Below are 72,089 nucleotides of genomic sequence, written 5' to 3' on the forward strand. Positions count from 1 at the left end.
ATGCTGCAATCCATGAAGCCGCAGAGGAATGTGACCAAGCCGCGGGAACAATTAGCTTATGGAGTGCCATAGCACAGTTAACCAGGCAGCGGATGGAGGGAGTAAATGCCTGCATTAATAGGCTTGTGCGAGACCAGCTCGCCTGTCTTGCCTCATAACTCGTGGCGTATTTGGGCTAACACCTGCCCACGTGATACACCATCCACATACCCTTCGATCTGTCAAGCACCCGCATCCGGGAGATGGATTGGATGTTGTTAATCTTGAGACTGTAAATTATTAAAAAGAAATTCAAGATTAGATGGAGGGGAGAGAGAGGGAAGAAAATTTCTTGCACTAGATGCATTGATTACAATGTAGATGATGTTTCTTAGAATTCTATTCAATTGCTTGCACTAGATGCTTGATTTCAGTGTAGATGTTGATTTCTAATCCTATTTGATTGCTAGCTCTAGATGCATTGATTTCAATGTAGATGTTGATTTTAAATCATTTTTTATTGCTTGCACTAGATGTATTTATTCCAGTGTAGATTTGGATTTCTAATCCTATTTGATTTCTTTCATTGGATCCCTTGATTTTAGTGTAGATGTTGATTTCTAATCTCATTTGATTGCTTGCATTAGATGCATTGATTTCTGTGTAGATGTTGTTTTCTAATATTATTTGATTGCTTACATAAGATGCATTAGATGTTGTTAATCTTGACGTTGTAGATTATTAAGAAAAAAAAATCAGGTTATATAGTAATACCTAGAAGGACACTATTAAGAATTAATTAGCTTTGAAAAGTTGTGATACCTAGAATTAAAATGAAATAGATATGCATAATCAATCCTCCTGCAAAGTGAAAATTAATCCTTGATAGGATCGTCTCCCTTCTACATCACCAACTAATTACAAATAGACAATTACATATATTGCAAATTATATATATTAAAAAATACTAATAGATAGTTGCATATAATAATGTATTCATATATTTATAAGAGGAAAAGATATTTGTATAAACATTAAAAAAAATCAAAATATTCTTGAAGGAGATGTGATCATTATTTGGAGAAACAAATAATGTAAATATATTATAGTTCTAGCCACTCATTAAAAAAAATTCAAAAAAACATTATTTCTTGTCTTTAGATATATTTAGTAATATTTGTAGGGACACTATTGAGAATTAATTAGTTGTCAGAAGTTGTGATGCCTAAAATTAAATGAAATAGATGTGCGGTGAATTAATTACTGATCAAAAGTTGTGATACCTAAAATTAAATGAAATAGATGTGTAGTGTCAATCCTCCTGCGAACTATTGACAATATTGTCTCCCTTCTTCATCACCAGCTAATTACTAATAGACAATTACATACACATAAAAATATAACACAACAACTATAACATTCAAAAAAATTATCATCCAAATCCAAACACATAAACACACAAACCACTCAAAGCATCCAAACAAAGATGTACAAACCATTCAAGGCAAACAACACAGACTAAATTAAAGAAGAGAATGATATGGTCATGCCAAGAAAAGAAAACATAATGTGAATTTTGAAGTTAATCTCAAACATATACATAATAATGATAATCTAAAAATATGACATTGTTTCCCTCAACTGGAATGAGCTTAGATCCATCTAACACTGGATCTATCATGCATCGAGAGGGATCAAATCTCTCGAGATGCAAACCTTTCCTCAAATTCTACACTCCAAAAAGAAGGTTTGCACCTCGAGGGATTTGATCCCTCTTAGCGCATAATAGATCCAATGTTAGATGAGTCTAAGCTGGTGATTATACCATCCCTTGGTATATGGTAGATATTGCAATATATATTATTATATAAATTAAGCATTACAACTTTCTTTATTTTTTTAGTACTAACCAAATTTTCTACCTATGTCTCCATCATGATTATACATCCCTTGGTATATAGTAATGTTTTAGTGTGTATTATTTTATGTTTAAATATGTATTTACATTTGTATGGGTTTTATTGAGATTTAGAATAAGTGAGCTTACTCCTCATAAAAGCTTAATAACTTAGATTATAATAGACCTAGATTTTATCTCTATAACCATGAGAAAAAAATAAACATCATGTAACAAAATTTTACACATTTAAATCATCAACACTTGGATATTTGAGATGAGTGTCGACATGTAGGACAAGAAGCATTCGAAACTAGCCATATGTCTATGCAATCTGTGTGGAAATTGTGACACTATTCTGGTAATACTATGACCTTTTCTCCTTCCATGAATTCTGCCAGGCACATGGGGAAATCCAAGGCTCTGAGGGGGTGCCCTGTGTGGTAGACCATGGTTGGAAGTGCTTCTAAATCCTTTTCTCGATGCCAAATTGAGTTCTTTGGAAATCCATGTGTCGTCACCTATTAGACTAGTATACAATGGAGCAGGGCATTGAAAAGTCGGGAGATACCTCAATCTTGAGTGGAGTCTCACAATAGCAAATTCGGGAGATACCTCAGTCATAGGGGCGAATGAATGTGATTCCTCGCTTTCTTGCAACAATTTCCTACCCTCAACAGACAATGAAAATGAAGACATACTCTACATTTTGCTGGAAACGAGTTCCAATCATAGAGAATCTCAAAGGGGTTCAGGGATAATGGCTTCAGAAACTATAAAATTTTTAGTTATTCAACTGGGGTCTGCCAATCCAAGAATATGAAAAAATCTTGGAGAAAAGCAAAGCCTGAAGAAGTGAGGAAGATTTCAGGCCTATGACCCAAAGGAGCGAGGATTTCTTAAATGGTACATAACTCCATAACTCCAGGTGTAGCTCGTATTCCATGGACAGATAAAGATAGGACAGAGGCGCCCACAGAAACCCTCCCACTCCGGATATGACAAGACCCAGAATACCCTTCAAGTCACTACCTGCTTCAAAAAAATGGATATTGTTTTTTTAGTAGAGTTATTAAATGGAGTAGTCTAACCAGGTGGAGGAATTTCCCAGTTTCCGTTCCAACTCGGAAAAATGTCTGGAAATCGGAAATTCTACCACCCTTCGGCAACTTTTCCACCCTCCACCACCCTTCCACATTAATTGCGATGGGATATCATCTGACAGATCTGGATCTAGGAGTCCTGATGAACCTTGGTCACATCTCGCCGCGGCATGATGGGATGTCCCGAGTTGGTGGCCAGTATTCAAATTCCTACAAAACCGCGTGCGAGAACTCCCTCCCCATTTTCCATCGAGCTTGGACATAGCTTGCCTTCAGAACTCAGAACTCTCGTGGTCAGAACTCTCAAACCAGGCGGGAAGCAAGTTATTCCAGGTGAGTATATTTACCCTATATTAGTATAATAGAAATACTGTATACAATGAACATAGAAATAGGCTTAGCTGCACTATATGTACTCTGTGATACTTATCAAGAACATTGAAAAGTTTGAGAACATATGATAGTTATAATAGGTATGATATTCTATAAAAATCTTGTGAAGAATATAGAGGTTTGCACATATCTACTCTGTTAGATCACAGGCTGCATAATATTCATGCAAATCATGTGTCTTGAAAAGTGCCTAGCGAATCTCTCTCAGTTGGGCCTTTCCAAAAGTTGCCCAACAATAGCTCCCAGCTACGCTTTCCCATTAGCTTAGTCCTATTACAAGGTGTGACAGGATCTCGAGAGCTGATCAAGGAAACAAAAGCTAGTGTAAGCTTCATAATTAAAATAAAATTGACAAATAACACATAGAAAGGAAGCAGATAAGACCAAATGAAAGGGAACGGGAGCTAGCTGAAATTAAGTTGTAAAAGTAGCGAATAATATTGATGTATTTTACCATTGAACTTAGCCAATTTTTGGGGGATGGCATTCTATATCTCCAAGAAGCTTGATGACCTGCAACATATTAGGGCGTTTGACAGGATCATCATGAGTGCACATTGAGGACACTTGCAACATTTGAAGCATTTGAAGCTTCCAAGATCCATCAGAAGTGACAGGATCCAAGGCCTCAACCGCTTGCCCTATGTTGATCATCTGCTGAACCCATCCTACCAGATTTCCACCTTCTATATCTTTGAAATTTGGTCCATTTGGTTCCTTTCCTGTGAGGAGCTCAAGCAAAATGACCCCAAAGCTATAGACATAGCCTCTGGTTGTTGACCTCCAACTCTGAGCATATTTTGGAGGAATATATCCAAATTTTCCTGCTATATCTGTGCTCCCATGAGTCTCACAGGAACTTATACGACACACCAATCTAAAGTCTGCAACTCTAGGCTCAAAGTCAGCATCCAACAGTATGTTGCTACTTTTCATGTCTCTATGGATTATGTGAGGGATGAAGCCATGATGAAGAAATGCAAGGCCCCTAGCTGAACCCATAGCAATTTTAAATCGTTTGGTCCAATCAAGGACCTCCAATGCATCAACTCTATTCCTTAGCCAATAAGCAAGGCTTCCATTCACCATAAAATCATAAACCAACAATTTATCATCACCAAAAGAGCAGTATCCCAGTAATGGCACCAAATTTTTGTGCTTGACTTTTCCTAAGGTCTCCATCTCTACTAGAAATTCTCTATGACGTTGAGTGCGAGCCTGTCCAAGCTTTTTGATGGCAACAATTCTTCCATCGGGGAGTATAGCTTTATAAACTGTGCCAAACCCACCATCTCAAATAATATTGGTCTTGAAAAAATCATTTGTGATCCGCAGTATATTAGCCAGTGTCAGGCGAAGGAGAGGGCTTTCAAACATGGCTACATTTATGCTAAGGGGCTCTTTTGACTTGCTATTACTCATAAAAGAAAGGGTAGGTTCAATGGTTGGATTCAATTTTCTCTTCTCATCCACCTTAGGGAAAACCTATTGTCTCAACATTTTCCATTTTACCAAAGAAAACATAAGGCCCAACACGAAAAGGGTGCTTCCTATTGTGATCTCAACAATCACTCCAGTTCTCAATAGATGAGGTTGTTGTCTTGGACTGAGCTTGCATTTTTTTGGCCCATTATATTTCCACATACAACCTTGTTTCTAAGAAATGAAGAATTAGTAAAATTACTACATCTGCCACCCTCAAGAAGATCTCCTTCCAGCAAATTATCCGAGAGATTGAAGAAGTTGAGATCCATAAGATCGCACAATTCATTGGGGATTGATCCTAAGAGATAATTATCAGAAATGTCCAAGTATATGAGTTGTGAAAGACTACCAAGCTCTGGAACTATGGTACCTGTAAATTCATTGGTGTGAAGATCCAAGTAGGTTAGACAAGAGAGATTGGCAAGAGATCTTGGAATTTCTCCACTAAATGAATTTAAACTCAGATTCAGTGTATTGATCTGATGCTAGACTGTGCTCTTTGAAAGCAAGCTAGAAATTCCACAAGATAACCTGTTTTGCCATACATATAGACCAACATTGTTGACCAAATTTTCAAGAGTAGTTGGCAATGAGACATATAACTTAAGCTTATAGCTTAAAAATAAGTATTCCTAATGAGACATATAAAAGCTTCAACAAACAACATTAGAAGTAACAACTTATATACTGACCATACAAACATCTACATAAATCTGTAGGGATATTCGTAAGCTTTGCTAGCTCTTCATTTTCTAGTAGGACACTTCACCACAAGCATGAGAAGCTTTAATGAAGGCACAAAATGCACGACCTTTTAAAATTCAAAACATGATAGATCTCTTAGGTAATTACACAACATGCTTTAGTTTAATATGAATATACACTTGAGGAAATCTTCAATTCCAAGACAAATAGCTGAAAGTTGTGGTTAAGTTGCGGGGAAAAATCATTAACATTCTAAATTCTCAAAACAGAGTACATACTAGATTGAACATTAATTTCAATTTTAGTTAGAATGTTGCAAAGAAAGAATTCTAAATCAGAGAAACTACTCAAATAATCAAAAGGTGTCGTGAGGCTATCTTAAATTTCACTATATACCCCATAACGTCATCAGACAACATATATCGCACTAATTTATCTTTCTGAGCATGTAGGAAATTTTTAATACGGGTGCACTTAAGAAATCTTATTGTTTCGAAAATTATTCTTGCAAGCTCTAAAATGGAATTTCTAGCTCCACCTTATAACTACTAGTAGGAAATATGACATTGTAACAGTCATAGGGATACTTATATCTAACAAAATCGAAAACATTAAATTTGGTTATGATACTCCAACAAAATTTGTCAGTGAGTCTTACATTGGATTTGTGAAAAAATTATCTTCTTTTTTGAATTATATATGACTGAAAAACATGTTGAGTATTAAGAAATAGATAATTGTCTACTTGTTTAACATGAATTTATTGTTATCTTATTTTCCAGTGCAAAAGTGGCATTTATGCATTGAAGTGTCTTGCTTTCCAAATATAGGTCAAGCAATTATTAAATTTGTCCTTTACAATATGGCAAAAAATCATTTATTTCATGGAAAGAGAGAAGTGCTTGGAATGATGACAAACAATGAGGCATATTACATTGCCCTTTTTGAAGGGCTAAAAGAGGCAAAACAACATGATGTCAATGATACTGAAGTCTTCACCAACTCAGAGTTGATATGTAATCAGATGAAAGGCATCTATCGGGTTTGGAAGGACAATTTAAAACTCCTTCATAAGGAAGCAATAAATTGGAGTTGTCAATTTCAATATTTTACCATCAATCGATATACAGACATTGAAAATATGTCCAGTGATATAATGTCCAGAGCATTTTTAAGCACATATGTAGATGTCAAATATAACATAGGATCACCATCCACTGTAACAGAAATCATTAATCACCATCAATATAGATCCTCAGTGTGAAAATGGGTTGTTGCTATAATTTTTCTTAGGTCTATCATATCATGGTTCTTTCACTAAAGAAGAACCTATTAATCTTTTATTTTCCCCCAACATGCAACGATTACGGTTTTTTGTATGGGAGACAAATTTATGGACAAATGTAATATATTCCATGTATATGGACAAATGTATTTTGAGAAAAGTAACTGGTTCATGGTTTTGTGATTATCATTAATACATTATGGTGTTGTCTAATTAACTTTTTTTGTTGTTGAAAATGCCTCAGATAGGCGTATAGATCATGCACGATTATTAATTTACATCCATAAGCTGCATAAATTATAAATCTACTGCACTCCCAATTGGTACATGTAGCAGCTAAAAGCATTTGTGATCTTCTACATATAACTATACCTATAATCATGGTGTAGTGTAGCACTAAGCTACATATTTTTGTCTTTGCTTCACATCACACATCTATCTTTTGCACCCATAAGGAAATATAGTCTCCAATTTGACTCCCAAAAACCCATGGAAAACAATGGAGGCCTGGCTCAAGGGCAACCAATATTTATAGTGCTATTGATCATTAATGCGCGACAACTGTATATGCCCACCGCTGGAAAATGTACTTGCTTAAATCCAACAGTGGGCATATATAGCCTCAATAGCATAGTAAATATTGGTTGCTTGGCTCAAGAACTTTATCAAAACATCCAAATCTCTCTCACACATCCACTATTGATCATTCCACTTTTGCACAACAGAATGACTGTTCTATTTTCTTTATTGTTGTACCTACTTGACAGGACAAATAGGGTTGAAGGTTGTCTAAAGCCTAAAGGCATTTAAAAAAAACTTAATTCTATTAGAAAACAATAAATTTACAAATGAATCTGGAAAATGGAAATTTAATAAGCACTACATTCTAGCACCTCGACTGGTCAACTAAAATACCTACTTGAAACTGTACATCTGCTGTTAATAGAAGCCACATCCTGTTCAGTTTTTATGTTCTTATAATGCATTTGTTGAATGGATGTATTTCAATTTATTTTTATATAATCAAGTATATCACTAGAGATGATTAGCAAACCTTTTTCCCTTTTTGGGAAAACATCATGTGTTTTGCTTCAAAGGAATGGACAACATGAAGGTTTTTTAGAAGGCCAGGCCATCCATACGACCCAAACTTATCAAGAAATGAAACAATAAAAAATATTATTTCATAAATTCAACCAACTTCCACTTCATCTCCACAAGCCAAACACTTTGAGTCAACGATGCTCACCTCTGATAACAACGAGGAGAACAGTCAACTATTCATCCTCTCCTTACTATTTGGGCTCTGCAGTCTGAACTTTTGGTTGTAGATTGAAGTTATAGATCCCCTTTTTTTTGTTTTCTCAAGTCGAATTGCTTTGGGTATATTTTTTTATGTTTTTGTTGTGCGACATAATGCTTAACCTCGCCAACAATCTCACCATAGATCATGTGAATATCTAGGATTGGGATGATTATTAGGTGAGATTGTTGGAGAGGTTCAACATTTATCTGCACAAGAGTATTACAACATAAAGGAGAAGCAATATCTGCTGTGAAAAGGTCTTGAGTCAAAAGCGAAGTTCTCTGATATAGTATCTGCCATGAATGAATGAGATATTATAGAATTCTCATGCCCATTTCCCGGTCAATTATAAATTTGTATATTTTATATATAGATTTAAATGGACAGATAAATGTGTACTGATTACATTTATTGGTGTTGTCGCAGGTTATTTTGTTTTCATAGAAAATATTAAATACTATGGAGTGAGATAATGATTGGCTCATTACTTTTATATTTTGTATTAGATAAGAATAAAGAGATTCAATAAACATGATGGAAAAGAAATAAGTTAATGATTGGCTTACTACATGGTGCTTAATATTTACAGTATTAGAACAAGCTGCAAGCCAACTTACTAAATACTATCAATTTGATTCGAGCTACTAACTTACTCTTGACAAAAGCTCAGAACAATCTTTTGCTTGTAGAGTTACTCTTTGTAGCTATGATGTAACTTACTGTTATGTACATAATTTTTTCAAATAAAATTTTACATTCTCTGCATACAAAGTGAGCCCCTATGTTTGATGGCAGATCTTTCAAATCCAAATTCTGAGAAGGCCTGTGCATGTTATGTTTACACCATGCTCTTGCTTGAAAAACTGTTATGCATGGGTATTTGTGTTATATTATTTGCTGGAGCTCTAATGGCATAAATGTTGGCAGAGTTTTTAGAATGGGCATCACATATTTGTGATTTTTATCAGTATTCTTGGTTAAACATTCAGTAAAAAGAGTATTGGAATGTGAATCATTGGTGTTTTTATTGTGAAGTATTGAGTTTCTCAAAGAGTTTTGATTGTTATTAGAACAAGCTACAAGCCAACTTACTAAATACTATCAATTTGATTCAGGGTTAAATCCAATTAGGCCTTTCTTGCTACAGTTCTGAACAAACTGTAAAAACATTGTTGATTATTCATCATTGTGATGGAAAGGTCCATTATATATATTTAGTGGGAGGCATTAAACTTATAGAGGCCATATTATACCGCACTGGCATTTTGCAATTCTATTATTGCATTGATTTTCTGGAAATGTCGACATCAGGGAACTTAGTAGCCTACTACTTACGTTATGAAAACAACAATTTTATTGGTATCCTAGACTATGGTTCAAGATATTGTTATAATTCATAGAATGTCTTGAGCCCTGGTGTTTTTAACATAGCTCTTGAGAGCCTACTTGATAATTTGTCTACCATAAGTAATATCTAGATCTAGATATGCTTCTAGAACAACTAGAAACTCCTAAACTCGAAATATTTATGTTAGGGTCTAGTGCTGGAAATATATGTTTACTGATGACTGTAGAAAATGTCTATTATTCACAAATCAAAATATGGTCAAAAACTATGTTGGGTGTCAAGGAGTCAAGGATTTCATTGGCATTTGCAAATTTCATTATGATATGTACGATATTTCTTATGGCCCATGATTTCCATGCTACAAATTGAGGTATTGTTACCGAAGATCTCATTAGGTAATTTAAAGTCTAATCTAATGATGTTTTGAAGCCATCATAGGCTAGTCTAAAGCTTATGTCACTGATACTAGCTACAATATTTAGGAAAACAAACTAGGTACAACATTAGAAGGTACAACAAGGTGAATCTGAGAACCATATTGTACAAGCTTCACCTTCTTCGTTTTGATTTGAAAACTTTGCAGGTGTTTGAAAAAACGAAGAGAAAGAAGCCATCCCTTGAAATAAAAGCATTTAAAGGGTATGATGAGAAATTCATACTCTTTGGCTTCATCAATGTCCAATGATGGAGTTGTGCCGCCCTAAGCCTGTTTATGTCATCAACTAAAACCAATTCAACTTTCCTGGGAATATACTCTATCTTGTAGATTATCTTCACTGACTTGTGACACTCACCACACATTAATTATGGGTGTGTACATACATGCTATATATAAATCCAAACCAAATTTCCAACTCCTCATTCTGATAATCAAAGGCCAACCTTTTTCCCTTTCTCAAATATTTTGATATGTAATTTCTATGTAGATAATAATGCTTGTAGTTGAGCATGGTTGTAAGCTTCCAATTGCCTTGTTCAACATATTTGCAACCTTAGAGGGTGGAAATTATCTATTCGAACAAGTTTGAATTAAGATTAGTGTAGAAAAACATGAAGCTTTGAGCTCACCTAGTAAAATATTTCATTTTTATTAATGGAGAACTCATTTTTCCTATCATAAGCATCATATGCCAGTTCAGGTCCAAAATGGAAAGATAAGCTCTTGATAAAATTCAATGCTTTTTGTCCAACTTCTTTCATTGAACTTGGCTTTGAAGCACCTGGTATAAGCTTCATTCTAGCTAAGGAAAAGTTTGCATGAAAATTAGTTATAGAATCTAGTGCTAGTCTAAGCTTCACAACTGTATCTTCACCTCCCTTCGGAGTTGACATAATCTATAGATCAATTTCTACCATCACTCTTGCCTTGAATTAGAGCTTGGTCTTGTAGATTTATACTCCTAAATATCTCCTTATCTGGAATACAAGTCTATCCTTTTTAAAAAAAACATATGACCAACAATCATCAACATGACCATAATCGGACTGTGATTTCCAAAGTCATTTTGTTTGATGAAATCACCATACATAGACAAGATATTGAGTAATTAACATCAAACCCTAGAGTAAATTGGCGTTCTTGGAAAAAATATGACTTGTTGACATGATGTCCTTTAACAATTTTTAATTATGTATGTGAATTTTGTATAGATAAAAAATGTAGTGTATAGAGACCTCCCATGTAATGAGCAACTGGAACTGTCCTATATTTCATTACATACAATTGGTTGAAATTTCATGTTTGGGATCATCATCCTCATCAAAAAATATCAAAAAAACCCCATTTAGTTATGTAGAGAACAAATAACTCTCAATTATCTGGGAAGAAATATGATGGAATACAAACCCTAGGTTGATTTCTCACAGAGAAAATCGATTTCCTGCAAAGAATTTCCGCCTTTACCTTGTGTATTAGATAACATTATGAAATTGTTGCACTCTTGAAAATTGTCTCTGTCTTCCATCCATAACCATAATTGTCGTCTTAGTAGACTCAATGTATCAATCTTTCATTTTTGGGTTAATGAATGTCCATTTGTTGCCAAACCATCCATCTATAGATCGACAACTGTAATTTATCCTGCTGGTACCCCTCTTCATTTCCAGAAACCACCAAAGGAAGTGTTGGAGGTGGTTCACGGTTTTCCAAAATCACAAGTTGTTTGCTGATGTACATAATGACGAAGTTGTTTTTAGTGCGATTTTTTAGAATTTCTATTGCCGGAATCGAGTGAGGTGAAAACTTGATTTGTGTTATTTAAAATATTTTTTTGACTATATATATGAATTGAAGTAAAAAAACTAGTTTAAATAACACAAATCAAGTTTTCACCTCACCAGATTCCGACAACAGAAATTCTAAAAAATTGCCCTAAAAACAACTTCGTCATTATGTACATCAGCAAACCACTTGTGATTTTGGAAAATCGTGAACCACCTCTAGCACTTCCTTTGGTGGTTTCTGGAAATGAAGAGGGGTACCAGTAGGATAAATTGTAGTCGTCGATCTAGAGATGGATGGTTTGGAAACAGATGGATATTCATTAGCCCAAAAATGAGAGATTGATACACTGATTCTACTAAGATGACAATTATGGTTATGGATGGAAGGCATAGACAATTTTTAATGGTGCAACAATTTCATAATATTATCTAATACACAAGGTAAAGGTGGCAATTCCTTGCAGGAAATCGATTTTCTCTATGAGAAATCAACCAAGGGTTTGTATTCCATCCTATTTCTTCCCAGATAATTGAGAGTTATTTGTTCTCTACATAACTAAATGGGGTTGTTTTGATATTTCTTGATGAGGACAATGATCCCAAACATGAAACTTCAACCAATTGTTTATAATGAAATATAGGACAGTTCCAGTTGCTCATTACATGGGAGGTCTCTATAGACTACATTTTTATCTATACAAAATTCACATACATAACTAAAAATTGTTAAAGGACATCATGTCAACAGGTTAGATTTTTTCCAAGGACGCAGATTTACTCTAGGTTTTGATGTTAATTACTCAATATCTTGTCTAGGTATGGTGATTTCATTAAAGAAATGACTTTGGGAAATCACGGTCTAATTATGGTCATGTTGATGATTGTTGATCATATGTTTTAAAAAAAAGATAGACTTGTATTCTGTTAAGGAGATATTTAGGAGTATACATTTGCAAGACCAAGGTCTAATTCAAGGCAAGAGTGATGGTAGAAATTTCTCTACATATTATGTCAACTTTGAAGGAAGGTGAAGATACAGTTGTGAAGCTTAGATTAGCACTAGATTCTATAACTAATTTTCATGCAAACTTTTCCTTAGTTGGAATGAAGCTTATAATAGGCACTTCAAAGTCAAGTTCAATGAAAGATGTTGGAAAAAAAACATTGGATTTTATCAAGAGCTTATCTTTCCATTTTGGACCTGAACTGGCATATGATGCTTATGATAGGAAAAATGAGTTCTCCATTAATAAAAATGAAATATTTTACTAGGTGAGCTCAAAGCTTCATGTTTTTCTACTCTAATCTTACTTCAAACCTATTCGAATAGATAATTTCCACCCTTTGAGGTTGCAAATATGTTGAACGAGGCAATTGGAAGCTTGCAACCATGCTCAACTACAAGTATTATTATCTACATAGAAATTACATATCAAAATATTTGAGAAAGGGAAAAAGGTTGGCCTTTTATTATCACAATGAGGAGCTGGAAATTTGGTTTGGATTTATATATAGCATGTATGTACACCCCCATAATTAGTGTGTGGTGAGTGTCACAAGTCAGTGAAGATAATCTCCAAGATAGAGTATATTCCTAGGAAAGTTGAATTGGTTTTAGTTGATGACACCAACAGGCTCAGGGCGGCAGAAATCCATCACTTGACATTGATGAAGCTAAATAGTATGCATTTCTCATCATACCCTTTAAATGATTTTATTTTAGGGGACGACTTCTTTTTATTCATTTTTTCAAACACCTGCAAAGTTTCCAAATCGAAAGGAATAAGGTGAAGATTGTACAATATGTTTTTCAGATTCACCTTGTTGTATCTTCTAATGTTGTAACTAGTTTTTTTTCTAAATACTGTAGCTAGTCTCAGTGACATAACCTTTAGGCTAGCCTATGATGGCTTCAAAACATCATTAGATTAGCCTTTAAATTACCTAATGAGATCTTGGGTAACAATACCTCAATCTGCAGCACAGAAATATTGGGCCATAAGAAATATCGTACATATCATAATGAACTTTGCAAATGCCAATGAAATCCTCGACTCCTTGGCACCAAACATAGTTTTTGACCATATTTTGATTGTGAATAATAGACATTTTCTATAGTCATTAGTAAACATATCTTTCTAGCACTGGACCCTAACATAAATATTTCGAGTTTAGGAGTTTCTAGTTGTTTCAGAAGCATATCTAGATCTAGATATTACTTATGGTAGATAAATTATCAAGTAGGCTCTAAAGAGCTATGTTAAAAACACCAGGGCTCAAGACATTATATGAATTATAACAATATCTTGAACCAATCTAAGATACCGATAAAACTGTTGTTTTCATAACGTAAGTAGTAGGATACTAAGTTCCTTGATGTCAACATTTCCAGAAAATCAATGCAATAATAGAATTGCAAAATGCCAACACAGTGTAATATGAACTCTATAAGTTCAATGCCTCCCACTAAAGATATATAATGGACCTTTCAATCACAATGATGAATAGTCAACAATTTTTTTACATTTTGTTCAGAACTATAGAAAGAAAGGCCTAATTGGATTTAACCCTGAATCAAATTGATAGTATTTAGTAAGTTGGCTTGCAGCTTGTTCTAATAACAATCACAACTCTTTGAGCTAATACAATACTTCACAATAAACACAACAGTGAGTCACACTCCAATACTCTTTTTACTGAATGTTTAACTAAGAATACTGATAAAAATCACAAATATGTGTTGCCCATTTCGAAAACACTGCCAACATTTATGCCATTAGAGCTCCAACAAATAATATAACACAACTACCCATGCATAATAGTTTTTCAAGCAAGAGCATGGTGTAAAAATAACATGCACATGCCTTCTCAGAATTTGGACTTGAAAGATATTCCATCCAAGGATAATTTTAGGGGCGAATGTTCGCCCTTTGGGGAAATTAAGGGGTTTTAAATTTTTAGTGAGCGAATATTTTGTATCATAGTACGTTTTTACAAATCACCTCAAATAGCCCACCTTATTTTAAGGGAGAGGGTAAAAAAGGTAAATTTAGCCCTTGAAATTAGGACTTACAACCTTCCATTCGCCCATTTTCAAGAATAGGTTTTATTTAAGTGAATCCATTCGCCCATTTTCAAGAATAGGTTTTATTTAAGTGAATCCTATGGGCCAAATACCATATTTATAAAAGAGGTATGGTAAATTAATAAAAATATAAATAAATGAGAGGTATGGTAAATAAATAAAACATTTTTTATATTTACTCCATAAGTCACCTTATATACATGTAATGGTGTAAACAAATAAAAATATAAGTAAAGTGGAGGTATGGTAAATAAATAAAACGTCTTTTTATACTTACTCAAACGGTATGGTAAATAAATAAAAATATAAATAAACCAGACGTATCTTAAATAAATAAAACCTCTTTTTATATTTAGTCCATAACCCTCGTTCTATTTATGAAGGCTCAAGAAAGAGGTTTTATTTAAGTGAATCCTATGGGCCAAATACCATATTTGTAAAAGAGGTATGGTAAATTAATAAAAATATAAATAAACGAGAGGTATGGTAAACAAATAAAACATTTTTTTATATTTACTCCATAAGTCACCTTACTATGGCCAAAATACTACGGGACAAATACCATGGACTAGATTGTTATTAATACCATGCAAAAAACCATTATTAACCCTAATATTAGAATTAATAAAAATAAAAATGGCACATGGTATTGACCCATGGTATTCACCAAAATGGCACATGGTATTGACCCATGGTATTCACCTGGAATGTAGCCTATTTAAATGGGGGAATTAAACCAGCGTGTAGCCTATGCTAGGATTCACTAGGACTTTACAAAGTTTTATTATTTAGTGAAAGACTCGCCAAAGATCTTACAAGATTTTATAATTGAGTAAAATATTCGCCATGCCTGGTGAGAGATTCGCCAAAAAATTATATATACATATTATATTATTGATAAAATCGCCTTCCATTTTTCCTATATACCATGGAGATTCGCCCATTTATTATATTTATAAATTTAGGGGGGGTTCTTAAAATTTTCCCTGATTCCATCAAACATAGGGGCTCACTCTGTACACAGAGAATGTAAACTTTTATTCAAAAAAATTATGTACATAATAGTAAGTTACAACATAACTACAAAGAGTAACTCTACAAGCAAAACACTGTTTTGAGATTTTGTCAAGAGTAAGTTAGTAGCTCGAATCAAATTGATAGTATTTAGTAAGTTGGATTGCATCTTGTTCTAATACTATAAATATTAAGCACCATGTTGTTATAGACAATTTTGTGCCTTACAGCAACAAGCATGAATTGTCAATAATCCAAGGGATCCAAAGTTCCCTAAACATGATGTTCCTACCCCTAGAGGAACAAGGTCAGCAAACCAACAGCTCTCAGATCAGTTCTCCACCTGAAAACACTAAAAAACAAGCAATCCTGAAATCAAAGCAGGTGCTCCACTAGGTTTCTGCGCTGAAACTCAGTTGCCCCATGGTGTACCTGCGTTGCAAAGCAAGTGGGACAAAGGCCACCTGCGCTGAGCGAGATGGGACAAGTGGCACAATGAGTCATTGCTTTGGAATCTTCCAAAAATGACACTTGGATCAGGGATTGCGCCTTGTGATGAGTCAGAGGCTCTGTTTCTCCAAGTGGAAGCAAAGTTCACCAAGTGGACTCAAGAACTGAAGATCAACTAAAGATTAACTGAAGAGAGAGAGGACACAAGGCAGCTACACATCAGTTGCAAGCTGACTCATCCTTTCTCAATTCATCTATATATTGATCTCTCTCCTATGAGCTCAGGAGGCTGGAATTTTGTGCAAAGTAATGATATGCTGTTGGTTTCATTCTTGAGTTATTGGGTGATTGTTTGAGAGAGGTGAAGAAGAGCAATTCTTTCTGCTGGGAGGTGTTGCTGGGTTGGAGCCTGCAATGGTTGTAATCCTCTCAGAACCTTTATTTCTTCATTAATAAAAGCTATTGAGGTTCTTCTATGTGCTCTTGTTTCAATTATGTATTGTGATGATTGCATGTTTGGTTTACACTAATCCATGAACCAGTTATGATTGCATGCCTCTTGTAGTTTCCTTCTTTGTTGTTTTGCAGGATCTCATTGCAGCTGGGAGAGCAGAAGGACAAAGAGCTAGGAGCAAGCGGCCAAAGAGGAGAGTTTGGATTCGACATTAAGCGCAAGACAACGGTTAGTGCTTCCTCCATTCTCTTTTGCTTTCATAAAGAAGTAAATCTTCAGTAGTTTGTTTTACAGTTGTTGTTAAGGAACTGTCACCCTTAGAGTGGGTTAGGGTCATCCGAGTCGGATACTTTTCCCTACAACAAACTGGCGACTCCGCTGGGGACCGTATCCATTTGATTGTGTTTGTAGTATTTTGCTATTCATTTCCTGAACAAAAGAGTACCAAATCGAAAAGCTTTTGACTATATCAAAAGCGAAGTAGAGGGCAGCTACTCTAGCTCATTTCTGAGCAAGTTCATGATTTGAAGAGCTGATCTACAAGGATCCTTGTAAGCTCTTAGTGATAGCTTTTCACCTTCCTAATCATCCCTTTGAGTGTGCTTGACTGATTGTTTCTGATTTGAGCAAAAACTGTGCATTTTTGAGAAAATTATGACCCGGAAACTGTGAAAACGCAAGTTTCGTTTTCCAAAGCAAGTAGTACACAGGCTACCTGCTTTGCAACGCAGGTCCCGAAGGGGCTACCTGCGCTGAGAGCCAGATTGGCTGTGCAGCACCTGCGTTGGCCCAAATTTGCCTAGTGCATTTGGGGTTTCCTCACTTTCTCTTGCCTGTTTTCACTTAGATTTTGCTGCTAGGTGTTAGTCTTGTACCTGTTCTTAAACCAATATTACTTGCCATCATTCTGCCTCTGTTATATAACGAAATTGTACTTGTTCTTTGTATTTCTTACTCATTTACAATTTCCCATAACGAAAAGTAAACTAGTCTTGCTTTTGGCCTCTTAGATCTGAACCTGTGTTAGGCATTTTGCTGGTCTAAAGAGTTAGCTTGTTTGCTGTCCATAGCTGATTAGTCATTTTTACTTTCGTCAGTATGGTTTGATTTCATGTATTTCGAGTGATTAAGCAAGTGAATCTTAAGGTGTCTTTTGATTTTGGACAAACTTGTTTGTTTTCGCTCTAAATCGAAATCAAAGTTATATAACCACTTTCTTTTTGTAATCCATCAACATTAAGAAAAGGAAAAGAAAATACATGCATTGTGCATTTTGCATTTGAAAAAGTTTGCATGATGATTTAGGAGAAAGTGCATTAGTTTGTGCTGTATGAACTGTGTGAAAAGAATTTGCCTTTCTTCTCCCTCAGTAGTTAAGATTTTCATCAGTCAAAAAGATTTGAAAAAGCTTGCTTCTCATCTTAGGCTGCATTTAGGAATTTGTCATATACATCTCGTGGTGAACCTTGAAAGGAAAACTTTAAAAAGATCAACTTAAAATATACTGAATTAACGTAACAACGCATTTGAAACATAACGCAAACATCTAGAGGTCTAGGTAGAGACGTGTTCCGGCGTCGTTAAACATAGTGACTGTCGATCTCTACGAAGGTGGGTGATTCCTCCTGAGAGTCGGTGGCACTAATACGGACTTGTGCTCCCACGTACCGTCGTGTATATATTGGGAGACCCCTATAGGCAATTATCCTTTATCCATAGGAAGCCGTGTCGGCCGCCCCACTGATCGCGATGCAGTGAACACAGCATTCACGAAGATCGACCACCCGTACCGTAAAACGTATTCTGTGGTTTCGCGAAAGGTTTGGCACACCCTCTGCCTAGATCTCCAGAGCAGTTTCTTTTGGCCCTTTTCAAACTCTATAACTGAAAAGGTCCAACCGAGCATTTGTCACTTCGGGCTCGTTAATACATCGAAGGAGACTAGAGTCATCTTTAGCTTTTTCTCGACTCTTAAAACATGAAAAAGCAAAGTTATGTTTAAAAGCGTCTAATAAAATTCATTCAAATCGGAAACACAAATTTTCCCCTTTATATTTTAGTTGATCGAGTAATCCGCAATCGTGGAAGAAAGTAAATTGAATATCCGTCGTTCTCGGAGGCTTGCGAGTCAACCGTCTTTGTCTCCGGAATCGAAAACAGTCCGGGCAAAGCGAACTCGTCGAACCAGTTCAAAATCTCCTTTAAAAGTTAGAACAAGTGTTCCAACAACATCTGAGATTCTGGTTACTCCAAACATTTCCGGAAACCCTGCCTCCATAGAAGAAGTTCAACCGCCACAGAAGGACAGTAATACTGATCCTAGTCTGGGGGCAAATACTTGTATGACTGAACCAGTTCCATCTGCAACCGGTCCAGAGAGTTTTGTTCCTCAAACATCTGTCACTGTCGATACAACCCCTTCTTCGGCACCGGAAATCTTTCACGGACCTGACGGTCTTCCTCTTCCACCTGGTCTGATTGCGATAGAGGAAATTATAGAGGAACCGCAAGTATCCACTCCAACTCATTTTGGAGTAGGGGTCACTCTATTTCCTGCTACAACAGAAGTTTGTCCATCACCAGTGGAAGTTCCTGTAGAATCACTAGGCAATCAATTGGATAGACTCAAAATGTCTGAACAACCGTCGACATCTAGGACTGTGTCAAATGACACGGCGACAGCAGAAGTACCTGCTGCGAATCCAACAATGATCGCCGGCATACCATCTGTCCCAACTAGCTCTCAAACGCTAGAAGGAGTCCGCCAAGGGACTATCTCGACAGTATGGTCTGTTCCTGTTTGTTCCGGACTAATGTCTGGTAACTCTTATGGTGAGACTCATCAAATTGACCCTTTTGGGAATCTAATTAGGCCATCCAGTCCTCCAGGACAATCAATTGCCTTGAGTTCTGGATTACCACCGTATGGGGGGCAGTATGCCCTTTCATTACCCCCTCCGGGAGGGTACCCATACGGGAGTTCTCAACCTTATTCAAGTTATGGTGGAATTGCAACGAGTAGTTGGGTACCTATGCTCTCCCAACCACCAAGAGTTGTATATTCTATGCAACAGTGTGTACCTGTGACGAACATCCCAACTACACCGGCTATTGTGACCATGCCGCAAGTTCAAACGATGCCTGTTGTATGTCAACCTCAGATTTCTCAGGTTCTCATGCAACAGCCCCTTGACCCTGCGACCCAACCACAATCGCCTACTGGTGGGGTGACACAAGTACAATTGGGTACAAGTACCCCACATCTTGGTCCAATGGTTAGTGTAGCACAACAACCCATGGTATCACAACCGTGGATAGTGCAATACCAACAGCCACAATTCCAACAAGTGTACCAAGGTTCTGAACAGCAAATCTTTGCGAATACTGGACAACCATATATCCAAAATGGTCAAAATCAACCACTTTATAGTGGTCAAGTCCATCAACCGTATCAGTCATACCAACATCAACTCCATTATGCTGGTATGCAAAGACCAACTGTTCAGGCGATTCCATCGTATCCTGGTTACGCTTCACCTAACTTGAATCAACAGTTACCATTCATAGCGACTTTAGAGTTGCCTGATTTACATCGGTTAACCAATGATCCAATTGCTTACGCCCCATGGTGGCCAGTGATCCCGCACAAACTTCCGTCCGACATTCCTAAATTCAATGGAAATCCAGGTGAAGACCCGTCGAATCATGTGATGACATTTCATCTGTGGTGTTCGTCGAACACGTTAAACGATGATTCGATAAGGCTTCGCCTCTTTCAGAGGACATTGACAGGTCCAGCGGCAAAATGGTATATAGAATTGCCAAGAGCTTCGTTCGACAATTTTAGCTCCCTTGCCACGACGTTCTTAACCCACTTTCAATTACCAATAAGGTATGAAACGGGAACAGAGATATTGACTAACTTCAAACAGACAACCGCAACTCATATATCAGATCATATACATGAGTGGCGACGTCGACGAAGAATGGTTAAAACATACGTTCCTGATCAGCTTTTAGCTGAGTGGTTTATAAAGTCGTTACTTCCGGCCATAACGGAAGATGTGGCAAAGGGGGGAGTCGTAACAGAAGAGCAGGTTATCGCTCGTGCACAATATTTGGACTTAGTATATACTCAGTCCGGCACGCTCTATGACAAAATACCAGACGCCCCTAGACCAGAGTTTTCAATCCCTCCTCCTCCTAAATCAAATAGTGACTCTCATGCCGGCGATGGCGTGATTGGCACAGCAAACACAAATCCGAAAAGGACCAATCAAAAGAAGGCCCGTAAGGATTCGAATCAAAATGCACATGAAGAAGTTCTTGCTTCGGAAGTAAATGCCGTATCGACAGATAAGGGCAAAGAAACCAATCAACTAGGAAGCAAGAAAAATGAAAACAAAGGGAAGAAGAAGAAACAAGGAGAGTCATCTCCTCGAAAAACTTCTTCAAGCCCTCCTCGAGACAGGAAACCACCTTATGGGTGTCAGATATGTGATGAGGATCACTGGACGAGAGAGTGTCCATACAAAGCTGATCTAAAAAGATTCTTAAAGAGTTCGCAAACTCCAGCTGTGTTAACTGATCCGTTTCCCGATCGAGCAAAAAATCTGGTTGGTAGTGGAAATGCTTCACCGTCGCAAGTGCTTATGTTATCGATATCGAAGCAACAGAATGATGCTTTGATTTCGACAAGGAACAAAGATTACGGGAATCCACAGGTGTCGAACGATAAAGGTAAAGATCAACCTAGCAGTTCGACAACAACTTCGACAGAAGTTGTACCCCCCATCACACATGAATTAACAATAAAACCGCCAAAGGGAGTAGTACACAAGTCGACATTTAATCCTCGTGCCAGAGCGGCACAGCATTATAATATAGTGGAAGATTTGGCGCAATCGCCGTCTGCTATGTCGACTCTTGAAGTACTACAAAATTGCCCATCCCAAAGGCAAGCATTGTTATCAGCAATTGGTGGGGTGGATCCTAAAGATTCCAATCTTGTATCCTTTGATCACAAAGGATATGATCCTCAGTTACCAGCTCAACTAGCTTTCCTCGTCCAAGTGAAAGCCCTCAACAAAACTGTTCATCGAACAATTATTGATGAGGGGGCATCGACATGTATTATGTCGATGAGTTGCTGGAAAACTTTAGGATCTCCAACCTTGTCGCGATCATCGACAACATTAAAAGCATTCGACGGGAGGACATATACCCCTTACGGTATCCTTAGTAACTTGAAAGTTGAACTAGGGGGAAAAACAGTAGAAATAGATGTTGAAGTCATCGATGGCAATCTTGACTATAACATCCTACTGGGAAGACCATGGATTTATGCCATGGAAGCTGTTGTGTCGACCTATTTTAGGAAAATCGCATTCCCCTTTCAAGGAGAGATTACGATCATTGACCAACAAAATTTCCTCCCTAATGGTTCACAAGTTACAGGAAGCGTTCCTCTAATCCATGGAAGCGACCATTCGTTTCAAAATATCGGAGTAGGCCTACTAAAAGATCCTACATTAATGGGAACTTTCACCCTTCCGCCAACGTTCATTGTGGGAGAAGTGGCGACAGTAGGAACCTGCAATATGATATCTTCCGCACAAAAGATGTCAGAAAACGATATCAGCATGGATCATGCAAAGGTTTTGTCCCCAAGCCCAATGGAAGTATTGTAGCAATCAATTTTCTTGGCTTGGGGGGCAACCCAAAATCAACGCTCATCAAGCGTTTGGATAGATAGGTCTAGAGAATATGGCACCCCTTTAAGTCCTTGGTCACGAGTGCATGGAACCGACAAAGGAATAGTCCAATCAATGGTAATTGACGGGGCACCATGGAATGATTCCCACCATCGATCCCTTCTCCCGGGTTGTGGGGAAGATACTCAAAATAACCTTTATCATCCTTCAGTTTTCGATTTTCTATCGAGTACTATAAATACAGTGGGCAATGAGGATAGTTCTTTTACTATGTCAACCTCATTAAAAAATGAAATGATCCCCTTTCCAGATCTCAATGGTAAACCTTCATTCCAACCAACAAAGTTGAATGCAATGAAGCTTGGGGGGCATGCACCTCGATTTGTGTTATTATGCTGGGGGCATGCAAACATATCATCGAGCAGTTTTAGCAATGTTCATGCTCGTTAAAAAATAAACGCAAGATCTGAGCAGTTTTAGCACATAGTTCATGCTCGTTAAAAAATAAACATAAGTTGTGAGCAATCTTCCCCTAGAGTTCAAGCTCACCCAGAAAAAATGAACCGGTAAATAACCTTGAGAAATGTAACCTTTGACTGCCATATTAAAAGCCCTTGGTCGTGTTCTTGCAGTCTCACCTCCATCCGTTCATTTGGCCAATCGTTCATCTCCATATGTTTGTTTACCCATTTTGAGGAACAGCTGCGAAGAGTGATTTCACTAAGCCATCCTTGTGACACTGCCGTGATTGGAAAATTCCAACCTGTACCTGGAATCTACTGCTACCCTGTTCATCACTCGTTCCTCAAAAGACGAGTCTTCTTTGAGCTCTTTTTCACTGACTCGTAAAATATGAAAAGTTTGCCGAGTTTTGGCCTTCCAGCTCGTTAAAGCGACCGGAAAGCTATCCCTCCTCTAGATTTTAATCTTTTTGGACCTGAGGGATTATTGCACAAAAAGATCGAGCGCTTGTTTTGTTCGGCTCGTTAAAGCAATCGAAAATTCATCCCTTCTGTATTGTTTTATACTTTTTCGGACTTAAGGGATTAGATGACGAAAAAGGAATTCTGGAGTTGACTTTATGTACCTTTTCAGACTCTCTAAAAATGAAAAGGACCGAGTTATCCTTGTCGTTAGACTCGTTAAATTCATTAAATAGCGACAAACTTGTCTTTAGACGAGAACGAGTTTCCCTATCGCTAGGCTCGTTAAAACATAGCGATGGGCTTGCCCGAAGGGCAGGTTATAGAACAAGCATATGTTATCCTCCTCAAGCTTGATAAAAATAAAGAGGTACTGGTCAGCAATGACTGGGGAAAAATTGGGAGAACCTCACAGCATTAATGGTAGCAAGTCACTCTTGAACATGACACTTTGTCCTCCGTATCACATCAGGTTGGGTTGTTTCATTCACCGGTCTCATAACCATGGTCCTCGCCACACCATCCACAATTGGGGTAATGCTACCAATCCATCACATCAGTGTCATTATATGTTCAAGAGATGTGGTTCTGCAAAGAGTCAACCGCGTCCCATCCACTGCCATACATTATCCTTCATCCACTTCATGACCGCCACCCTGAATCATATATCACAGTTTGTTTTCACCTCATCACAATCATTAGCTCCGTTCCGTGTCACTGATGTGGGATTCATTAAGGCCCTCCTTTGACGGATCGCTCCTTGTCGACATCAGCTCATTATCCAAGGAGCTGATCTAGGAACACACCCTTCAGTACTTTGAAGCTTGCATGCCTCAATGGCAAGTTTCTCACTTCCAGCGATAGGTATACATCAATGACCTTCGACCAGAAGATTTTGCATGGTGGTCGACGCCAAGTCCTTTATTCCCGCCATGTGGATTGTACTGCCGTACCTTGAGGGTCATCATCCTTATCGGTGATTCCTCTCGCGCTTGTTAACGGTTTACATCATTGACCGGTAATCAAGCGATGTCTTTCCATGTTCGACTTCAAGAAATTCTCACATGGATCGACTTGTACATCGAGTGAAGATCGGAAGAGATTGAAGACCCCGGATCTAGTTTCATCCATCCGGGCTGCGATATATATTCAGGACATAAAGACATTTGATATGTACATCATTACAACAGATGATCATCCTTCTCAAAGGATGATAATTTCAGCAGAGAATTATCAGTCTACAATCAGACGATCGTCTGTTCTATGTACCAAAATGTATTTATAAAGCTGAGCATGGGAATGCCCGCCTCAGCTAGATCATGAAAATGTATGAAAAATAATGTATTGTATTGTATCTTATTACAGGACACTTCTCAGCAGATTGAATGAACTTCGGATCCTCTCAATAAAACATTTCACCCGATAAACGACCTCATACTTTAGGGGGCATCTGTTATAGACAATTTTGTGCCTTACAGCAACAAGCATGAATTGTCAATAATCCAAGGGATCCAAAGTTCCCTAAACATGATGTTCCTACCCCTAGAGGAACAAGGTCAGCAAACCAACAGCTCTCAGATCAGTTCTCCACCTGAAAACACTCAAAAACAAGCAATCCTGAAATCAAAGCAGGTGCTCCACTAGGTTTCTGCGCTGAAACTCAGTTGCCCCATGGTGTACCTGCGTTGCAAAGCAAGTGGGACAAAGGCCACCTGCGCTGAGCGAGATGGGACAAGTGGCACAATGAGTCATTGCTTTGGAATCTTCCAAAAATGACACTTGGATCAGGGATTTCGCCTTGTGATGAGTCAGAGGCTCTGTTTCTCCAAGTGGAAGCAAAGTTCACCAAGTGGACTCAAGAACTGAAGATCAACTAAAGATTAACTGAAGAGAGAGAGGACACAAGGCAGCTACACATCAGTTGCAAGCTGACTCATCCTTTCTCAATTCATCTATATATTGAGCTCTCTCCTATGAGCTCAGGAGGCTGGAATTTTGTGCAAAGTAATGATATGCTGTTGGTTTCATTCTTGAGTTATTGGGTGATTGTTTGAGAGAGGTGAAGAAGAGCAATTCTTTCTGCTGGGAGGTGTTGCTGGGTTGGAGCCTGCAATGGTTGTAATCCTCTCAGAACCTTTATTTCTTCATTAATAAAAGCTATTGAGGTTCTTCTATGTGCTCTTGTTTCAATTATGTATTGTGATGATTGCATGTTTGGTTTACACTAATCCATGAACCAGTTATGATTGCATGCCTCTTGTAGTTTCCTTCTTTGTTGTTTTGCAGGATCTCATTACAGCTGGGCGAGCAGAAGGACAAAGAGCTAGGAGCAAGCGGCCAAAGAGGAGAGTTTGGATTCGACATTAAGCGCAAGGCAACGGTTAGTGCTTCCTCCATTCTCTTTTGCTTTCATAAAGAAGTAAATCTTCAGTAGTTTGTTTTACAGTTGTTGCTAAGGAACTGTCACCCTTAGAGTGGGTTAGGGTCATCCGAGTCGGATACTTTTCCCTACAACACATGTAGTAAGCCAATCATCAACTTATTGCTTTTCCATCATGTTTATTGAATCTTTTTATTCTTATCTAATACAAAATATAAAAGTAATGAGCCAATCATTATCTCACTCCATAGTATTTAATATTTTCTATGAAAACAAAATAACCCGTGACAACACCAATAAATATAATCAGTACACATTTATCTGTCCATTGAAATCTATATATAAAATCTACAAATTTAGAATTGACTGAGCAATGGGCATGAAAATTCTATAATATCTAATTCATTCATGGCAGATACTATATCAGAGAACTTCACTTCTTACTCTAGATCTTTTCATAGAAAATATTGTTTCTCCTTTATGCTGTAATACTCTTGTGTAGATAGATGTTGAACCTCTCTAACAATCTCACCAGATAATCATCCCAATCCTAGATATTCACATGATCCGTGGTGAGATTGTTGGTGAGGTTAAGCATTCTGTCGCACAGAAAAAACATAAACAAATATATCCAAAGCAATTTGACTTGAGAAAAAAAAGGGGGATCTATAACTTTAATTTGCAACCAAAAATTCAGACTGCAGATCCCAAATAGTAAGGAGAGGATGAATAGTTGAATGTTCTCCTAGTTGTTATCAGAGGTGAGCATCGTTGAATCAAAGTGTCTGGCTTGTGGAGATGAAGTGGAAGTTGGCTAAATTTATGAAATACTATTTTTTGTTGCTGCATTTCTTGATAAGGTTGGGTCATATGGATGGCCTGGCCTGGCCTTCTAAAAAACCTTCATGTTGTCCATTCCTTTGAGGCAAAACACATGATGTTTTCCCAAAAAGGGAAAAAGGTTTGCTAATCATCTCTAGTGATATACTTGATAATATAAAAATAAATTGAAATACATCCATTCAACTAATGCATTAAAATAACATAAAAATTGAACAGGATGTGGCTTCTATTAACAACAAATGTACAGTTTCAAGTAGATATTTTAGTTGACCAATCGAGGTGCTTGAATGTAGTGCTTATTAAATTGCCATTTTCCGGATTCATTTGTAAATTTGTTGTTTTCTAATAGAATTAAGTTTTTTTTAAATGCGTTTAAGCTTTAGACAACCTTCAACCCTATTTGTCTTATCAAGTAGGTACAACAATAAAGAAAATATAATAGACATTATGCTGTGCAAAAGTGGAACGATCAACAGTGGATATGAGAGAGAGATTTGGATGTTTTGATAAAGTTCTTGAGCCAGGCAACCAATATTTACTGTGCTATTGAGGCTGTATATGCCCACTATTGGATTTAAGCAAGTACATTATCTAGCGGTGGGCATATACAGCTGTCACACATTAATGGTCAATAACACTATAAATATTGGTTGCCCTTGAGCCAGGCCTCCACTGTTTTCCATGGGTTTTTGGGAGTCAAATTGGAGACTATCTTTCCTTATGGGTACAAAAGCTAGATGTGTGATGTGAAACAAAGACAAAAATATGTAGCTTAGTGCTATTCTACATCATGATTATAAGTATAGCGATATGTCGAAGATCACAAATTATTTTAGTTGCTACATGTACCAATTGGGAGTGTAGTAGATTTGTAATTTATGCAACTTATGGATGTAAATTAATAATTGTTCATGATATGTATGCCTATCTAAGGCATTTTCAACAGAAAAAGAAGAAGAAGATAAAGTCCATTAGAAAACACCATAATGTATTAATGATAATCACAAAATCATGAACCAGTTACTTTTCTTAAAATACATTTGTCCATATACATGGAATATATTACATTTGTCCATAATTTGTCTCCCATACAAAAAACCGTAATCATTGCATGTTGGGGAAAAATAAAACATTAACATGTTCTTCTTTAGTGAAAGAACCATGCTATGATAGACCTAAGAAAAATGATAACAACAACCCATTCGCATATTGGGGATCTATATTGATGGTGATCAATGATTTCTGTTGGAGTGGATGGTGATCCTATGTCATATTTGACATCTACATATGTGCTTAAAAATGCTCTAGACATTATATCATTGGACATGTTTTCAGTGTCTACAGAGCGATTGATGGTAAAATATTGAAATTGACAACTCCAATTTATTGCTTCCTTATGAAGAAGTTTTAAATTGTCCTTCCAAACTCGATAGATGCCTTTCATCTGATTACATATCAACACCAAGTTGGTGAAGACTTCAATATCATTGGCATCATGTTTTTTTTCCTCTTTTAGCCCTTCAACAAAGGAAATGTAATATGCCTCATTGTTTGTCGTCATTCTAGGCACTTATCTCTTTCCATGAAATAAATAATTTGTTTCCATATTGTAAAGGACACATTTAACAATTGCTTGACCTGGATTTGGAAAGCAAGACACTTCAATGCATAAATGCCACTTTTGCACCATTTTTTACACTTCAAAACCATGGAAAATAAGATAACAATAAATTCATGTTAAACAGGTACACAATTATCTATTTCTTAATAATCAACATGTTTTTTAGTCATATATAATTCAAAAAAGGAGATAATTTTTTCACAAATTTAATGTAAGACTGACTAACAAATTTTGTTGGAGTATCAGAACCAAATTGAATGCTTTCGATATTGTTAGATATAAGTATCCATATGACTGTTACAATGTCATATTTCCTACTAGTAGTTATAAGGTGGAGCTAGAAATTCCATTTCAGAGCTTGCAAAAATAATTTTCAAAACATTAAGATTTCTTAAGTGCACCGGTCTTAAAAAGTTCCTGCGTGCTCAGAAAGATAAATTAGTGCGATATATGCTGTCTGATGACGTTATGGGGTATATAGTGTAATTTAAGATAGCCTCATGACACCTTTTGATTATTTGAGTAGTTTCTCTGATTTAGAATTCTTTCTTTGCAACATTCTAACTAAAATTGAAATTAATGTTCAATCTGGTAAGTACTTTGTTTTGAGAATTTAGAATGTTAATGATTTTTCCTCGCAACTTAACGAAAAATTTCAGCTATTTGTCTTAGAATTGAAGATTTCATCAAGTGTATATTCATATTAAACTAAAGCATGTTGTGTAATTACCTAAGAGATCTATCATGTTTTGAATTTTAAAAGGTTGCGCATTTTGTGCCTTCATTAAAGCTTCTCATGCTTGTGGTGATGTGTCCTATTGGAAAATGAAGAGCTAGCAAAGCTTACGAATATCATTACATATTTATGTATATGTTTGTATGTGTAATGTCCCTTAATAATAAATAATAAATAATATTAAAAAATACAAGAAAATAAATAATAAACAATGAAAAAAAAATAATAAAGAAAATAGTAATAAATAATAAATAACCATACTAAAGCTCTAAATAACTATAAATAGAAATAAAACAAGAAAACAATAAAAAAAATCAGTAAAGCTATCAAAAAGAAATAAAACAAGAAAGAAATAAAGTTGCATGTAGACACATGGAGTGTGTGCATGTGGTTCCCCTTCCAATGTTTGCTCTATTTATTGGATGGTGAGGAAGATGGGAGGCATTCCATGATTCCAAGATTCTATCATTCATTCTCTTGGGAGAATAGTTTTCTAAGACAAAGGATTCCCTGGTAGTAGTACGTTGATTGAGGGCTCGGGGGTGGCCAGTTGTTGCAAGACTTTGTGCAATTGAGCCTACGGTTGGGTGGAGAGTCATCCCCAAAACCGTAGGCTCAATTGTGCAAAGCCTTGCTACAACTGGCCACCCCCGAGCCCTCAATCAACGTACTACTGCCAGGGAATCCTTTGTCTTAGAACACTATTTTCCCAAGAGAATGAATGATAGAATCTTGGAATCATGGAATGCCTCCCATCTTCCTCACCATCTAATAAATAGAGCAAACATTGGAAGGGGAACCACATGCACACACTCCATGTGTCTACATGGAACTTTATTACTTTCTTGTTTTATTTCTTTTTGATAGCTTTACTGATTTTTTTACCATTTTCTTATTTTATTTCTATTTATATTTATTTAGAGCTTTAGTATGGTTATTTATTATTTATTACTATTACTATTATTATTATTATTATTATTATTTTTTGTGTGTGCATGTGGTTGCCCTTCCAATGTTTGCTCTATTTATTAGATGGTGAGGAAGATGGGAGGCATTCCATGATTCCAAGATTCTATCATTCATTCTCTTGGGAGAATAGTGTTCTAAGACAAAGGATTCCTTGGTAGTAGTACGTTCGGGGGTGGCCAGTTGTAGCAAGACTTTGCGCAATTGAGCCTACGGTTGGGTTGAGAGTCATCTCCAAAACCTTGTTGTTGTTAGCAGACTTCAACTAAAATCACAGGTAAGTGTCTCTACTCATCGTTTTGAACTTTGATGTTAATTAGTTGATAATTACATGTTGATTATAAATTACTTGATTAATCTAAATAATTACAGGTTTATTTTGGGGTTGTTACATTATGGTCAATATATAAGTTGTTACTTCTATTGTTGTTTGTTGAAGCTTTTAAATGTCTCATTGAGAATTCTTGTTTCTAAGAAATAAGTTTAAGCTATATGTCTCATTACCAACTACTCTTGCAAATTTGGTCAACATTGTTGGTCTATACGTATAGCAAAATAGGTTATCTTGTGGCATTGCTAGCTTTCTTTCAAAGAGCACAATCTGGCATGAGATCGAGACATTGAATCTGATTTTAAATTCATTTAGTGGAGAAATTCCAAGATCTCTTGCCAATCTCTCTTGTCTAACCTACTTGGATCTTCACACCAATGAATTTACAGGTACCATAATTTCAGAGCTTGGTAGTATTTCACAACTCATATACTTGGACATTTCTTATAATTATCTCTTAGGATCAGTCCCCGATGAATTGTGCGATCTTATGGATCTCAACTTCTTCAATCTCTCGGATAATCTGCTGGAAGGAGCTCTTCCTGAGGGTGGTGGATGTAGTAATTTTACTGCTTCTTCATTTCTTAGAAACAAGGTTGTATGTGGAAATCTAATGGGCCAAAAATGCAAGCTCAGTCCAAGACAACAGCCTCATCTATTGAGCACTAGGGTGATTGTTGGGATCACAATAGGAAGCACCCTTTTTGTGTTGGGCCTTATATTTGCTTTGGTAAAATGGAAAATGTTGAGACAAGAGGTTTTCCCTAAGGTGGATGAGAAGAGAAAATTGAATCCAACCATTGAACCTACCCTTTATTTTATGAGTAATAGCAAGTCAAAAGAGCCCATAATTGTAGCCATGTTTGAAAGCCCTCTCCTTCGCCTAACACTGGCTAATATAATGCAGATCACAAATAACTTTTGCAAGATCAATATTATTGGAGATGTTGGGTTTGGCTTAGTTTATAAAGTTGTACTCCCCGATGGAAGAACTGTTTCCATTAAAAATCCTGGACAGGATTGCACTCAAGGTCATAGAGCATTTCTAGCAGAGATGGAGACCTTAGGAAAAGTCAAGCACAAAAATTTGTTGCCATTACTGGGATACTGCTCTTTCGGTGATGAGAAATTGCTGGTTTACGATTTTATGGTGAATGGAAGCCTTGATTATTGGCTAAGGGACAGAGCTGATGTATTGGAGGTCCTTGATTGGCCCAAACGATTTAAGATTGCTATGGGTTCAGCTAGGGGCCTTCCATTTCTTCATCATGGCTTCATCCCTCACATAATCCACAGAGACATGAAAAGTAGCAACATATTGTTGGATGCTGACTTTGAGCCTAGAGTTTGCAGACTTTGGATTGACACGCCTTATAAGTACCCGTGAGACTCATGTGAGCACAGATGTAGTAGGTACATTTGGATATATGCCTCTAGAATATGGTCAGAGTTGGAGATCAACAACCAGAGGTGATGTCTATAGCTTTGGGGTCATTTTGCTTGAGATCCTTACAGGAAAGGAACCAACTAGACCAAATTTCAAAGATATAGAAGATGGCAATCTAGTAGGATGGGTTCAATAATTGATCAATAAAGGGAAAGCGACTGAGGCCTTGGATTCTGTCACTTTTGGTGGATCTTGGAAGCTTCAAATGCTTTAGATGCTGCAAGTGGCCTCAATGTGCACTCATGATGATCCTGTCAAATGCCCTAATATGTTGCAGGTTGTCAAGATTCTTGGAGATATAGAAGGCCATCCCCCAAAAATTGGCTAAGTTCACTGGTAAAATACATCACTATTATTTGCTACTTTTGCAACTTAATTTCAGCTAGCACCTGTTCCCTTTCATTTGGTCTTATCTACTTCCTTTCTATGTGTTATTTGTCAATTTTATTTTAATTATGAGGCTTACACTGGCTTTTGTTTCCTTGATCAGCTCTTGAGTTCCTGTCGCACCTCGAAACAAGACTAAGCTAATGGGAAAGCTTAGATGAGAGCTATTGTTGGACAACTTTTGGAAAGGCCCAACTGAGAGAGATTCGCTGGGCACTTTTCAAGACACATGATTTGCATGAATATTATGTAGCTCATGATCTACCATAGTAGATATGTGCAAACCTCTATATTCTTCATAAGATTTTTGTAGAATACCATACCTGCTATAACTATCATATGTTCTCAAACTTTTCAATGTTCTTGATAGGTTGCACAGAGTACATATGGTGCAGCTAAGCCTATTTTTGTGTTCGTTGTATACATTGTTTCTATTATAATGATATAGGGTAAATATACTCGCCTGGAATAACTTGCTTCCCGCCTAGTTTGAGAGTTATGATCGTGAGAGTTTTGAGTTCTGAAGGCAAACTATGTTCGAGCTCAATGGCAAATGGGGAGGGAGTTCTCGCGCGCGTTTTGCAGGAATTTGAATACTGGCCACCAACTCAAGACAACGCATTGCGCCGCAGTGAGATGTGACCAAGGTTCATCACGACTCTTGGATCCAGATCTATCAGACGATATCCCACCGCAATTAATGTGGAAGTGTGGCAGGATTGCCGATTGTCAGAGCCGATCGTTTTTCTGAATAGGAATGGAAATAGGGCAATTCCTCTGCCTTGTTAGATTACTCATTAAATTATATTTTGTATATGAGAGTCTAGATATAAAATTGTTTTATCTCAGCCTTGCCAAATTTAACACATCGAAAAATCCTCCCCATCTTCTCAAGGAATTGATATTTAAACTCTGATTAGAGAAAATAAATGGTGAACATTATTTCCCTTGAACTATTCAACTTCCATATTTCTCTCCTTAAACACATGGTGAATAATAAGATGGTGAAGTTTTTAATTTCTTTTAAAACATAATTTATAAATGTATGGTAACATTTTATTCATGTTGTCTATTTAGTTATAATTTAAGAATTGAGCGAGTCCATATTCATGATTAACAATTAGAGATTGTTTTCTAGTTTGACCACTGAATTATGATAGATTTTCTACCTATTTAAAAAACAATCTCCTATATTAATCTATTTTTCATTTACAAACAACAATATTAATTTTAAAATCATCAATTATACATAATTAGTTAACCCTTCTTATTGTAATTGAAATTTAATGAAATAATTATTTACAAAAAAAAATAAAAAATTAATGAATTAATTATTTACAAAAAAATAGAATATCTCCCTGTCACATTGATCTGAATTGTATCCTTGAAAATTATCCAAGTTTCTATGACTGTTTCAAATCATGACAGACTTAAAAAAAAATCTTATGAATAATGAGCTATCAAGAAGGACCTCTGGATAGTGGCAGTTTGTAGCCAGGACGGAACAACGAGGACCTCGGTCAAAGCGCGCTGACCATTGGCCCATGGAGACCGCGTAGTGGTGCGAACTAGAAATTTGGAAGACCAGATCAGAAAATGGAGGCTGTTTCTGATGCGCGATTAGTGCTAATCGTTGGGAAAAACCCCTCGAGAAGGAAAAGCCTTGGGTGCACGGTCACAAGGGAAGCCATGAAACTGTGGGAAAAGTGATAAAACGATAGGCAGGTCCCGTGCTCCAAAACCGGTGGAACATCGGAGGCATTTTGGGCGGTAAGCGGGTTTGTCAGAGGACCAAGTGATTCCATACGTTGAACGACGCGTGTCTGGTGGATGAGAGAGAAAATTGCCCTCATTGTATGCTAACATTCAAGCAAGTCAACTACGCAATAAGAGTGATAACCATAGGATTTGGAGGCCCCAGATCTAACGACGAAGATTGCACCCGATGGGAAACTGGATTTGGAGGGGAGACTAAGCTAAGGCATATAAAAGTTTGAAGTCTGATTTGATTGCTGAGGTGGTGGATGAATCATTTCATAAATTACTTGAAATAACAAACTGTTTGAGGAAGAGCTAGCGCTCAGTTCGTGAGAGGACAAGTGGCCACCTCCTGTGAAACGTTACATAGTGGTGATGACATAGAAGCAGGGAATTCCAAGCTAACAGAGGCAGGCGAACCGAAGGGACGAGAGAGGAAGTGAACAGTCAAGGGAAGGATTGGCTTTAAGCCATGAATAGACATAGAACAGACTAGGGGGATAGAAGAGACATAACAGAGAAGAGCAAGAAGTAGAGAACAAAAGTCGAGCTGACTTGCAGAGCTAAGGCAGAATCGAGCAGACATAACCGAGAAGTCTTAAGAGGTTCAAGAAAATCCCTGTGAGGATATCGATTGGGAACTAAGTACAAAATTGGACTCATCCCATTAAGACCAGTTGAGGTTGAGACTTGGTAAGGGGGAGTTTGTGTACTCTAGTGGCTTGGGGAATCCAAGTACCACCCTGCTAAGCATCATCTACTATAGGAGACTCACATTGAGCTCCTCATTGTAAAAACTCTGCTTAAAACACAATAAAAGAAGGCCACCGCTGAGAGCTAGACCAAGAGATGTAGCCTAGGAGGATTGGGTGAACTCCTTATTAAATTGTTGTGTTTTGCAATTGCTTGTTGTGTTTCTCTTACTGTTTTCCAATGCCTGTGTATTTCGCAATCTTATTGATCCGTTGCTTAAAATAACATAGGTAGATAACCAGCACATGAGTCTGTAATAACTACATTGATTAACTGAGATCATACTTAAGTGATTTTCAGATCAAGTGGTATCAGAGCTTTAGGCTGTTAAGGTTAGACAAGCTTGTGCTGGATTTAGTTTTTGAATGCTAACTAGATCAAAGCTCAAATTAGGAGAAGGAGAGTTGGTTGAAACTAATTCTGACATTGGAAGAGTCTATCCTCAGAAGACAATGTCAGAGGAAGGTTCTGTGGGGCCAGACCCTCAATTTATAGATAGTTTCCTAGCCATAAGGTCCATGGTAGAGGAAATGTATAAAGACTTTAGAAAACATAAAGATAAAGACTCATCAAGCTCTAAACAAGATAAAGGAGAAGAAGAGTCTCTCCTCCATGACCACTCAAAAGGAAAAGGGAAAGAAGAAAGCTTTCTCACACCTCCTAATAGCCCTGAACATAAAAAGAAGATATCTTTGATTAAACTAGATGTTAAATTTGATTTACCAATATATGATGGAGAGTTGAATGTAGAAAAGTTGGACAATTGGATTAGACAAATTGATGTTTATTTTAGAGTGCAGAGTATCAATTCAGATAAGAGCAAGATTTAGTTGGCCAGCCTACGCCATGGAGGCATTGCCTTGGTTTGGTGGGAAGGCAGGACCAAAGCTGACATGAAGAAACATGGTAAGACTCTTTCTGTCTGGAGTGAATTTGTTTCTGCAATCAAAAAGAAGTTCTATCCACTGGCCTACATGCAGCAAGCCATGATGAGCTGGAAAACTCTTCGTCAGTTGAAAGGGAAAAGTGTACAAGGTTACACCCAAGAATTTAGGAAGACAACATTGATTCTAGGAATCTCATTAGACTCCCCTGGGACTCTATTGAAGTACATCGATGGTCTACACAACTACATGAGGCACACTATCCTCATGTTCAATCCCACTAATATAGTGAGGTATCTGTTCAAGATACGCATCTAGAAGCTAGAGGAAAGAATGAAAACCAAGAAGTTGGGGGATTGTCCCAACCCACTGCAAGCAAGAATAAGGAGAAAAAAAATAGAAATGGAAAGCAAGGGAGGCCAATACTGCACAGAAAAGAAAGTCTTCATGCACTCACTATAAGAAGGATGGGCATGATGATGAGCACTGTTGGATTCTGCATCTGGAGTTAAGACCTAAGAAGTTTGAGGGAAAGAAGAAGAAGACTGTTGCAACTATTCAGAAAGATTTGGGGTCAGACTCAGGAGATGAAACAACCATTGCAGCCACAGGTATAAAAGGTATGAATTCTGAAGCATCTACTAGTAATTCTGTACAATCTACTATTGATGAAGAAAATGAGAAAAAAGACATGAGCTTTTCCATATTCGAGTTATTTCCAAACATCAAAAGATTGATACTTTGTTTGATAGTGGCTCACAAGTAAATTTAATTTATGAAGCAATTGTAAAGAAGTTGGGATTACTGACTACACCTCACAAGAAACCATACCCATTAGGATGGTCAAGTGATAAAGCACAACTACAAGTGACTAGACAATGCAAACTCAAGTTTTCTTTTGGGTCAACATTTGTAGATGAGGATGAGTTAGACATAATTCCTTTGGATATATGTGGAATTATTTTAGGAAGTCCTTACCTGTATGACAGAAAAGCTATTTTCTATAGAGTTGAGAACAAGTATCTACTCGTTAAATATGGAATCGAATACTTTGTAAGAGCTCATAAGCTCAAGAATAATTACACTCTCATAAACTTAGGGCAGATGAAATGAATGATAAATGCATGCAAACAATTTTTAATGATGGTTGTAAAGGAAAAAAAACCTGATAAATCCAATGTATTTGAGGGCTGTGATGCTAAATAGCAAGCTAATTTAGAAAAAGTTGTTTCATAGTATGCTATCTTGTTTCAAGAACCTAAAGATCTGCCACCCAAAAAGGAAATAGTGCATGAAATTAATTTGCTGCAAGATGCTCCATTGCCTAACATTGGAATGTACAGGTTGTCCGCTTTAGAGAATGTTGAAATCAAGAAGCAGGTGCAGGAGTTGCTTGAGAAGGGGTTCATCAGACCTAGCACGTCGCCATGTGGGTCACCAATCGTTTTGTTGAGAAAGAAAGATGGCTCATGGAGAATGTGCATTGATTACCGAGCATTGAATAAGATAACAATAAAAAATTGTTATCCCCTTCCTCGCATAGATGATCTCTTAGATAAATTGAAAGAAGCTGTTTATTTTTCCAAGTTAGACTTGCATAGTGGATATCATCAAGTCAGAGTTGCAGAACAAGATACATTGAAGACTGATTTCAAAACAAAGTAGGGATTGTATGAGTGGCTAGTTATCCCTTTTGGCTTAACTAATGCTCCTGCTAATTTCATGAGAACAATGAATGATGTACTCAGACCTTTTCTTGATGATTTTGTTATTGTGTATCTAGATGACATTGTGATATTTAGCAAAACATGGGAAGAACATTTAAAGCATGTTAAGCAGACACTAGATGTTTTCAAAAGAGAAGAACTTTATGTTAAACTCTCAAAATGTGAATTTGGCAAAAAATCTTTGAATTATTTGGGACATATAGTAGGGGGTGGTGAATTGAAGATAGATCCCTCTCAGGTGGTAGTCATTGTAAAGTGGCCAAAACCCAAATCTGCTACATAAGTTAGGAGCTTCTTAGGAGCAGCACAATATTGGAGAAAGTTCATTTCTAACTTTTCCTTAATTGCGGCTCCCTTACATGATTTAAAAGGATCGAACAAGGTGTTTCATTGGGGAGGCAAACAACAGAAAGCCTTCAACACCTTGAAAGAAAAGATTAGTACAACACCAGTACTAGCACTGCTTGATCTTCAAAGACCATTTGAGATCCAAACGGATGCCAGTGACTATGCCATGGGAGCAGTGTTGATACAACACAGTAAACCCATATGTTATCATTCTAAGACATTTAATTCTGCAGTAGTTAACTATCCTACATATGATAAAGAATTGTATGCATTAGTACAGAGTGTGAAAAAGTGGAAACATTACTTAATGGGCAAAGAGATAGTAATACATACTGATCATCAACCACTTCAATATCTACACTCCCAAACTAAGTTGCAACAATCAAGACACTATAGATGGATGGGTTTTCTACAACAATTTCATTTAGTCATCAGATATAAAAAGGGCATACACAATAAAGTTGCAGATATGTTATCTAGACCTATTATAAATGCATCTACTATACTTAAGCATAATTCTATGTTACATGAGAGCTACATTGAACAATATGCTCAAGATATAGACTTTAAATATGTATATGCAACTTTAAGTCAAGGAAAACGAGTAGAAGAATTGGATTATCATATTAAGGACCAACTCTTATATCATTGTGGAAAGCTATGCATTCAACAAACTGAAAGAGTAATGATAATTCTAGAAGCACACACTTCTCTAATATCAGGTCACTTTGGGGTAAGTAAAATAGTTGCACAGCTGCAAAGGTTTTGTTATTGGCCAAAAATGAACGAGACAGTTTCTATATATGTAAGAGGGTGTACTATGTGTGCTAAAAGCAAGCCTAACAATAGAAAACTAGGCTTGTACACTCCATTACCAATTCCTTCTCATCCTTGGGAAAGTGTTTCCATGGACTTTGTTGGAGGACTGCCCAAATCTAGGAAAGGTCATGACTATCTATATGTTGTTGTGGATAGGTTCAGCAAAATGTGTATTTTGATACCTTGTAATAAATAGATTACAACGGAACAAACTGCAAAATTGTTCTTTCAACATGTATGGGTTCATTTTGGATTATCCACTTCCATTATATCTAATCGAGACACCCTATTTGTGGGAAAGTTTTGGTCAATTCTGTGGGAACTGATGGACACCAAACTGAAGAAAATCACAACCTTTCATCCACAAACTGATGGCCAGACCGAATTAGTCAACATGACAGTGATCCAGTTACTCAGGGGATATTGCAGCAAGCATCCTAAGCTTTGGGATGAACATTTGTGTTATGTGCAGCACGCTTACAATAGAGCCAAACATTCTTCCACACAGAGATCTCCTTTTGAGACCTGTTTTGGTTTTACACCCAGGTCACCCTTGGATTTTGTCTTTGGTAAGGACATAACAGTTGAGGGACACAACAATGTGGACATGGCAACTAGGTTCATTGAAAAAATCCAAGAGATCCACCAGGCAGTACATGAACAGCAAGGAACAGCAAGGACAGGATGCAAGGTGAAGGTAAAAGGCTAAAGCCTATCAGGTATGGACCTTTCAAAATACTTGAGAAAATTGGTGAAAATGCTTTTCGCCTTGAGCTACCAGCTTACATGCACATCTACTCAGTCATAAATGCAGACAGCTTGAGATTATTTGAACCTTTGCTAATTGAAGATCCTGAAGAGCAGAGTCAATTTCCTTCTATTGATGACCTGCTACCTGAATATCTTAATGAATTGCGGGAAGACACAGTTCTGGATAGGAATGTGAGAACGACGTGCAGGGGAGATGTTGAGTACCTCAAAATTGGGCTCAGGGGTTCAAAGCCAAGCAGTGAAAAATGGATAGAGATTGGACAGGTGAGAAAGTTGTATCCTCACTTAGTCGATGCTTGAAAACCAACTTTTGGTGGTCCAAAAGCTTTTTCAGTGGGAAGGTCATGATTCGAATTGGATCCTTGAAAATTTTATCCAAGTTTCTATGACTGTTTCAAATCATGACAGACTTAAAAAAAACTTAAGAACAACAACCTATCAGGAAGGACCTCTAGACAGTGGTATTTTGTAGCCAGCACGGAACAACGAGGACCTCGGTCAAAGCGCATTGATTGTTGGCCCATGGAGACTGCGCAGTGGCGCGAACTAGTAATTGGGAATACCAGATCAGAAAACGGAGGCCGTTTCTGATGTGCGATAAGTGCTAATCACGCATTGATAGGCAAAACCCCTAGGGAAGGAAAAGCCCCAGGCGCACGGTCGCAAGCGAAGCCAAGAAACTAGGGGAAAAGTGCTAAAATGATAGGCAGGTTCCACGTTGCAAAACCGATGGAATATTGGAGGCATTTCGGGTGGTAAGCGGGTTTGTCAGAGGACCAAGCGATTCCATATTTTGAACGACGCATGTTCGGCGGATGAGAGGGAAAACTACCCTCATCGTGGGCTAACGTTTGAGTAAGTCAACCGCATGATAAGAGCGATAACCGTAGGATTTGGAGGCCCCAGATCTAACGGCAAAGATTGCACTCAATGGGAAACTGGATTTGGAGGAGAGAATAAGCTAAGGCATATAAAAGTTTGAAGTTCGATTTGACCATTGAGCTGGCGGATGAATCATTTCATAAAGTAACCGAAATAATGAACCGTTCGAGGAAGAGCTGGTGCTCAGTTCGTGAGAGGACAAGTGGCCACCTCTTGTGAAACATTACGTAGTGGTGATGACACATAAGCAGGGAATTCCAAGCAAACAGAGGAAGGAGAACCAAAGGGACGGGAGAGGAAGTGAACAGTCAAGGGACGGATTGGCTTTAAGCCATGAATAGATAGAGAAGAGACGAGGGGGACAGAAGATACAGAGCAGAGAAGAGAAAGAAGAAGAGAAGAGAAGTTGAGCTGACCTGCAGAGCTAAGGCAGCATCGAGCAGACAAAACCAAGAAGGCTTGAGAGGTTCGAGCAAATCCCTGTGAAGATATCGGTCGGGAACTGAGTACTAGATTGGACTCATCCCATTAAGACCAGTTGAGGTTGAGACTTGGTAAGGGGGAGTCTGTGTACTCTAGCGGCTTGGGGAGTCCAAGTACCACCCTGCTAAGCATCATCTGCTACAGGGGACTCACATTGAGCTCATTGTACAAACTCTGCTTAAAACACAACAATAGAAGGCCACCACTGAAAGTTGGACCAGGAGACGTAGCTGAGGAGGATTGGGTGAACTCCTTATTAAATTGTTGTGTTTTGAAATTGCTTGTTGTGTTTCTCTTACTGTTTTCCAATGCCTGTGTATTTCAAAATCTTATCGATCTGTTGCTTAAAATAACATAGGCAGATAACCAGCACATGAGTCTGTAATACCTACATTTATTAAATGAGATCATAATTAAGTGATTTTCAGATCACACATATAACAAGAACAATATTCCCTTGTAACGCTCCATAGAAAAGGCCAAGGAAAGCTCTTGCCCCATCAAATAAATCTCAAGAAAAACTATTTGTTCTTGAAATACCCACTCCAATTAAATTTTCTCCCTTATCGTAAGCGAAATAACTCAATATGTTGAGCCATGGCCCATTGGTTTCAAAATTCTTCGGTACCACTATTAATGCATGCGTCTTATAAGCCTTTATTTGTGGATTCTCTATTCAATTCCTCAAACTTGGCTAAAATGTTATTACAAGAAAGATTTTTCAATCATATTAATATCTCCTTTTTCAATCACACCTCTATAAATAATTATGTTTATAAATTTTAATTACTTTATTAGTTATTTGATATAATTTATTAGTATTAAATAAAAATGCAAAATTTTTAATTTTTAATAAATTTAAAGTAATTTTAAATTTTATTTTAAAATTAATAAATAATTTTAATAAAAAATAATATAAAAAATCAAGCTTTCTTATTATCACTATTAAAACTATTTATAACAAAATTATATGCTTTTTGATGATGATGATGATGGTGGTGGTTAACGTCCATTGAGACCAAACTTTGGTCTATCAGACCTAAAGAAATGAATTATTTAGTTTGATTTAATATTTTATTCCTATGCTAAAAAAGCTTGGAGAGAAGCTGTTATCGGGAAAAATAGTGTCCATTCAGAGATGCTAGTCCCACTAAGATGGGTAGCTATCTTAGAAACAAACAAACTAAAGTTACTTGTGTTTTCCTTTATGAGAGATAGATGAGAGAGAAGCAAAGAGTACCAACCTCATGTCTTTCGCTAGTCTCCTTGCTCGTTTCTTCTCTCCCTTGATAGAGCTTTCACCACTCCTTTCTCACTTGTCCCGCTTCAAAGAACACCTGTAGAGTCAAAGCAGCAAAATACCATCAAAGCATAGAGATCTATAACCATAAAAAATGTAGGATCAGATGTGCATTAACCATATAAATGCATATACAAATCCAAGATTTAGAGTTATACAAGCATATGGAGGAAAACTCAAATAGCTTTATTGATAGAAGTAGTAGAAGAGAGGATTACAACCAGGCTGTCTAATCTAGCATCATCCTCCCAGCATGAAAGCCCTCTTCACCTCATACAAAGCAAGATCACCCAACAATGTCTTCAAAGAGAAACCAACAACACTTCCTTGCAAATTACAAAATTCCAGCCTTTAGATCTCTAGGATGAGGGATCCATATATAGATGTTTACAGGAGAGTGAGTCAGCTTTTGGGATTTTTATTAGTGTCATTTCACTGATAATTCTTGGTTCCACTTGGAGATTTCATGATCTCTTACTCATCCCTGGGTGAATTCAGAGAGGCAAGTGTCATATGAGCAGTTTCTAGAAGATTCTTTTGAGTTTCCACCTATCAAATTGCTTCTGCCATTTGTCTACTCTCGCTCATCGCACCCTACAAAAGGGCTTTCCAGTATGCATCTCACCCCCCGTGTGTAATAGGTGAGATGCATCTCACCCTCTACATGGAGCAGTCTGTATGGTCCAGTTTTGACCAGTTCTGAGTAGTTTTTCAGGGAGAACTTCTGGGAAATGATGTAATCAACTGACCTTGTTCCTTTAGGGTATGAAAAAACACTTTTTTAGGGGTTTAGAAGCCCTTGGTTTATGGACATATGTGATTGGGGTTGCAGTGCCCAAATATATCTATAACAGTTGCCCCTAAAGCATGAGGTCGTAAATGTTTTGATGTCGGTTGAAATGCTTTATAATGAGGATCCGAGGTTTTTCAAATTGGAAGGTGACCTATAATAAGATATAATACAATACATTATCTTCATAATATTTTCATGATCTAGCTAAGGCAGGCATTCCCATGCTCAGCTTTATAAATTCATTTTCATGTACATAAGACAGACAATCATCTGTGTGGAAAACTGATGATTCTGGTAGAGCCATCATCCCTTGGCTTGGATGATTATCTGTGTAGCAATGATGTACATTTGATGTCTTTATTTTCCTGAATATATCGCAGCCCGGATGGATGAAACTAGATCCGGGGTCTTCAAACTCGTTCAATCTTTGCCCGAAGTACAAGTCGATCCATGTGAAAAGATGTTCTGATGTCGAACATGGAAAGACATCACCTGATTACCAGCCAATGATGTAAGCCGTTAATAGGTGTGAGAGGAATCACCGATAATGATAATGACCCTCAAGGTACTGTAGTACAATTCACGTGGTGTGAATACATGAGTTGATGTCGAACACCACGCAAAATATTTCAATCGAAGGCCATCGATGTAATCCTGTCGCCGGAAGTGAGAAACTTGCCATTGAGGCATGCAAGCTTCAAAGTACTAAAAGGGTTGTTCCTAAGTCGGCTTCTTGGATAACGAGCTGATGTCGACAAGAAGTGACCTGTCGTAGGAGGGCCTTAATGAATCCCACATCTATGACATGGAATGGAGCAAATGATTTTATGGAGGTGAAAACGATCTGATGATATAAGGTTCAGGGTGGCGGTCATGAAAAATGGAGAGTGAAGGTATTGCAGCAGATGAGGTGTTAGCTAGGTTGGTGAATTCTCTGAGCGACTTCTCTTGAACATATCGGCGACACTGAAATGGATTGGTAGTGTTAACCCTAGGATGGATGGTATGACAGACCAACGGTGATATGGCTGGTGAACGGAATAACCCAACCTGACTCAATCATGGTGATGGAGTGAAAGTGTCATGTTCAAGAGAAACCTGCTACCAATGAAGTTATTCAACTTTTCTTCCCTTTTTCCCCAGTCATTGTTGACCAGTACCTCTTTATTTTTGTCAGGCTTGAGGAGGATAACATATGCTTGCTCTATAATTTTCCCTTCGGGCAAACCTATCGCTATGTTTTAATGAGCCTAGCGACAATGAAACTCGCTCTTGTCTGCATGGACAAGTTTATCGCTATTGTTTTAACAAGTTTAACGACAAAGATAACTCGGTCCTTTTCAATTTTAGAGAGTCTAAAAAGAAACCTAAAGGCAACTCCAGTAGTCCTTTTTCATAATGTAATCGCTTAAGTCCAAAAAAGTATAAAATAATACGAAAGGGATGACTTTTCGATAGTTTTAACGAGCTGAACAAGGCAAGCGCTCGATCTTTTTGTGTAATAATCCCTCGGGTCCAGAAATATTAAAATCTAGAGGAGGCATGGCACTTCTAATCACTTTAATGAGCTAGAGAGGCCAATTGCTCGGCAATCTTTTCATATTTTACGAGTTAGATGAAAAGAGCTTAAAGGAGACTTGTTTTTTGAGAAAAGAGTGATGTTTTTGGATAGCAACTGGTTCCAGGTAAGGTTTGGAACTTTTCAATCACGGCAGTGTAAAGAAGGTGGCTAATAGAATCACTCGTCGTAGCTATTCCTCAAATGGGTAAACAATCAAATGGACGCGTATGATCAGCTAAAAAAGAGTGGAGGTGATGGTAAGAACACGACCAAGGTTCAAAAGCTGATAGTCATGCGATCACAATGGTTATTTACCGAAGGTGGGTTCTTTTTTAATGAGCTTGAACTCTGGAGGAACATTTGCTCATTGCTAGGTTTATTTTTTAACGAGCCTGAACTTCACGTAAAACTGCTCGTGGCTAGGTTTATTTCTTAATGAGCTTGAAATTTGTGTAAAACTACTCATGCCAGTTGTATAATAAAGATGTCTCATTAGTAGGTTCATTTTTTAGGGAGCTTGCCCCATGCGAAATTTTGTTCCAGAGCCTTTCGTTATGAAAGCTAGGAACAACCAACCTACGAGTTTAAAGGGTTAAGAGCCTACAAACTAAGAAAACAAATGGTCACTTTTCACTTGCATGCAAAAAGGTTTGCATGCCCCCAGGTATAAAGTAGAGTTTCCAGGTCACCATATGGAAGTTCTCGCATTAGCAAGATTGTTCCATTCGTGTCGCAGACAAAACACTTCCTTGGCGATGTCCATCGGAATGGACAAAGGTGACTGTTGTTAGTGCTAATCACATAACCATTGACGGGGGAATCCTTTTCCAGTCTAATCCATTTTCCTAAACGGATAGGATTGTCAAACTAGTCATATTCCTACGCGGAAACCCACCTTATATCTGGGGTTTTTCTGCTGAAGCAGACCAGGGCGCATGCCTCCTGGGTTTCAGTCACAATCACTGAATCACTTGCGATCATCAGGTGGATGGACTAGAGATTGATGAGACATTCCTTGTGAAAAAAGACCAGTTAGGGATGGCATTTGACTAATAGCTGTGTTTGAACCAGGGAACAAAAGTTGGTCTACGAGCTGGACCACTCTGCCTTCATGTGGAAAACACATCACTCGAAAGAGTGAGGAAACAATAGCTCCCATGATATAAATGTAGTCATGCCCAAGGAGTAGATTGTAATCTAGAGGTCCTTGGACTACCATCACGTTTAGATGAACGGTTTTCCTTCTCAAAGTTATAGGCAAATTTGGAAGGATCCCTAATGGTTGACTGGTTCCTTTGTTGAAGCTTGTTAGATTTCGAATCTCAGGCAGAAGTGATGGCGAACCAAGCGCTTTCCAAGCAGTTGAGGAAATGATACTCACAGAAGCCCCTTCATCTATAATAGTACCAACCATGATCATTCTGTAAGCTTGTACTATGATTCGGAATGGTACATTAGATGGTAGGCGGGGTATGCCTAGTAGATTCCAATCGAAGGAAATGACTAGATTGCTTGGAGGTGGGACTGAATAAACGGTCATATAAATCTCTAACAAATTCCTTCCTGTGGTAAAGGAATGGGTAGATTGCGCCCATGTTCATCAGAGTCTATGTTTACGAAAAGAATTTGAACAGTGTCATTCTCATTCTCTTTGGTGACAGTATCATCTGAAGGTGGACCCTCTGAAGACAAGATTGGGTCGACTGCCGTCTCGACCTATTGAATTTGGTCTGGTGTGGACTCAGAGGTTTTATCTTCAATGATAGGTGCTTCATCCGACAAAAACGGTGTGTTAGTTGGATTTTCAACTAGCGATAGACTCGGCAAGAGTTTCTTGTATCCAAGAGGAAGTCGCTGTGTGACGCAGGACGGTTATCCAAGACTCTTTTAGCTTCATCTAGGAAAGGACAATGGTGGAGGACATGATCGCTTTCACACAGTCTACAAGGAAATTTAGATCTCCCTTTCTTTCCATTGGCTTCGTTTTCACTAGTTGATGGTGTGCTTTAAACATGATTGTCAACGGTCGAAGACACCGGATTGTGTAAGCAGGGAGACCAGTCCCTTAGGATCCATGGGATGCAGGGACAATCTTGATGATAGTGGTCTCCCTTGCAAATGACACATGGAGATTTAGGTTTGGAAGGTGCAGTGTGTGGATTTTCGCCAGACGATGCACAATTGCCCCCTTTTGTTGTTGGATTCTTCTTCTTCTTCTCCTTCCCTTTCTTCTTCTTCTCAGTTACTTGGTTTTTAGCGTTACTAGCTTCACCAAGCAAAGAGGAAGAAGGAGAGGGAGAAACAAACAAAGTAGAAGGTGGGGGAGCAACTTCATCTGGTTGTTGATTGGATTACTGAGGAATTGCGGTGTTTTGAATGACAGAGGTCGAGAAAAGCCATACTGGCAGGCCAATTGTGAGTCCTAGAAGGGACAATGTAGCCATATGTGGAGCACCAACATCTCCCCAAGAAGAGAAAGGGCTAGGATTTCCCCCAAGGGGAAATCCTTGATTGGTAGGCTCCATTTTCTCAATCTAAGACTAACGAGGGAACTGTGACGTTATTCCAATTAAAATAATTTTTTGACGCTTTGACACAACTTGCTTTTTCAATTTTTAAGAGTTGAGCAAAAGCTAAAGATGACTCTAGTCGCCTTCGATTTTTAATGAGCCTGAAGTGACAAGTGCTCAGATGGACCTTTTCTTTTAAGGAGTCTGAAAAGGAACGAAAGTGACTACTCTGGAAATCTAGACAGAGGGATTACCAAACCAATCGCAAAACTACAGAATACTTTTTACGGTACGGTAGTCAATCTTCCCGAATGCTGTGTTCAGTGCATTGCGATCGATAAGGCATCAGACATGGCTTCCTAAGGATAAAGGATGTAGCCTTTTGTGGTCTCCCAATATATACTCGACAGTACGTGGGAGCACAAGTCCGTACTGGCACTTGTCGTCTCAAAGAGGAGGAATCACCCAACCTACGATGAAAGCGATAGTTACCAGGCTTTACGACACCGGAATACGTCTCTAGCCTAGACTTCTAAATGTTGTGCGTTAGGTTCCAAAGCATTTTTATGTTCATTGAGGTTTATTTTACAGTTGATATTTCTTAAGAACTTTGCCTTTAAGGTTCACCGCGTGATGTAGATATACAATTCCTAAATGTGCAATCTAAGATGATAAACAGTCGTTTACTTTATTTTTGCAATGAAAATCCTAGCTACTAAGGAAAGAGAGATGAAATTCTTTCAACATAGAGTAGAGAGCACACACTAGTTGTACTTTTCCTAAATCAATTTCATCATGCAGTCTAAATGCAAATGCACATGCATGTATTGTTTTTCAGTTTCGTTAATGTGAGAATGACAAAAAGAAAACTACGTATAGATCTGAACTATTTTATTTCAAAGTGACAATACTAACAATTTTCTCTTCAAAAAACGAAAGGAAGGCTAAGACGACACTTTGCGATTTTGAATTTAAAACTGCTTTCGACACTTGAAATACTAATGATTCAAATAAAATACAATGGAAAAAGTGTAATCGATTGTCTAAAAGAGGAATGCTTTGCGACACTCCTTTTCTTGACTAAAAATGACACTTGTGACACTTTCAAATCAAAATATGACAGTTCGATTAAGGTACTATTTGCAAAGGAGAACTGTAAATGATGAAAAATACATAAAAAACATTCACAATTCCTTCTGATGGAGGCTGAATAATGCAAAGGAAGATGGTTTCAACAGAGATATACTGATCATAGACGGAAAAACTACTAAATAAAGCTGAAGACAATGAAGAAAAAACCAAAATCTGGAGGCAGAAATGGTCTCGTTCAATCATCACACCTGTAACACAGGGAAACGGGGCTGCATCTCACCTGCAACACACGGGAGGTGCGATGCATCCAAATTGCCAAGAAGAGATAGTGCGATGGTCCAGGGATGAGACTGAACTTGGTTTTCACCCACAATTTGCAGCTAAGTTCAGGGATTTAGGTTAAGCTAATGATTGTCAGTAAACACAAAGTATAGGCACTGATCTAATGAGGTTATTTGAGCTACCACTAGGGCACTTAGGATGTTTGCAAGCTAGATGTGCAGTTCATAAACCAACCCGGAGATTGATTGAAGCAGCATTGATATACTTTGCAGTTGCATAGCAAAAGCAGTTCGAAGGCTAGCTGGCTTAACTTCAGGCTCCGTCTGTGGTTTATAAAGCAAACAACAGTAACAAAACAAACAAACTATTCGCTCCCCAGTGGAGTCACCATTTTGTTATCAGGAAAACTAGTGTCCATTCAGAGCTGCTAGTCCCACTAAGACAGGTAGCTATCTTAGAAACAAACAAACTAAAGTTACTTGTGTTTTCCTTTATGAGAGATAGATGAGAGAGAAGCAGAGAGTACCAACCTCAATCTTTCGCTAGTCTCCTTGCTCATTTCCTCTCTCCCTTGATAGAGCTTTCACCACTCCTTTCTCACTTGTCCCGCTTCAAAGAACACATGTAGAGTCAAAGCAGCAAAATACCATCAAAGCATAGAGATCTATAACCATAAAAAATGTAGGATCAGATGTACATTAACCATATAAATGCATATACAAATACAAGATTCAGAGATATACAAGCATATGGAGGAAAGCTCAAATAGCTTTATTGATAGAAGTAGTAGAAGAGAAGATTACAACCAGGCTATCTGATCCAGCATCATCCTCCTAGCGTGAAAGCCCTCTTCACCTCATACAAAGCAAGATCACCCAACGATGTCTTCAAAGAGAAATCAACAACACTTCCTTGCAAATTACAAAATTCCAGCCTTTGGATCTCTAGGATGAAGGATCCATATATAGATGTTTACAGGAGAGTGAGTCAGCTTTTGGGATTTTGATTAGTGTCATTTCACTGGTAGTTCTTGGTTCCACTTGGAGATTTCATGATCTCTTACTCATCCCTGGGCAAATTCAGAGAGGCAAGTGTCATATGAGCAGTTTCTAGAAGATTCTTTGAGTTTCCACCTAGCAAACTGCTTCTGCCATTTGTCTGCTCTCACTCATCGTACCCTAAAGAAGGGCTTTCCAGTATGCATCGCACCTGATCCAGGTGGATGTTGGTGGCCACCCACCTATCCCATTTGGACCCCCACAACTGTCTCTTTCATTTTTTCACTTTCCTTAATTATAGTGCAATTTACTATTTTTAGCAGTTTTTCGGGTCCTAAACTTCCGGACCCGTTTTGAGGCCCTAAACGACGTTTTTTGGGAAATCCATCGCCAGTGATTTTTCTGATAAAAATCGTCTTTTCCGTCGTATTCCTCGGAGAGATATTTCCAACGGACTATCATGCGCGTCAAACGGAGATAAGACGACCAATTCGTGACCCCGGGAAGTTGGCTGTCCAACTCACCCCAAAACGGGGCCCACAATTTGGCGTTTCATCTTCTAGGGTTAGGTTTTGGAATGTGAAGGGTTTTCCATTGTTTCTCAATAATAAATAGGCCTTCGAGCCTCATTGTAAAGACAGTTCGAAACAGTTCAGAGGCATGTAGCCGACACATCTCTTCTTAGAGATAAGCTACCATCGCCCTAGCTGGGTTATTTCTATTTGTAAGCATATTTCAGTATTCTCCATTAATGAAATGAAGTATTATTTCCGCTGCATCTCTGTTTTTATGGTTATCGCATCTCTGTATTTATGGTTATCTCTGTAATCTATTGCGTTCCTGCTTAAATCTGGATCAGTGGTATCAGAGGGGTCTGCTTTTTCTTTGTTTTTCTTTGCATGTCCCCAACGAGGTCGGGATATAAGGAGTTAGGGCTTGAATTGGTCGAACCTTTGCAAGACCAGCCTCGCAAATCTCGACGACCTCCCATGGCGGATGAGAAGAAAGACGAGGGGGCAGGAGATCCTATCAGAATCTTGGTCGAAGAAGCCCTCAAGCGGCAAAGGAACGCGATGATGGATAGCTTTGCGCAGATCCTTCAGCGGCTACCTAGAGGCGACGCATCGGCTTCCAACAGCTACTCTGGAAACGCCACACCATTTAAGGTACAAGTTAATTTTGAAATCCCCATCTTCGAGGGTCAAATAGACGCAGATGCCGTAGATAAATGGTTAAATCTGCTAGATGGGTATTTTTCTGTTCATGAATTTTCAAGTCGAGAAAAGATTATTTTTGCTCTTCTCAAAGCAGCCCCCCATGTCAAGGACTGGTGGGAAACATACTGCGAGCAGAAGGATGAAAGTACAGGCTCACTGTTTTCAGCCGCCCCCACTTGGAATGACTTCCGGGATGCCATCAAGGAGCAGTACTACCCTGTCAAAAGCTATGAGGACAAATACATCAAATGGACCACACTGCGCCAGGGACGAGACCAAGATGTGCCAGAGTTCACAAATATTTTTCATACCCTTCGCACACAGTTGGGTATCAGAGATTCTGAGCTGCATCTGGTACTCAAATACTGCGGCTGCCTACACAGATACATCCAGGAAGAGATGGAGTTCTTGAACATCTCCTCACTCGGCACAGCATACCGATACGCTGTCAAAATCGAGCAAAAGTTCAAACAGAAGAAGCGAGACTTTTGATCTACAAATCTGAAGCCTAAAGGACAAAGCCAAGGCGGGGTGACCCAAGACAACCCCTCGAAGCCGCAAGAAAAGAACACCACCACGAAGCCAAAGAAGGACACAGGAAAGCGGTGTGAGTTCCACAAGAGTCCCACTCATAACACAAGTGAGTGTCGGACCAAGCAGTCGCTGGTGGCCGAGTTGAAGGCTTCCGAATCAGATGCATGTTCCGACTCTGAGCCAGAACCCGACAAGGGGAATGGCAAAGGGAAGCAGATCATTGATGCGGATCCTAGTGCCACTGTTGCCACTGCCAAGATCCAGAAGAATGAGCCTGAAGAGCCAGAGGAGGGGGAACGTCTTTTCCACTCACAAATGTGGGTGAAGGGTTCGCCACTGCAATTCATTGTCGACAGTGGCAGCCAAAAGAACCTCATTTCAGCAGAGGTAATGATGTAATCAGCTGACCTTATTCCTTTAGGGTATGAAACAACACTTTTTTAGGGGTTTAGAAGCCATTGGTTTATGGACATATGTGGTTGGGGTTGTAGTGCCCAAATATGTCTATAACAGAAGCCTCTTGAGCTCACTGTAATTTTGACAACATAAAAGGCTAAGAATGTCAGTATTGCAACAAAGATTTTGAAACTGAGATCTAACATGGTTGTATGCAGGGCACTCTAAGAGGAAGTGATTTTCATCCTCGATGTTCGTATTCTCACATAGATGGCAGAACCTTTCCATCCATGGTGTTTTAGGAACTGCCCAACGACCTGTTTCACTATGGAGCTCATGAGAGTTCGTTCTAATCTTGGCTATATTAATTTTCTTCGTTAAGCTAGTTAAAACAGAGAGATACTTTTGATCTTCTAGGGTGGGGTTGACGACCTCCTTATAATATCTTAATTTTATTTTAGCTGCTAAATATTTCTCACACCACATTTTTTCTTTGAACTTAGAAGTAACAATATTTTTAATGTTATTAATGCTTTGCAATGCAACATTCTCATCGATCTCCCAATGGTTTAACCAGGCCCTGGTGTCTTTATACCAACCTCGTTTGAGCCTTAGGTGGTTTTGGCTAGAATATAAAGCTAGCTTAGAAATTCCATGGTCTCCTATGTTATTGAGTTTGTGCTTGTACAACAGAAGCCTAGTCAGAGCTAGGCTCTCGATAGGGGAAAAACCCACTTCTATAAGGAGAATAGGATAGGGTGTGTTGCTTTTAGTTTTGAGGTTATACGTTATAAAACGCTTCTCGATTTGCTCAATCTTTCTCCAGGATTCTATAGAGATGCTACAACCCCAAACCTCACATCCATATAAGATAATCGGAGTGACTAAAGTTTCAAAGAGGAACTTCTTTCTATCCCACATTACGAGGTTTTTCATTTTACAATTATTTTCAAGACCAAAATAAGCTTTCCATCCCCAATTAATCCTTTTCTCAATGCTATAGTTCCAGTTGAGCTTATGATGAATATCAATTCCTAGGTGCTTGTAGGAAGACACTTCCTCCATGTTACTATTGTCATACATAAAATTATCGTAAGTGTCCTTCTTGGATTTGATAATCATAACTTTTGTTTTATCAGTGTTAACAATCATACCCATGGTAGAGCAAAAATCCTTAAGAAGTATATGTTACTTATCAAGATCATATGGGCACCTTGTGAGAAGAAAAATATCGTCAGCGTAGAGAAGAAGGATGATGACTATCCCAGCTAAGATCGTGCCAGCACATCCTGCTTCCTCTAAACAACCTTCTAGCTTGTCAATGTAAATGCCAGATAGGGTAGGGGAGAGGAGGCAACCTTGTTTAAATATGATATTACACTTAATATCTTTCGACCACCCGTCATTGCTCTTTAACTTGGCAATTACATTCTCGTATAACCTTATAGTGGCAGCTCTCAACTCAAAAGGAACCTTTAGCTCTTCTAATCTGTTGCAAAGGTTGTTTCTAGGAACTGTATCGAAAGCCTTTGTAAAGTCCACAAAGCAAAAAAAGAGATTGGATTTATTATTGCGGCATTCTTCCACAATGATCCTAAGCGTAATGAGGTGGTTTGTTGTTGAGTGCTGCTTTCTAAAACTCGCTTGGCCTTTAGCTCGCTTACCTTCACTGTCAAGCCATATGCTCAACTTCCTTTCCAAAATAATACCATATAACTTGGCTAGGAGAGGGCTGATCATAATTGTCCGATAATTAGAGGGGTTATTTGTATCCCCCTTTTAAAAATAGGGATAATGAGGCTTTGAGTCCATGGTTTAGGGAAGCCTTTCATGACCGATTGATTGAAAAGCTTTTGAATGTGGGGGATGAGGACAGGACCTCCAATTTTTAAGATTTCTGCTTGGTAAGCTTCAATGTCCTTAGCTTTCCCATTAGCCAAGCAATTAACCCCAAAATCAATGTCTTCTAATGAGAAAAATTCTTTCGTTGTGAGCAGGATTTCAAAGTTATCCATGACATTTGGAGATTCAAAAAGCTTTTTAAGATAGGAATTCTAGTTGGTAAAGCAATTTTATTATTATCTTTAGTTTTCCTAGTTAGAATCTGCCTCTAGAATTTCTTAGGAGCTACCTTAGAGAGGTGTAAGAGATTCTCTTGTCTTTTACAAATATACTGCCCTTTTTTCCTTTTCGTTAGGGCTTTGTATATTTTTATCTTGCCAATTTTAAGAGATTCATCAACAACTTCCTTAATTGCTCTCCTCACACTTTTACAATCTTTGTCATACCATGGGTTGGTTTTGCTATTTATTTTATTACTTGAAACTTCAATTGAGAACTTGTTAATAGAATATGAGAGGGTTGTAGTAAAATTATGATAGAGATCTTCTATGTTGTCTATACTAGATTAAGGAAGAAAATTTGTTTTTAACTCATTTAGAAAGAGATCTTTTTTATTTCTATCAAAGATTAACTTCTTTTGGCTATAAGGATTATCTTCTATGGGATCTCTATGCATGAAAAAATTGAGAGTTATAAGTAAAGGCCTATGATCAGAGTCAGGCTTGTGGTCATTTAAGATGTCAAATTTTTTTATTTCATTGTATAGAGGGAGATTCAAGATAACATAGTCTACCACGCTACTACCAAGCCCATGGATGTAGGTCATCTAGCTAGAATTGGGCCACTTCTTTAGACCATTGCAAATTATGAGATCCTGAGCACTACAGAGCTTGACTAGCTCCGACCCAAGCAAATTCTCTTGGAGGTCTTCAGAGCTCCTTTTGTACCGGCTAGCCAAAGGAAGGTCTTCATTTAACCAAAGAGGGTTAGGGTTGGAATGATTGCTTAGAAGAATAGCTTGGTTTCTTGAAGTTCGAGCATTAAAGTCACCCATTAAAAGGATATTGCCTTCATTCCTTATGCTAGAAATATCATTCTCTAAACCATTGTAAGGACTATTTTTATCTAGACTATTTTTCTTATAGAAGTTAGAATTGATGGGGGGAAATAACAGATTGTTATGTAGGTCTTTTTATCATAAATGTCAGTAATTTCTATCCAACTATATTGGTTGTAAGGGTCGTTTTTATAAATCCTAGCATGGGGAGAGATGTTTTTCTTAATGTAACAAGCTATACCCCCAATGCCTCTACGGGAGGATTGCTTATTCGATTTATTAACAAAATTATATTTGTTTTTAGTAACAACTGGCTTTAATTTTATAACTAAATCAAATTCTATTCGAGTTGCAGTTTAATTCTATATTTAAAAATTTAAAATAATTTTTTGAAACAATCACTTTAGCTTGTTTTATTGAAATTATCAATTCATTTATTAAACGAATGGATGACCATTGTGGTTTTGAAGAGGTTGCGGTTTAGGTTTCCAAAAGAGTGCACCTGGACGGGGAGAGTGTAATTTTCATACAGTGTGTTTTGTAAATGATAAAGAATTGATTTTTTTTTAGAAATATAAATATAATTTATTAAGAAAAATAAAAATAAAATAGGAAGTAAATATAATAATGAAAATTAAAAATATTTTTAGAAAATAATTAAATTTTAATTTTATAAATTTATAATTATTAAATTGGAATGTAGTAATTGTTGTGCAAAGAAGTCTTCTCAAGTTTAATATGAAAGAGATGATGTAATGTCATATCTTATCTTATTAAAGGTTTTGACTTGATCAAATTACATAAAAAAATAAAATTAATAAAATAAATAATTATAATTATAATCATAATCATACTTATAATTATAATTAATTATGATTAATAATTAAACTAGCTTAGATCCAACTTAACTCTGGATCGACCAAGCACCCAAAGAGACCAAATCTCAATGAGTTACCACTTTTAGAGTGAAAATGGATTTGAGCTATTTTTTCACTTGCTTGCCTTAAATCTCAATTGGTCTATAGTCATATGTGAAGTTATTTGATAAGGCAACATAACAAATCAAGAGGAGTTACCAATGCTTTGGAACTAATGGTATGGGAAACCTGCAATTAGGTTGAATGCACATAGTTCGGCATGGATGATATACAAGTTTATTATTCCCATGATTTGAATGAATACTGCCAAATTTGGATGGAGCCAGTTGTTGTGCCAACAGAGGGTTGTGGGGACGGCTTGGATGTGGTCCAAGGATAGGTGTTCTTCTCTCCCACAAGATTTTCATTGTCTAAGTCATTTTTCTTTGGTATAGTGGATAACCAAGTCTTGATTATTTCCTTCATTCTCATCCCCTTAGTTGTTTGGAGGTTTGGTCACTGGTAGGAGATGGTGCTTGGGGTTTAAATGGGCTGACTATAGTCCTGACACCCTTTGGAGAGTCAAAATTAGTGGTAGAGGTAATAAAAACATTTTCGGTGGAGGATTTTATTCTTTTCATATCTTAGTAGGTAGAAGAAAAAGTTGTACGAGTTAGAGGGTGAAAGCGTGAAGATGGGTTACACTTTTGGGCCAAATGTGGTGATGAAATTTCAAGTTTTTCCTCCTTTATCAAATTGAAGCCCTCACAATTTATATAAGCACTGTGAATTTTGATTGATATTAAAAAGACAAGTTGTGGAGAATTATGTTGTTGTCCTAGTGATATTTTTTGCAAAAATATTTAGTGTCATATAATATGTCAATTTTCCATAAAAATGAAATGCTTATCCTTGCAAACTTTCACACATCTTAAGAGGTATGTGTGTGTTCACATAGAATATCTTAGTCTAAAATGTGTATATTTAATATATATATATATATATATATATATATATATATATATATATATATATATATATATATATATATATATATATATATACATTTTTTTTATTATTTTTCGAAGTTGGCGAAGTAATATTTCAACTGCATTTTTTAGACACGTCTTCACATATGATTTTTTTCAACTATTTAAATAAATTGCAAAACCAAAAGTACTCTTTTGAAGAGGACTCGTAAACGAAGATAGTGGTATTTTTTGAAGTTTTTTCATTGTGTATATTTTATGATATTGATTTTTTATTGAACCTCTTCAAAAAAATTCAAAAAATCAAGAATTATGTTTAAAAGAAATTAGATGAAAAATATCATATGAATTCAAAAATGTCAAATTCATGTGCCATTGGATAGAGGATTCCTTCATGAATCCAACGTGATCAACTCTGCCACCTAAGGATAAATTTAGCCCTAATTTCGTTAGGGTACAAAATGGAGTTGCAGGAAATTTTACAGAAGGGGTGCTGAAATTATGGATTTTAGGACATAAGAGGTTCGATCAAGCGCTTAAAGTGCTCAATCAAGCCCCTTAATTTCAAATTCAAATAGCTTGATTGAAGGTTTTGTAAACCATCGATCTAGCCTCTATAAAAAAAATGAATGATCTAAAATTAAGTTTTTACCTCATTTTAAAATCCAAATCTTATTAGAATTTTTGCTATCAGGTAAAAAATTTGTTAATTTTAATATTAATATTAAAAATATTATTCTCTTTCTTCTGAACTGCTCATGTCTGTGAGCTGTTCCTCCTTCACCCTTTGCAGCCTCACGCTGATCCTTTACTCGGCAACCTCCTGTTGCTGAGATCCTGCTGCGTGCTCTCTTAACCTTCCTCGGCTCCCATGGCCCCTCTGGACTGCTCACCAGAGGGGGGCGATCCCCAGCATGCATTCTTTGCTCTCGTCAAATCTCTCCCTCCACAACGGCCTCGCCCAACAATATCGAAGTTTGTCAAAAAGCTGGACATTCTCCAAGAAGTTAATCTACCTCCAGCCATTCCTCGCATGGTAGCCCTCTCTCTTGCAGAAAAAGGTCTCATCGGCTAGTTCACAGGCCTCTGGCCATCTCCAAGAACTATGCAACGTTGGGTTGAAATAAATTGGTGTGACAAAATACAAGGTAAAATCTCCATCAGATTCTATGGAAAGGGGTTCTTTACCTTCCACTTTGAATCTAAAGAAGACAAGGATTTAATCTTCAGGAATGGGCCTTACTTCATGGACTCCAGAGGACTATACTTAAACAAATGGACCCCGGATTTTGATCCGGAACTGGATGTCCCCAATGTTGTCCCTATCTGGGTCAGACTCCCTCATCTCCCTCTTCACTGTTGGGGAGATGACTCGGTTCGTGCTATTGGAAATGCTGTAGGCAAGTATATAGATCGCAGTGAACCAAAGGATAATATGCAAGCATGCGTGCGCATTTGTGTGGAAGTGGATCTTAGCAAAGGCCTACCAGAAGCCATCAAACTCAAAGTGGACGATTGGAGTCATATTCAGCAGCATGATTACGAGAAAATACCGTTCAAATGTAAGGTATGTCACGAATATGACCACTTTGCCAATCGCTATCCCTCTCTTGCTAATGTTGAAAATGACCCACAAGAAGAATAGTGGGAAACAGTAAAAAAAAAGAAGTCGGCTCCCTCAGCTAAAGCACCGCCAGAATCTGAACCCCCTGCCTCTAAGATTTCCCGCCCTCCTCATCCTCCCCTCCCTCATCCTCGCTTCCTTCTCTCTCCCCTCCCCTGCCCCCTTCTACCTCCAATCCCTTCTCGGTTTTATCCAATGATTCACCCTTGGAACCCTCGCTTCTTCCCACGATTCATTCAATTGCCTCTAATACTTCCCCTGCTCTAGTTATCCCTTCCCAATCTTCCCTTGAACCCCCCCCCCGTCCAGACTCACCAGGAGCTCATCCAAAGACCATGGAGCCTCTAGCGACTATCCTAAGAAACCTGGCCCAGGCAGAAAATCTGAAAAACAACACTGAGATGAGAATGCCCAAAAGGACATAGCAATGGGCATTCAAAGCCCTATTGAATCTTACATCTTATGACAACATAATAAGGAGAAAACTCACAAGGATCAAGGGGGGCGAGCACCTCTCCGCACACCACTCTCCCAATGATGAAAATTCTATCTTGGAATTGCAAGGGTATAGGGCACCCCTACAAAGTTGCAACCCTGAAAGATCTTATTTATTGTGAAAAACCCGGGATCTTTTTGTTACATGAAACAAAGCACAACCTGCAAGATATGACTAAAATCATTGAACAGAACCAGCAGTGCAATGGAAGCATCAGTGAATCCAGGGGAGCTTCTGGAGGAATCACTATAATCTGGAATCAAAACATTTGGAATTATAAGTCAGAAATTATTAACGAGCATTGGATCCAAATAGTGTTAGAAAACAAAGAAGATCAGCAGATTCTAGTTATATACAACATTTATGCGCCTAACCACTTCAGGGATAAGGAGTGGTGTTGGGAGGAAATCAAAGTTAGCATGAACACAAAGGAGAATACCAATGTCATACTATGAGGAGATCTAAATCTTGTTCTCCATGCTAATGAGAAAAGAGAAGGTATTTTCTCCCTGGATCCTTTTAGAACTCAGCTAGAAGACATTATGCATGACCACGATCTAGTCGATATCATTCCAAAAAATAGGAGATACACTTGGAGCAATAGCAGGCTAGGTACAGGCAACATAAGGGAGAGACTAGACAGAATTCTCATTAACGTCATGCTTCTCTCTTCCTACTCTGCTGGGTATGCTAACATTATTCCCTGCTTAGCTTTCGACCATTATCCAATTTCTCTTAATCTGGAAAAGCATTGCCCTCTCAGACCTATCCCGTTTAAGTACAGCCCGCTTTGGAATGGTATTACAACAGTTAAAGATATTGTGGAGAAATCGTGGAGGCAGCATGTAGAAGGATCTCCCGTATTCATTTGGGAATCCAAGCTTAGAAACACCAAACAAGCGATAAAAGAATGGGCAAAAATCAGTTATAAGGAGCCTGAAAGGATAAAAAGGAGATCAGAAATACACTAAACAGTGTCCAAAAGGAGATAGAAGAGCAGGGCCTCACCCAAGAGAGAAAAATGCTAGAAAGCGAACTATATTCTCAGCTTTGCCGTGTAAACATAGAGGAGGAATTAAAATGGAGGATTAAATCGAGGCAACTATGGTTGCAAGGAGGGGACCAGAATACAACTTTCTTTCACAAACAGACTACTGTGCAGAGAGTAAGCAATACCGTCATCTCAATCTTGGATGCTGAAGGTAACCTTCAAACTGCCCAAGAAGCCATCAGACAGGCTGCTACCAACCACTATCGGGACCTTCTAACTAAAACAACAGATGAAGAGGATTATGATGACCTGCTACAATTCCTTCCCAAAAGCATCAGCAAGGAAATGAATGATACCCTGAATAAGGAAATTGATGAGGAGGAAGTTAGAAAAACCATATGGGCTCTTCAGTCAGATAAAGCACCAGGACCTGATGGCTTCCCCATTTTCTTTTATTGTGCTTTCTGGGGAATTATAAAAAAAGATCTGATTAAAATGCTCAAATGGGTCCAGCGGAAAGCCAAAATTGGTGGTTACAGCAATGCCACTCATTTAGCCCTCATTCCCAAAGAAAACTGACCTTCTTCTTTTAGTCAATTCTGTCCCATCTCCCTTTGCAACTCGTCCTACAAGATTCTAACAAAAATTCTTGCTTCTCGCCTCAAAACTTTTCTCCCTTCTCTCATTTCGGAAAACCAAGGGGGTTTTTTGGCCAATAGACAAATTACAGACTCTATCCACCTCTTCCAAGAAGCTATTCATTCAAGCCAAATTAGGAATGAGAAAGGATTTGTCCTTAAACTTGATTTAGCCAATGCCTTTGATAGAGTAAGGCACACCTATCTTTTAGCTGTTTTAAAAAATATGGGATTTGATGCAGCCTTTTTAAATCTCATCAAAGCTTGCATCTCCAAGCCCTGGATCTCTCCTCTTGTCAATAGACAACCTGGAACTGCTTTTTAATCTTTGCGGGGTCTTAGGCAAGGTTGCCCTCTTTCACCTTACCTCTTCATTCTGATGGCTGAATCCTTTAGCAAAGCGCTGGACTTCAAGCGAATATTTGGTCTCATCACTGGTATAAAATTTGGGAATGGTGTAAAGAACATTAACCACTCTCAATTCGCTGATGACACCCTTTTACTTGGAGGAGCATCCATGATAATAGCCCAGCGATTTAAGTCTTTGCTGGACAAATACATGAGGTATTCGGGTGGTCAAGTCAATCAACAGAAAAGTTGTATTTATGGATGGAACACTTCAGCACAGGTTTTGCACAGCATAGCCACTATCCTTGGGGTCTCCTGCAACTATGAATGGTCACATTTCACTTACCTGGGCCTGCCAATAAGTATAGGTCCCTTGAAGGTTGAAGTTTGGGACACAGTTATTGACAAGATGAAGAGAAAGGTGCAATGTTGGGGTTCCATCTGGCTCAACCCAGTTGGCTACCTCATCCTTCTCAAATCAGGTATCTCCTCCCTACATCTTTATCAATTTTCTCTTCTTCAAGCTCCAGCCTCTTTCCACTACAAAATGGAAGTCATCCTCCACCAATTCCTCTGGCAAGGAGGGAAAAATGACAAAAGGAAATTCAATTTAGTTAGTTGGAAGTAAGTCATCCAATCTCAAGACAGAGGTGGTCTTGGGATTAGATCCCCCAAATTTCTTAACCTTGCCTTTGGAGGCAATATTGTCTGGAGGCTTATCACTGGTCTCTCAGCTTGGTGGAAACGAGTGTTGGAGGTCAAATAGCTAAATTTCCCAAGGCAGCGGCTCCTTGATCAGGATATCCCTATCAGAGACTCTTCCAAAATTTGGCGTCTATGTAAAAAAGCAATTCCTCTTATGACCCAGAATATCTCCAAAGTTCCCAAAGGAGGTGCTAATATCAATATTGGATCAGAAAAAATAATGGGCAGGCAGCCATTAAACAGTGATGCTGAAGTCATTCCCATTCTCACCTATTTTAATAATATAGGAATTCACCACCTTGACCAGATCTCTCTATGGGACAACCACTCCAATTTATGGTCAGGATGGACATTCCCAGCCATTCCTGTTCACCTCATGGCCAGTCTTCAAGCTCTTCAATACCATTTGCACGGTATAGGTCCAATTAAAAAGAATGAACCTGATGGCTTTCATTGGGACCTGTCAGGCTCAAAGTATACTGTTCAATTTTCTCACCAGTACATTTGCAACAACCATTAGCCCATGTCCACTTGGAGCCATTGGAAAATGGTTTGGAAATCTGAAGCTCTGCCCAAAATTAAATTCTTTCTGTGGACCCTTCTGAAAGGGAAAATACTCACTGTTGATAACCTTCGGAAGTAGGGTATTATCGATCCTTCACGTTATCCTAACTGTCAATCTGATGAAGAATCTATACAACATCTTTTTATTACATGCCCTTTTGCTAAAGTGTGCTGGAGAAGTATATCCCATAACAATCACATCCCTTGGAGTGATCAGGACTCTGTAGGAGAGGTTATTCAACAATGGAGGAAAAATTACCCTTGGAAACAAAGAAAACACAACACAGTAAAAAGGGTTTGGGATGCCCTACCCCACACTATTTTATTGTCTATCTGGCTCGCCAGAAACCGTAAAGTTTTTAAGGACAAGGATACAATCACAAGGAATCTATGCAACAAAGAAAGGAGTCTTGCTTTGGAAACCATTTTAGTCAAAAACTGTAGAAGCATAGACATCACTGATCTTACTATGGAAGAGCGAATTTTCAGTGGCTATATACTGAACAGAAATAATAGTAATCAGGTTGTGGCCACCACTAGCAACAGGCAAAGTAAAAGGTATTACAGTTGGAAAATCCGTCTTAAGGAGGAAGAATTTGCTACATGGCCTAAAAACTGCAACACTTATTATCTTTTTTTCGACGGTGCTTCGAAACCGAATCCTAGGATTGCTGGAGCAGGTGGAGTGATTTGCAATGCCAATGGAGATTGTATGGTCTCATATGAATGAGGGCTCGAGCACCTTTCCAACAATAGGGCTTAGGCTTTAGCCCTGTATCAAGGCCTCATTCAGCTTAGCAAGCTCGGTATAGGCACAACTCACATCTTTGGAGATTCAGTAGTTGTTATTGGCCTCATGGCCCAAAACAAAGATTCACCCAATGTGCTTCTCCATTAGTCCATCAACAAGTGCAAAAACTTGAGCCAGTCCTTCATCACTCTGACCTTCCGCCACATCCTTCATACATTCAACAAGGATGCTGACCTTCTTGCCAACAGGGCATGCAATAGAGCACTGGGCAGCCTACGTTGCAATAATGAGGAATCTCATCAATATCCGCCATGACACCGAGCCTCCTTTGTTCTTTCCAAGCCCTCAAATCAGAAATCCCTGACACCTGGAACTAGTTCAAGATCCTCATGATCCATGTCCAAGACTCTATCTGCTTGATGATCCACCCTCTTTCAGAAAATACACTCCCCTCTTTTGCAAACATGAAACCTGCCGGCTTATCTCATTTCACGACTTCTGTTCCACACTCGCTGTCTCCCTCCCGTGACTCCTCCTCCCTGCTTAATCCTCTATGCCTCCCATCTTATTTATTCGATTTCCTCTCTTCCCCCTCTCATCTTGTCCTAAGGTCTTCCAGAGTTTTCCTCCCACTGCATTTTTCTTCTGCCGACCTAAAGGAACAACACCTTTGGTTTCTGTAGAAAAGGAACAACAGAAAAGGAACTGCAGAAAAGGAACAACAGGAAAAACGGAACAGCAGAAAAGGAATAGTAGAAAAGGAACAACAGAAAATACAACAAAAAAGGAACAACAGAAAAAATGAAACAACAAAAAAGCAACAGCGGAAAAGGAACAACAGAAAAGAAAAGCGTAGCCTCAACAAGTTCGCCAAGCTTGAAGCAATTCGGCGCCGACGACAAACCTGAAGAGTCCACTACTCGACACATCAGCCATAGTAGTATAGATTGATATGCTTTGTAAATGTTGTTATTTATTACTGTAGTTTGTTAGGATTTACCTTTGGTCTTTGGTTTTTAGAAGCCCAAAAGGCAGGATAAGGAGGAATTTTGTTTAAGTAGTAACTCCTTCTTCCCTAGCTTTTCTTGGCACCTCAGGATGTACTTCAGGAGCTCAGTGTCCCTTTTTTTAAGATATATAATAGCAACCGAATTTGTTAAAAAAAAATAAAAATAATAATATATTAAAAATATTATTATTATTATTATTATTATTATTAAATTAAATAATGAAATGATATTAATATAAAAAAATGATATTAATATATTTTAATGTTAATATTAATTTTTTTACTTTTGGATTAATATAATATTATTAACTTTAATATAACATAAAAATTCTTGTATTCTAATATATATATTAGCATAACCACATTAACAAATGTGGTTGATATACACCATAGGTGTCAACAAAAGAGATTAACACAAAAAGAGTCTTACAAGCTGCCTCAATATGTTAATTTTATTTAACCTATTTTTTTGATAAATCTAACATAATAAAAGATATAATATTTTTAAAATATAGAAGTAATCATAGCCTAAAGCTACCTTTAAGAAAATAAAACCTAAAAAATTTCAATTGGAAAACATGTATATTTGATGGAGGCAGTTGGAATTAATATTTTGGAACATTTTAGATAATATTTCCATGGAAAAATATCCTTTTTCCTCCAGGTGAATGTACAATACATATTTGAAATATTGCATTTTAAATGTGTTATATAAAAAATAAATTGTTGTATGCCATCAAAATAGAAAAAGAAAGTATTTAAACATAATATTTTAATTGTCAAAGTATTTTAAATTTTTTGAAATATAGAGTGTGTTGTATCTTTGTAGACAATTATAGGCTCCAGAACTGTGCCAAAGCATCTAAGTAAGGGTTTTAATTTAATTGGATGACCAATGCATTAAACCATTAACACTTGTATAATCCAAAAACTCCTGAGAATTTCAAAGGGTTGATTTTCATTCATAACAACATAAAATCTTTGAATTGATTTTGAAAGTGGAAAAGGGAGAAGATATATGACAATTAAACATTCATACTAAATACTTAATTCACCAGATATAGTAGATGCGTGCAGAAGAATTCTATAGCCAAACAAATATATATTCAAGAGATGACAAAAGGCAACAATTTAAAGGTGCAGAGGAACTAATTCAAATAGACTGTTCAATTAGCTAATCTCCATAATGATGATAACTTTGTAGTGGGTTGTCAAGGAAGTTAATACTTAACTTAGCCTTACCCTAACTCCTATGTTACCTTGAATATATGATGAAAAACAGAGATGAATATACTAGAAAAACTCACATGAACACAAATGTTGTTAAGGCTGAAGTCAGAATCCTTTGATTATCTTCAAAAACTTTCAGAAGAGTACAATAATGTATCTGGATTATCACAAGGGTTCAACCCTTATTACTTTGAATTATAAAATATTTATAGAGGGTAATTCAAAAATGTCTAATCTAATACACTCCTTGGTCTTTAAATTCAACACTTTGATGATCTTCGTTGACTCCCCTGGCTTATGGTCCAAGTCTTCTTTAATTGTTGTTATCATTTCCCTTGCCTTCCTTACCAGTTCTTCTTGTTCAAATATAATCTCAATAGATATCCAAAACTCTGAAATGGTTGAATTGATATCAACCCAGATATTTTCCTTTGCTTCAGATAATTTCTGTGTTGTGAGTGATTCATCTACATACTTTTCAAGCTCCTTGGTTAGCTTGATTTTTTTTTTTGTATTTTAGATATATATGCATTATCTGATTTTATTGTATTTTCTTCCATCCTCTGTAGTGTTACTTTCAAATTTTCTATCCCAACATTTATGAGGGATAAATCTCCCACAACCTTTGATAATCTTCTGTGGGTTCCTCACTAGTTTTGTCTGTCTGTACTATAGAGGTCCCTGTACTTGTCTGCTATTCTTTTTATTTTAACATGCTTTCCATATCAACCTCCATTTTTATTATTTCGATGTTCTGCCCCATAATCTTTTTTAAGATATTTTCTTTCTATTTCTCAAGCAACCCTACTTCTTTAGTTTGTGCATGATCTGTTTTAGGTAATTTCAACTGCATTTTGAGCAATTGTATATCTGAACTTCTCCTCTTGATTATTCTTCAATAACATTGACATCATTAGGATCCAATCCTAGATTTATCACTATAAATTCCAACCCTTTTATTCTAGTATCCTTAGCTAAGGAAGACATTATTTCTAACTTGAATTGTGAATGAATATTATTTAAGGATGCTCACAATTTGGAAGTTGCCATAGTTGAACTTGTTAGTGAGGAATAAATCATCTCACTTTCCTATTTGTGGAGATTAGTTTGATCTATTAGGTGTATTTGGTTGGTATTAAAAGAAAACACAGAAGCCTTATAGTCACTTGTACTTTTAGTAATTGGTACTTTTCGCTCAAGGAATTCCAACTGGTTTTGCTCTCTATCAAGGTCTAGTGCAAATAAGAGCATGTGTTGAGTAGTGGATGACTATTTCCAAAACTCAATATAGGTGGAAATTTTCAATGCCTCATTCTTTTTCTTCATCTCTCTGAATATGGTAAATATATTTTTTTGTCCCGCAGATGGAGAAACATGATAAGTAGGAGAATCAATGGTTTTTTCTTTAGTTTCTTGTAGTGAGAATACAAGCTCACCTGATAATACTATTGTAGTATGTTCTTATGATTTTTTTCCTTCTGATGACTCCTCTTTTATATTCATTGACTTTCTCCTTTTGAAAACTTTGAAACCAAATACTTTAAGTCCTAAACTTGTAGGTGACATACTTTCTGTTGGTCATTTCAATTCCTTTTTCTTTAATTTTGGAGTTCCCAATGTTGTTTGAGTGAAGGTATGTTCTTTAGTTTCTTGCAGTGTGTTTTCTTCCCATTCTTCTCGATATGAAAACTAATCAATCTATGGCTTTTCTATAAGAACATAAGGCACTGACTTTTTCTCAGATCTTATCTTTCAAATTATTCCCAGTGCGTCATAAGGCCAATTGAAACTTAATTTAAATTTCATCTATTTGAGGGGATAGTCCATTTCCTTCTCTACTTCTTTGGTGTTAACAACAAATGGGCCAATTTGTTCTTTTAACTTTCATTGAGCTTTCTATTTCCTTGACACAAAAGGGATTTCATCCACATTCATCCTTTGCCTAGTGAATTCTAAACCCAAAATCCTCATAGTTAGGAAAATTGGAAATTTCTAACGAGGAAGTTCATAGCCATAGACTCTGATTTCTATAAAATTTTAGTAGAGATATCGATATCCAACCTTAGATTTTTCACTGAGATGTAAAATTCTTTTGATTTCTGTGGAGACTTTAGGAATTGCACCATTGATAAAAAGACATAATGCCATATGCAAAAACTGATTAACAAAATCATTGAAAGAGTATTAATCTGTGTTTCTTCTAACCAAAAAGGTCTAGTGGATGTCTGATTGCGATCTGCCCCATGAATCCAACATTTGTAATGAAAATTCAAACCTCTCTGACTGATGCTACAAAAACAAATATACTAGAATAGAATGGTGTTTGAAAGACTCTTCAGCATTGAATGATAGGAATTGATCATGGATAACATCTGACAAAAACTTACTAAATTTAAAAAAGAGCCGAGGGTTTCTTTACATATGAAAATACTGACATAAATCCAAGGACGATGTCATCTACCCACTAATCAATTTGATACCCTAAAAGACAAGAAATCATAGAAATAACTTGCCTAGACATCTCTGGAAAAATTGCAGAAGAATATGGTGGATTAGTTCTTGGTAATTCTGAATTTGCAGGCAGAAAAGACTCAAATATATGGTCTTGCTACTGAAAGGTAAGCTTTTGGTAAATTTCCATGAGGGAATCGGTCGAAAAAGGAGTAAGTGGTCCTTGGGGATTGATCTCCAATGCTTGGCACATGGATTAAGGGGTTATTGAGAACAAAATTTCATTGTTTCTGGCTGCTATGGCTCTTTGGCTTGGTAAGTAATGACTCTCGCACTCGGTTATGAATTCAGGAAAGTGATAGGTTTGGGGAAGAAAAAAATTGGGGCAACATTGACTCTGAGAAACAAAATCCATCACTTCCATCTTGAAATTTTTGATATGCCCGATTATGGAGTTCATAGAGATCGAATTCACATTGGGTTTTAGTAATTTTGTATTGTGTATTGATCAAAGGGATTTCATCTAGGTTAATCACAGGGGGTGGGGTTAGACTCTCTACAAATACTTTTGATTTTTCCTTTTGACTAGCCATTTCAAGAAATTAATAGAACATAGGATAAATTAAGAAATTACCAGGTCGAATGGATTGTTGATGTAGAAAATCCTGTAGATTCACAAGCTAATGAAATTTTCTAAAGTAAGAGACAAGAATCTAGTTCTACTCTTTACAATGGAAGCCCATAAACATCGAGCAAACAATAATAAATAGAAGAAAAGAATCAAAGGCACATAACACAATAAATATCTGGGGAAAGCCACAGCTCAAAACCCCACTATCTGTTTTGTATTAATCTGGAAAATCAAGATTAAATTACAATGCTTTTTCTCTCTAGAACAATCTCAGCACTCAACAAATTCAATCTCCAATTCATAAGAAAGATCAAGGCCAAAGCTTAGCCAATTCACGAGCTCTCCAAGTCTCTAATGCAATGTGTAATTCCTATGAAGGATACCTTGTATTTAAAGGGAAATAAAGCCTCTAAAAATAGCGCAATCCCTCAACAATCCAGTCCTAATTGCATGCACTATCAGTGCAACTATGAAAAATCTAAAATAAATAGTACATTGTCCCTGCACTCTAGTCTCAACTGAGTCTTCCTTAGAATCGACATGCATGAGTTTTTGATGAGTAAATATTCAATTAACTATAGTAGCATTGGTGGAGTTCATTAGTGTCACCATTGGATGTTAACTCACTATTAGTTCTCTCAATCAGTTTGAGAACTAATTTAACTAAACTCACTCATGAAACTAAGTCTTCTATTTTACAACTCACAATTAACTCACACTGGACTCCTACAAATTAGGGAGAACATATACATGACTTCCAAAATACTTCCAACTTGAATTTCCTAACTTAAGCAAGTATAATAAATTTAATTTAACTATTTTAGGTTTCTATGAGAATAGAATTCAAATTTAATTCACAGTTTAATTCAAGGACAAATTAAACTGGAATTTTTTGTTGCCATTTCTCAACACTCCCTCTCAACAAGAAAGGGATTATCAACCACCCTGATCCTGTCTCTGTGAAACTCAAATTTACATCTTGTTGATGCCTTTGTCAAGATGTCAGCATCTTGCTCCTCCGTGGGAATGTAATCTAACAACATGATATGCCTCAATACACAATCTCTAAGATGATGATATTAGATATCAATATGCTTGGACCAATTATGAAAGACTAGATTTTCAGAGAGTTTGATACAACTTTGATTATCACAATAAATCAATGTTGGATCCATCTATTGACCAAACAAATGAACTGGGATCTTCCTCATCCAGATAGCCTCACATGTTGCCTGACTTGCAACCATGTACTCTGCCTCTGCCGAACTGAGTGCAACCGATCGTTTTTTCCTACTCTACCAAGAAACTGTCGCTAACCCAATACTAAATATCCCTCTCGATGTGCTCTTCTTGTTGGATGGACTCCCTTCCCAATCTACATTAGTGAAGCCTTGAAGCTTCACTCCCTCTATCCGTCTGTGCCATAACCCAAACTGAGTAGTGCCCCTGAGGTATCTCAATACATGATTTTCCGCCTTCCAATACAGCTTGGTAGGCCTAACCATCACTTGAATAAGCTGGTTAACTGCATAGCACATATTCGGTCATGTGTTCACCAAGTACATGAGTGAACCCACAAGCTCCTTGTAAACAATAGCTTCAAATACATTCCTTGAAGTAGCATCCTCCTCCCTCCAGTTACTAGCTAGAGGAGTCGCCATGGGTTTACTGCTCTCCATGCGGAATCTCCTGAGTATCTTGTTGGCATACTTACCCTAAGATACAAACAACTCCCCATCTCCCTACCATACCTCCATGCCAAGAAAGTAATGCATGAGCCCCATGTCATTCATCTCAAACTCTCTTGCAAGGTCCCCCTTGCAAGATTTGATGAGCTTCTCATCACCTGTCAGCATAAGATCATCTACATAAAGTACAATGATCAATAGCTTACCTTCCACCACTATGTGATACAAGTTCTCATCCGCTTCACTCTTCATGAAGCCCAACCCAGTGAAGTAGCTATCTATCTTGGTGTACCAAGCACAGGGTGCTTGCTTCAGCCCATACAACACTCTCTTGAGTCGGCACACATGCGAATCATGGTCCAAGGTTTCAAAAACTTCAGCATTCTCTATGTACACCGCTTCCTCAATCATGCCATTGAGGAAGACAGTCTTCACATCCATTTGATGGATCTTCCAACTCATCTATGACGATAGCGCCAAAATAGATCTGATTTACAAGTACCTTGCAACAAGATCAAAGGTATCATCATAATCAATCCCCTCTACTTGTGAAAAGCTATGGTACACAAATCTAGCCTTACGCTTCTTCACACTACCATCTGTAGCTTGCTTTACCTTATAAATCCAACAGGAGCTCACAATTGACTTGTCCTCCAGTCTCGGGACCACATCCCAAACACTGTTTCAAAATATGGAGTCTGCTCCACCATCACATCAACCCTGTTATGCCCCTATACCAATAAGTGTCATATATCATGATTGACTTGATGGACCATGTAATATGTTCACACCTTTACTTGTTGCAAAGGTTTTCCATATTTGTAAAAAATCAAAAAATTAAAAAAATGTAAAGAGGGCATACCATAAAAGAAAAATCAAAGGGTGAAAAGAATAAAAAAGATGGTCAAAAAATGAAAGAAAATGAACCCCAACAAAAAGAAAAACGAGGAAAGTGTGCAAGTCTAAATGCCACTATTTTTTCACTTTTGTATAATAAACAATTGTGTGTAGCTTGTCACTTATGCCACAATTCATGAATAGTCAAACAGTTTAAGCTTGGCTAGTTCATATTTCAATTTCATGTTTTAGAAATAGAGAATAAAGATCTGACCAAACAGTGTAATCTTGGCAGATAAGTAGTTAGGTAGAGTGAAAAAAGGAGCTCAAAAATTTAATCTAATCCCTTGGATGTAATAAGTGTAGACTTAGATAGGCATTACCATGTAAAAGAAAAGAAAGTTTGATAAGTGTTTGCCAGTCTAAGTGCACCCAAATAAAGAGTAGTGTAAGTAGATGATGGTTGCAGAATGATATGTGGTGAATGATGATTCTAAATGTGTAAATCTTTTACTTTCATCACAAGACAAAGGCATGTATTACATTGAAGACATCTCAAGCAAAGCAAAGTCAAATAATTAACTTCCTTACTCATTTTCCCTAAATTTTCACTAATTTCCCTTAAGTGCCAAGGTAACTATCAAATTAGAGGGGCTCAGAGCATTTCTTTGACTTCTGGAGGGACCGGACCCTCGGCCCAATAATTTATAATGCCTAAGTACTTAAGCTCATTCATTAATCATCTCATCCCACCATAAATCATTCATTCCCTTCATAAAGTTTTCCCTAAGTAAAATCCTATTTTACTTAGGGAAATTAAAATTATTTTCCATTAAAACCCTCATTTTTTCATTTAGCCTAAGTTTAAATACACACACCAAATGTTTTATACTTAGCACTTTTCCATTTATATGTCATATCAACTACTAACCTATATTATATAAATCCCCTATAAAAGTCTACCCATTCTTGTATTATTTAACTATATAAAAAACCCGAAATTCTATATATCCCGCCCCCTTGGTTGAAATATAACCATAATACGGTTTAAATAGGGATTAATTAGTTAATCAGTAACTAGTTAAGAACCCCGACCCTCCGCCACATTAAAAAGGGATTAATTAACCCTCACTGTTAATTAATAACCTACCTGACGAATCCCGTTGCTCCCGATATGATTAAAAAGTCTTTAACTACATTGGGCTTGCCTTTATTAAACCCCCATCACCTTTCATCCCCTATAGCCGTCCGATCACACTGCCCAGATCTAACGGTTGTCATGCATATCGCACGACCCTTTGCCACCGCACGTTAGCGTGCGATCACAAAGCAGTTTTATGAACAGTGCCTCCACCAGGCGTCGATCGTTCTATGGAATCGCTGGCCCAAGCCTAAATATTGCATGCCCTCCATAAGCGGTATGATATAAACTGCTTACCACCTTCCACTAAAAGACAAAACATCACGTCGTTTGCCCGCCAACATCGTCCGTCCAAACCCAAAACCTGCCAATTCTTGACTTTGTATATAAAACAAAATAACTCATTTTCGTCGTTTATTCTGCAAACCTGTACATCCATGCAAAAACAATGACAAGGTCAACTTGCCTGTACTTTTATCCGCCAACCAACTTCAACCTTTGTAGCCGATGTCGCCTAGAGCTATCCAGTCACACCTAGTACCTGCATTCCATTTCCTGTCCCCAGTAACACGTATTTATCAATTTCTCGATAAGAAAACCCTACAAATACTTGTTTTCCACTGCTAATTGATTAAAAAAGCCAAAAATTCACCATAGTACTGTTACCACTTTTTGTAATTCAAGTCCCCCAAGCCATTGATTTCACAATTTTGCAAAGAAAACCTTAATTTCCTTTCTGAATCCACAAGAACTAGAATGGAAACCTTGGTAGCCCTAAACGTTGCTCCCGTTACCACCCCTCATCGTGATTTAGAATATTTGCCTCTCGCAGATAAAGATTTCCAAATAAAAGACCTAACCACTGATAAAGACCACCTCAAAGTCTTTTGTCAATGCCGAGATAACCATTTGAATGGCTATGATGCCATGGGACTGTGGGAATCCAACCTCCCAACGTATTTTCTGCCCTTAGTGCATGTCTTCCCTGATATAATCCATCAATGCCATGCAAATTATGATCCAATCCGCAGAGCAGTCATGACTCCCAACCAAACTG

At 37.6% G+C, this 72,089-nt stretch overlaps 1 pseudogene; it reads right to left on the reverse strand.

The window, feature by feature from the left end:
• Positions 1-3,834: 3,834 nt before the first annotated feature.
• LOC149235246 (leucine-rich repeat receptor protein kinase EMS1 pseudogene) lies at positions 3,835-56,954 on the reverse strand (annotated as a pseudogene).
• Positions 56,955-72,089: the final 15,135 nt, after the last annotated feature.

The sequence above is a fragment of the Pinus tabuliformis genome, chromosome 8, assembly GCF_031772625.1.
Source record: "Pinus tabuliformis cultivar Carrire ecotype Pingquan chromosome 8, CPIR1, whole genome shotgun sequence".
Taxonomy (NCBI): Eukaryota; Viridiplantae; Streptophyta; class Pinopsida; order Pinales; family Pinaceae; genus Pinus; species Pinus tabuliformis.